Raw genomic sequence first — 64,838 nt, forward strand, 5'->3', positions numbered from 1 at the left:
CATAATACATTCTTACAGTTGTTTATATTTCTTTAGTGTTGGTTGTGATCTTTCCTCTTTCACTCATGATTTTATTAATTTGGGTCTTTTCTCTTTTATTTTTGATAAGTCTGGGCAGGGGTTTATCAATCTTATTAATTCTCTTAAAGAACCAGCTTCTAGTTTCATTGATTTGTTCTACTCTTCTTTTCGTTTCTATTTCATTGATTTCTGCTCTGATCTTTATGATTTCTCTTCTCCTGCTGGGTTTAGGTTTTCTTTGCTGTTCTTTCTCCAGCTCTTTTAGGTGTAGGGTTAGGTTGTGTGCTTGAGATATTTCTTATTTCTCGGGAAAGGCTTGTATTGCTATATACTTTCTTCCCAGGACCGCCTTTGCTGTGTTCCATAGATTTTGAACTGTTGTGTTTTCATTTTCATTTGTTTCCATGACTTTTTAAAATTCTTCTTTAATTTCCTGGTTGACCCATTCATTCTTTCGTAGGATGCAACTTAGCCTCCAAGTATTTGATTCTTTTCAAGTCTCCTCTTGTAATTGAGTTCTAGTTTCAGAGCATTATGGTTTGAAAATATGAGGGAATGATCCCAATCTTTTGGTACCAGTTGAGACCTGATTTGTGACCCTGAATGTGATCTATTCTGGAGAATGTTCCATGTGCACTAGAGAAGAATGTGTATTCTGTTGCTTTGGGATGGAATGTTCTGAATATACCTGTGATGTCCATCTGGTCTACTGTGTCATTTAAAGCCTTCATATTTTTGTTGATCTTTTGCTTGGATGATCTGTCCATTTCAGTGAGAGAGGTGTTAAAGTCCCCTACTATCATTGTATTTTTGTCAATTTGTTTCTTTGATTTTGTTATTCATTGGTTTGTATAATTGGCTGCTCCCATGTTTGGAGCATAGATATTTAAAATTGGTATCTCTTCTTGTTGGACAGACCCTTTAATTATAATATAGTGTCCTTCCTCATCTCTTATTATAGTCTTTGGCTTAAAATCTAATTTGGCTGGTATAAGGATTGCCACCTCATCTTCCTTTTGATGTCCAATAATTTACCATTTTGGAAATGGAATTGGAATTTGGGAATTACTTTCCACCCCCTCACTTTAAATCTGGAGGTGTGTTTGGGTCTAAAATGAGTCTCTTGTCGACAGCATATCAATGGGTCTTATTTTTTTTTATCCATTCTGATACCCTTTTGTGTCTTTTGACTGGGGGCATTTAGCCCATTTACATTGAGGGTAACTATTGAAAATATGAAGTTAGTGCCATTGTATTGCCTGTAAGGTGACTGTTACTGTATATTGTCTCTGTTCCTTTCTAGTCTGTTACTGTTAGGCTCCTTCTTTGCTTAAAGGACCCCTTTAAATATTTCCTGTAGGGCTGGTTTGGTATTGCAAATTCTTTTAGTTTTTGTTTGTCCTGGAAGCTTTTTATCTCTCCTTCTATTTTCAATGACAGCCTAGCTAGATATAGTATTCTTGGCTGCATGTTTCTCTCATTTAGTGCTCTGAATATATCATGCCAGTCCTTTCTGGCCTCATAGATCTCTGTGGATAGGTCTGTTGCCAATCTAATATTTCTATCATTGTATGTTACAGACCCATTGTCCCAAGCTGCTTTCAGGATTTTCTCTTTGTCACTAAGACTTGTAAGTTTTACTAGTAGATGACGGGGTGTGGACCTATTTTTATTGATTTTGAGTTGTGTTCTCTGTGCCTCCTGGATTTTGATGCTTGTTCCCTTTGCCATATTAAGGAAATTCTGTACTATAATTTGCTCCAATATACCTTCTGCCCCTCTCTTTCTTTCTTTCTTCTTCTGGGATCCCAACTATTCAAATATTGTTTTGTCTTATGGTATCACTTATTTCTTGAATTTTGCCCTCATGGTTCAGTAGTTGTTTATCTCTCTTTTGCTCACTTCTTTATTTTCTGTCATTTGGTCTTCTATATCACTAATTCTCTCTTATGCCTCATTTATCCTAGAAGTAAGAACCTCCATTTTTTATTGCACCTCATTAATAGCTTTTTTTAAATTCAACTTGGTTAGATTTTATTTCTTTTATTTTTCCAGAAAGGGATTTTATTTCTCCAGAAAGGGATTCCCTAATATCTTTCATGCTTTTTTCAAGTCCAGCTAGCACCTTGATAATCGTCATTCTGAACTCTAGTTCTGACATCTTCCTAAAGTCTGTATTGATTCAGTCTCTAGCCATTGGTACTGCCTCTCATTCTTTTTTTGGTGGTGAGTTTTTCTGCCTTGCCATTTTATCTGGATAAGAATAGATGAATGAGAGAACAAAATACTAAAGTGGTAGCAAAGACTCCAGAGAAATACACACTAACCAAATCAGAAGAGACCCCAAACCAGGGGAAGAAGAAAGAGGGGAGAAGATTAAAAAAAAAAATTTAAATATACATATATACACACATACATTAGCATGGTGAATATTAAGATTTTATTTATTTATCAGAGAGAGAGTGGGAGAGAGCGAGCACAGGCAGACAGAATGGCAGGCAGAGGCAGAGGGAGAAGCAAGCTCCCTGCTGAGCAAGGAGCCCGATGTGGGACTGGATCCCAGGACGCTGGGATCATGACCTGAGCCGAAGGCAGCTGCTTAACCAACTGAGCCACCCAGGCGTCCCTAGCATGGTGAATAAAACAGAGCCACCCACTTGATTTGGGGTGTATTCTGGTCTCTTAGAAGAAACTACCTCCTAAAATTTTAAAGAAAGAAAAACTTATATATATATATATACAAAAATAAACACAATGAAGTGAAATGATGATAAAACAAAAAGTAAACATGATGAAGGGATGGAATATGACTGTAAAGATGAAAATTAAAAAGATTCTAAGAAAGGAATTAATAAGATACGTTGGTGGGAAGAAGAAAAAAAAAGGGGAGAGAATGTGATCAGGCTGGAGACTAGAACAAAGCCATGCACTAGATTTAGGGTATATTTTGATCTATTAGAAGTTGTATCCCAAAATTTTAAAGAAAAAAAACTATATGTATACAAAAAATAAGGTTAAATACAATGAAGGGATAAAATAAAACTATAAGCATGAAAATTTAAAAAGATTTTTTTTTAAAAGGTACTGATAAGGGGTGCCTGAATGGCTCAGTGGGTTAAGCCTCTGCCTTCGGCTCAGGTCATGATCTCAGGGTCCTGGGATCAAACCCTGCATCAGGCTCTTGGCTCAGTGGGAAGCCTGCTTCCTCCTCTCTCTCTCTGCCTGCCTCTCTGCCTACTTGTGATCTCTGTCTGTGAAATAAATAAATAAATCTTTTTTAAAAAGGGTATTGATAAGATAAAATAGTTTAAAAACGTTAAAATAGGAAAGAGGCAAAGTTTTAAAAAATAGAATAAGAAAAAATAAAATTAAAAAATTTAACTTTGGGCGCCTGGGTGGCTCAGTGTGTTAAGCCGCTGCCTTCGGCTCAGGTCATGATCTCGGGGTCCTGGGATCGAGTCCCGCATCGGGCTCTCTCTGCTCAGTGGGGAGCCTGCTTCTTCCTCTCTCTCTCTCTGCCTCTCTGCCCACTTGTGATTTCTCTCTGTCAAATAAATAAATAAAATCTTTAAAAAAAAAAATTTAACTTTGAAAAACTAAAGGATCATGGGGAAAATGCTATGAATTCTATGTGCTGCGTTCCTCTAGCTCTGGAATTCTCCAGTTCTCATTGATTGGTGAACTTTGTCTTGGCTGGATGTTCTTGCTGATCTTCTCAGGGAGGGGCCTGTTGCAGTGATTCTCAAATGTCTTTGCCTGAGGTGGAATTGCACCACCCTTGCCAGGGGCTGGGCTAAGTAATCTGCTTGGTTTTGCTCTCAGGAACTTGTATTCCCTGAATGCTTTCCGTACAGCTTTGGAGGATGGGAATGAAAATGGCAGCCTCCCAATTTCTGGCCTGGAGGAATCGAGATCTCAGGTCCCACTACTCAGTGCCCCTGCAGAAAAAATGCGGTCAATCACTCCCTTCTCCCTGGTCTCTGGCCGTGCTCTGAGCTCACCGGGCCAGTGATTGAGTGTTTCTGTCTCCAGCGCAGGGCTCTGTGTGGAGTCTCCAAACCCAGCAGATTCCGGCCACGCACTCCTGCACCACTCTTCCCAGAGGAAGAAGGAGGGGGTCTCTCTGTATCTGCCACTTGTGGGGTCCCTGCTCAAAGATCAGTGGCCCGGCTGTGCCTCAGATCATGGTTAAGGTAACCCTGAGTTGAGAGCTCACTCCTTGGCTCTGTCTCTATAGTTGGCTTCCTGGCTCTGATAACTGGGAGCTCTGCTACACTCAGACACCCCTGGTCTTTCTGTAACCCCATGGGTCCTGAGACCACAGTGTCCCTGTGAGGGCTCCACCCCCTGCTTAGCCTCTGGAGCAACGTCCCTCAGTGGAGCAGACTTCTAAAAGTCCCAACTTTGTGCTCTGTTGCTCCACCACTTGCTGGGAGCTGGCCCCTCCCACCACGGTCTATCTTCCTGTGGTTTCGTATTCACTTCTCACATCCTACCTTCCAGAAAGTGGTCAATTTTCTGTTCCCAGAATTGCTGCTCTTGATTTCTATCTCCTATTGAGTTTGTAGGTGTTCAGAAGGGTTTGATAACTTGCTGGTACTATTTTAAAGATAAGAAAAATTTAAATGTTTTTACATTTCTATTAATATTTCCTTGAGATTTTATACACAAACATGCACACCTAGATACACATGTGTATGAGTGTGCATGTACTCACACACACACACACCCCTTCCCTTCCTTCTGTTCCTCCTCCTCATTATTATTCATCTTCTATCATTCATCACTGAGTGAATTTCTACAAATAGAGACATGCCCTTTGGTGGAATTGGAAACCTTAAGAATAGTATCAGTGGTGATTTGAGGAGAGGCAGAAGCAAGCGGAATGCTTTCGGCACCTGGGGGCATATTCCTGTTCTTGTTAAGCCTTAATTTCCTCCACTGTGAAGTGAGATACTGGTAAAGGCAGCAGCTATATCATAAGGTGGTTCTGAGGCTGGAATGAGAGGTCTGTAAAGCACTTAGAAAGGTAGAGTGTAGTGTTGAGGGTTCTATAATTATAAAATTGCAATGGATTGAAATTGTGTGTATGTTTTTGCATGTGTGTATGTGTGTCTGTGTAATGTGTGAGTTGTCAAGGAAGGCCTGAGGGGAAGGTAGCCAAAGGTGGCAAGACTGTGGCTTCAAGGTTGAGGCCATTCCCCCCAAGGCAAGTCCCCCAGGGACCTGTCTGCCTGATGCTCCTGGCAGGTGAGGGAAGAACAAGGAGGGTGTGGTTAGGCTCCGGGTCAGGAAGGCTAAGGAGTCTGCAGGAATTGAGCAAAGGCAGGTGGTGATGGGCTGCCACTGAAGCAGGTGGCAATTTAGGGACTGCATTGGGGTCAGTCTGTGTTCTGTGATGGCAGGGATACACAGGCTGGGTCATACAGTAAAACCTGAGAGTGAAATCTTTCATGTAAAGATGATGAGTGCAATAGTGCCCTGAGGCAAAGGGATTAGGAAGAGAAAAGTGGGAGAAAGGTAGACTCCATGGGAAGCTGAAGCCATGTGGGGTTGTAAGATCTCCTCTTGTCCTCACCTACCTGCCTGCATGTAGGTAGACATGCAGACATGGACAGGCATGATTCTGTGGGATACCATGCATGGCTATAATCTCCAGTATGGAGTCAATATGCTTTTCGTTTTGGAATAATTCCTGCGTGCCTTATACTGGCTGTGACATACTGTTTTGTTTTTTAAGATTTTATTTATTCGTTTGACACGGAGAGAGCATGAGCAGAGGGAGGGGCAGAGGGAGAAGCAGACTTCCTGCTGAGCAGAGAGCCCGATATGGGGCTCGATCCCAGGACCCTGAGATCATGACCTGAGCTGAAGATAGACAGTTAACCAACTGAGCCACCCAGGAATGTCATGCCTGTAATATAATTTAATGAATAATAGGAAGCGAGGAACTAGAACAAACAAGTCTCCTTTTTCCATTTGCTCTTAGTGAGTTAATGAGCCCAGAACCAGTATACTATAGCTTTGTCATTATTGTGTGGTAGTAAACAAATAAGGAGACTCCAGACATTTACTCCAGACATTTACTCCAAAATGCACAAGTTGGTTTTGAGAGAAAGAAATAGGGAGTGTTAGAGCCTAGGGCTACAAGTTAGCATAACAAGGCTGTAGTTCTTCCCCAGTGCACAGTGTCACTCTCTGATGGTATAAAATGTATTTCAGAGTGGCTCAAAGCTCCGTCTTCCTGACTGAATGCCAAACATGAACTAAAATACGTTAGATGTTTTGTCTGCCTGGTCCCACGCTCTGTGGGTGGACGTCTGTACAATTCTGCCAGAGAAACAATAGGATTAGCTGCACGAGGAAAGCTCCAAGCAAACGTGGGCGCACTGTTCGGGAAGGAATGGAATGGCTACAGGGACAAGGGGTCCCGTCCAGGCACATGTGTGTGTATGACCTTCTCTGGTGTATGTTTATTCCATGGAATAGAAGGTCACAGTTGATAAGGATGTGAGGAGTGCAGGCTGTAGTTGGTCATGCATGTTACATACACTCAGGCATAATTGTGCTACTTTAAGAAGAACAAAAGCATAAAGCCAAGATAAGGCAGTAAAACGCAATTCATGCAGAGTAAGAGAAAGGTGACAATTCTCAAATCATCTAGGAAATGAGGTGGAGAGCTACCACTGTTAAATGACTTGGGAGAGAGTCACAATGACCAACTACAGCCTGCATTCCTCACATCCTGCATTTCTAAACACTCACTATTCTATTTATTTTCTGAAATTTAATTGAGCAACTGTATCATAGAAGTGAGTTGCGCTTGCTGCTCCCTTGGGTAACTTGGCATGGTGGAGTACCAGTGCCTGTGTGTGTGCGCGTGTGTGTGTGTATGTGTGTATGTGATTTTGCCTTCCTAGTGGGTTGATGATGGATTACCCTGTTCTTTGAAGAAAACAATTAAGTTAGAGAGGTCACTGTGTTATATATTTTAACATCTGAGAACACTGTCTTTTCATCTTTTTCATTTTCCTCAGTTGGTTCTTGCCATATTATTGGACTCTCTGAAACTTTGCCAAATTTTCCTCACCCAGACACATTAACTATTAGGGATATGTCCTTCTCTGAGACAAGTCTGGATTTTTACTGCTTCCTGCTGGGCACATTGGCACAGGTCCTAGTTAACAAGGAAATAAATGGAGCTGTCCCAGGTCCTGGGGCAACGCTGAGCCCTGCCTTCTAGATGCTGGAAGCTGCCAGCTAGCCCATTACCAGCAGGCCAGGGCCACCTTCCCCTGGTTCTTCTCTGCTTCCTTTTCCTCTCCTCTCCTTTTCTGCAGTGCATTTTCCTAATGCCTCCAGGTTTCCTTTCTGTCCATTCTGTTTCCAAATATTTATTACTCAGACAGTTGGGATCATGCTTGCTGTGTTAAATCATTGTTTATCTTTTTCCACGAGAAATTTCTTAACTAGATGTTGTGATCTGAAGAGCTGGAAGGGAATAGCTCTTTTGTATCCACCCTCCCCTTCGCCAAGTTTCCCCACCCCTGGTAGGGTCCAAGATGAAGCAAGGTAGTCACCATTGAATGAATAAATGAATTTCCCAAAGGATGATTCAGATTTTTTTTTTTTTGTCTCTCATATTTATGTTGATTTATTTTCCTACTCCATTCCCCTAGTATCTTATGTCATCAATTCTTTCCTCTCTCAAACCTGTCTTCAACCTTCTCTCTTCCTTCTGGGTTCTTGCTGTCAATCTATAAATACGTTTAAGACTTTTTCATCCAAAACAAAGAAATAAATGAAGACAAAACAAAACAAACACAACTTGTCACTTGACTCTGTTTCCTATTAATTGATTCAGCATATGTTGCTTTGCCTACTCTTCCAGGAGCTGCAGCGAGTGCCTGATGGCGAAGGAACAGTTCCTGCTCTCATGGAGCAACAGAGGGGACCCCAATACTAAATAGAAAAGGAAGACTCCAGCTACAGCTTTATTATTCATGGTGAGGCAGTTTGGTTCCTCTGCAGGAAGACCTTCCATTGACCTGCAGGCTGATGCAGGGACAGAACATGGAGATGGATTTTAGAATCTTGGACCCCTGGGTCTTTGTATGCTTGCACCGAGGTCCTTCACAGTCCTACCTCCAGCCCCTCCCCAGTCTCCTTAGAGGAATCGCCTATAATTGTCATCTTTACTCCTTAACCAGCAGAAATCTGACCTCAGTTTCCATCACATGACCTCTGTGCCAAGACCAATGGACTCTAGTTCTTTTTTTTTTTTTTTAAGATTTTTTTTTATTTATTTATCAGAGAGAGAGAGAGCATGAACACAGGCAGACAGAATGGCAGGCAGAGGCAGAGGGAGAAGCAGACTCCCTGCCGAGCAAGGAGCCTGATGTGGGACTTGATCCCAGGACGCTGGGATCATGACCTGAGTCAAAGGCAGCTGCTTAACCAACTGAGCCACCCAGGCGTCCCTGGACTCTAGTTCTTAATCACATAACTTTGAGACTTTGACATTATTACTCATCTCTCCACCTTCTCTTGTTCATCTATTTCTCTAATTGTTCTTTCTCTGTCTTCCTTCCAGGTTTGTGTTCCAAGCTTCTGATATCAAGTCTTTCTCTTCTCTTGTCTTTTTACTTTGTATTCCCAGGAAGCAATCACATCCATTCCCACAGATTCAATCACACTCTCACTCCCCGATCCCAAGCTGTCTATAGATTGTCACTCCTGTATTCCTAAGACCTGGCTTCAGGGTGTTGTGATTAGGATCACAGCACAAGATCCCATGCTTAGGAAAGCCCTCATTTGAGATTTAATGTTCTGTGGCCACCATATTGAATTTTTTAAAATGTTCATCTTTGAATTTGAATTTATGTTTTATAAATATATTGGTTTTATAGGGCTGCCATAACAAAATGTCATAGACTAGATGGCTTAAACAATAGAAATGTATTGTTTCATTGTTTTGGAGACTGGAAGTCCAAGATCAAGGTGCCAGCAAGGTTAATTTCCTCTAAGGCCTCTCTCCTTGGTTTGTACATGGCCTTCCTTGGTACCTCTTCCCATGATCATCCCTTTGTGTACACAAGTCTCTGTGTGTCTTTACCTCTTCTTATAAGGACACAAGTCAGATAGGATTAGGGCCCATTCATATGACCTCATTTAACCTTAATCACATCTTCAAAGGCCCTGCCTTCAAATACTGTCTTAATCTGAGGTATTGGGGATTAGGACTTCCACTTAGGGTGCTGGGGTGGGAGCACAAATCTGGGGGGACAATGGAGCATGCACTGAGGGCTTAGGATATTGGTTCATGTGGTCCTGCTTTCTGCTGCCTTCATGGTAAATGTTCTTAGCTGTCAGCTCCCTGACTTCTTGTATGTTGACTTCCCAACTACCCCTTTCTCCTGTCCTGGGAGGGGATCTGGGTGCAGGTGCTAAAGGGGTCAGGGTTCAGCCATCCTTGCCCAGGGCTAGTGAGGTACTATATATCTGGAGGCGATTTGGCAGGGGTGAGCCTCGCACCTACCCCCAATCCTGATGTTGCAATCCCTTGGGGGTTACCCATGTTCTGTGGATTGGGCTCCAGATGGTGGCTGACTTCCTCACCTCCTGACCCTGGGTCAGTCAGCCCCTTGGAGGATTTGACTAAAGTTTTCAAACCTCTCTGCTGCAAAGTTCACAAACATAGACAGCCATGAATTTGTACATTTCAGAGCATCCTGGACTCCATGAAGCCAATCCATGCATCCCTTGTATTTAGGCTGTGCCTACATTTCCAGCTTCCTCTCGGTGCTGCTCTTATCATGCTGTAGCCCCAGGAATCATTGCAGTCATCCCTGAATGTGCCTTATTCCTCCATGCCTCCATAATTTGCATATGTTCTTTAATCTGTTGGCCATATGTTCTTCTTCATTATGATTATAATAAAGTACTTTATATCCTTCAGAATTAAAATTACATTTTATCTTCTCAGTGAATCCTTATTGTCATTATCTATTCTAAAACAGAGTGTCCCTTTAGGGCCTCTCTGCATCTCTTTTATAAGATTTATAATGGAGAAGCCTGAGTATTTCCTACCTCCTTCTCCCTTCTACTAGATTACCTAGTTTTGTGGGCAACAACTCTTGTCTTTACCTCCAGTTTTATTGAAATGTAAATGACCTTCATCCCTGCGTAAGTTAAAGGTGTGTATGATAATGGTTTGATTTACACGTATTGTGAAGTGATTACTGCAATAAGTTAGCATCCATCCTCTCATATGGATACAATAAAAAGAAAAAGCAAAAACAGAACAAAAGTTTCCTTGTGACAAGAACTGCTAGAATTTATCTCTTAGCAACTTTCCTACATATCCTACAATATTAACCATGGTCATTGCATGGTATATTCTGTCCTAGTGCCTGTCTCTTTATCTTCTAACTGGAAGTTTGTTCTTTTGGACCACCTCCCTTCAGTTCCCCAAGAACTGTGTTTGCATCACTGCTATTTTGACAACGTCTGCTGCAGAGTTGAGACCATAAATGTTGATCAAAAGCCCAATGAATGACTGAATAAGGAGCTACCTGAGCTCGCGGAGGAGAGCATACCTTTTGGAATCAAAGAGTACTGGGTTTAAGTCTTGGTTCTAGCAATATTTAGTATTGTGACCTTGGAGAAATTACTCTTAAACCTTGGTTTTCAAACTTCAGAATGGTGCAAAGAGAATTTAGCTCAAAGTAAACTGTTGTCAATGTGTATTGAAAAGCAACAGCTGCGGCTACCTATAACTCAGTCTTGTCACTCAGTTACTGTCTGCTTAAAAGCTATTTTGGAATGAAAAGACAAAATTAAGAGACAATGCAATAGAGTTTTCATAAATTAATTTATTAACAACAAAATCCTCATCAAAGGTCTGCTGGGTGCAAGGCACTATACAAAGACTTGTGGGGAAATGAAATGTAAAGTAGGCCTATGGAGGGACAGGAGGAGGAAATATAAGAGCAAAACTCTCAAAGACAAGTTCTAAGAGAGGGATGAGAGTTTAGAAGGAGAGTTCATTTGTAGCTGTAGGAAGGCTTCCTGAAACAGGTAGCCTTTGGGGTAGACCTTGAAGGTCAGCTGGGAAGATATTCCTGGCACGGGGGAGGGAAAAAGGGAATGACGCAGCCATGAGAAGGCAGAGGTACCTGGGAGAGAAACGGGGAGCTCCTGCCCTATTGGTGGTGATGCTCATGCTGGATGCTGTGGTCCCAGCCCCTGAAACTGATAGGACAATGTGCCCTTGCTTTCTGCCTTATGAGCCACTGGCACTCAGCCTCAAAGAGGCCATCAGATTCTGAATGCTAAGGCAGAGACTGGCTGGTTGGCGCTGTTGCCTCTGCCACTCTGCTCTCTGGTGGCTTCATGGCATGCAGAGCAGGCTCCAAGGCAGGTGTGATGGGTTGCGGCCACATAAACAGGCACATGCCACTGGAAGCAATGCAAGTAGTTAGGGAAGGACTCGGACACCGAGACATGGAGTTAATCCCACCTCTACCAGACAGCATTTGGGCTGCTCATGGTGCATTTTCCCCACTGCACTGTGGTCCTTCTTAAACCATGGTTCTGGGGGGCACCAAGCTTCCGGAGTTCTCCTTTTTACTAATTTGGGATCTCAGGCCATTCACTTAACCTCCCTAAGCTACAGAGTCCTCATTTGTAAACTGGCAATAATACTGCCAGCTATGGTATGTGAGTAGTGTAAGAAATGCCTTATACCATAAAGAACAACTTGGGGCGAGGAGCACCGCACAGGCTTTCTCCCCAGATGCCAGCATGCTTCCTCTCCCATCTTCAGTTCTTTTTTTTTTTTTATTTATTTATTTTCAGCATAACAGTATCATTATTTTTTCACCACACCCAGTGCTCCATGCAATCCGTGCCCTCTATAATACCCACCACCTGGTACCCCGACCTCCCCGCCCACTTCAAACCCATCTTCAGTTCTTTACTCAAGAGCCATCTTCAGTTTGGAGCCACCTCTGACCACCGAATTAAAACTGCACCCCCCTTATTTATGCCCTTCCTGAGTAATTTTTTTCGCTATAGCTCTTATCGCTACTGCACATGCTACCTATTTCATGCATTTATGTTTACTGAGTGTCTCTTTACTGGAATTATAAGGTCCAGGAGGCAGTATCCCTAACGCCCAGATCGGTGTCTGGCATGGACTACAGTCTCAGTAAATATTTACTGGAGGAGTGAGCCAGTCTGCTAACTTGAAACTACTCTCGGTCCAGTCCTATCCTTTTGGGGCCCTGCTTGGGGGACATTTAGACTGTCTGTTGGCACCCACACCTGCAAGCAGAAGGCAGAACTGAAATGGAAGGAATTTTAATAGCTCATGATGGAGGACCTCGGCCTTAATGAACTTGAACTCAACGTGAGGATCTCTCATAAATCTCATTCGTGCTGGCTGCCCCGCTCCTTCTTGCTCAACTCATTAGTCAAAACTGCTCTGAGGGACCCACTGCAGAGCTGGGGAGGGTCAAGTATTCTCTGATTTCTTCTCCTTCTCCCCTGCGGAAAGCTCTTAACCAGATAGAGAGGGGTTAGTGTGAGCCGGGCAGGGCTGGGCAAAGCTCGCTTCCTCTTAGTCTCGGCGGCCCCAGGCTCTGGAGGCGGCCCCCCGCACCCCTTGCCGCCGGGGCTGCAGGTCGGGAGCGCGCGTCCCCGCCGCACCGCCGCGCCATGAGCTACACGCGGAGGCCCCGGGCGCCGGAGGAGGTGGAGGCAGTGGCGACGCTCACGCACCTCGGAGGAGCGGTGTCCGCGGGCCGGGGAGCGCCAGCCGGTAACAGCGGGCGGGACTGGGCGCCCGGGGTCATGCCGAGCCGCGGCCCGGTGTCGGGAGGCTGGGGAGAAGGCAGTCGGGCTCATCGGGGTTGGCGGTGGTGCTTCAGTTGGGGGTGGGGTGAGGGGTGTTTGGGAGGGTGGGAGCGGGAATGGGATAACTGGGGAGAAGAGTGAGACCCCGTGGAGGGCATCCAAGTTGAAGACCTTGCTCGAAGCCCACGGACCTGAGTGGCCGGCCGGAAACCTTCCGGAAAGGCTGGAGGCGGTGGAGCTCGGGGCTCAGGGCTCGGACGGGTTTTCTCCTCTGCATTGGGAGGGCCGTGGAACACCTTCTCCCGCCCATGAGAAAACTTTCCGAGTCCGGGTCCTGGCCTGCCTGGCACCGCTGTGCCCTACAACGGAGAACCCTTCTGGGCGCCGGGACCCTGCGAGTCCAGGGAAAATGCGCGGTTTGCTGACCCGCGGTGCACGCCCCCAGCAGTGGGCAGGGTTCCCGGAATCAACCCTGCCTCGACAGTTAATCCATTTCGTTAGCACTAGGGAGCTGCCCGCAGGTCATTTTACGGATTAGAGGGTAAGATTGGTTTCGTTTTTCTTCGCTTTCCATCCTTTCTGCATAATTAACTGAGGAAGACTAAAGGTTTCCTCATTAGAAACTTGTTTGGAGGCTTTGTGGTTCCTGGAGCAGTTCAGACGACAGGACGAATCCCAGCTATTTCCCAGGATTTAATCTCATGACAAAAGGGAGCATTGTATGGTGTCCTGAAAGCAAAGGGAGCTTGGGGGTAATTGTCCATGCTACTCCAGGGAAAACAAGGGAATTTCCCTATATAAATCCTCATGAAAACCCCAAAGGTTAAGTGGTAGTATTTCCAGTTTGCACATGAAAAAAAAAATTAGGTTGAGATAAGAGAGAAGTTTTTCTACCGAATCCCCTGGTCAAGAGTGGGGAGTAGTGGGTCTGGAAACTAGGACCCTGAGGCCAGTGTCCCTTAGGTGCACCTGGAGTGCATCGAGAAGAATGCAGGCAGGAAAGTGGCTGCTACAGGTAAGGTCCAGAACAGAGAGGCTACTGTGAGCTGGGGTGCCCACATCAAGGAGTCAGGCTCTGATCAGGATGATCTGCAGTGTTTATGGAAGATGATATCAGTAGGTTTAGGAGAAGGCAGAAATGCTCCCAGTTTATTTCTTCCTGGGTGCAAAGAAATAAGAGCCCCTTTAGAGGTCTTGAACCTCAAGACTGGGCTGGATAACTCAAGGCCCAAATAACAGGGATCCTAGAGCAGTGAAAAGTATTCAGTCACCTTGCAGCAGGCTTGATAGAGGACCACTGTACCTGACTTTTCCAGAGAGGGAAACATTGAAACCTGGCAACATTCCAGAGTAGATTTTTTTTTTTTAAGATTTTATTTATTTATTTATTTATTTATTTGTGAGTGTGTTTTATTCTGTGTTGTTTATCCTGATGCCTCTGTTAGGGTGTACACACCTCTCCCTGGCTGCCCACATTGATCCTTCTAGGCTAATCCCACTCTGCTCACGGTGGGGTAACCTTTTACTGTGCAAATTATATCATCTGCACATTCTAGAAAATGTAGCCTTCCTCCTCCCTATTTCTCTAGGCCTGATATTTTGCCAGTCACAATTCCTCTGAATCCTTTATTTTTAACCTTTTATTTAGTTTTTAAAGTTTTTATTTTATTTCCAGTTAGCATACAGTGTAATATTAATTTCAGGTGTATAATATGGTGATTTTTGCAATTCCATACATCGCCTGGTGCTTATCACAGGTGCCCTCCTTAATCCTCATCAACTATTTCATCCATACCCCCAACCCCTCCCCTCTGGTAACCACCCTTTGTTCTCTGTAGCCAAGAGTCTCTTTCTTGGTTTGCCTCTCTCTTTCCTGCCCCATCCCCTTGCTCATTTGTTTCTTAAATTCCACAGTGAAAGCATATGGTATTTGTCTTTCTCTGCTGACTTATTTTGCTTAGCATAATACTCTCTAGTTCTATTCACATCGTTGCAAATGGCAAGATTTCGTTACTTTTTCTTTTTTTTTTTTTTAAGATTTTTATTTATTTGAGAGAAAGAAGGCACAAGCAGGGGTAAGGGCAGAGGGAGAAGTTAGGCTCCCCCCTGAGCAGGCAACCTGAATCCGGACTAGATCCCAGGACCACCTGAGCTGAAGGAAGACCCTTAACCAACTGAGCCACCCAGGCTCCCCAGGATTTCATTCTTTTTTGTGCCTGAGTAATATTCCATTGTATATATACACCCTTCTTCTGTTTGTCAGTGGGTGTGGACATTTGGGCTCTTTTTATAATTCGGTTATTGTTGATAATGCTGCTATAAATATCGGGGTGTATGTACCCCTTTGAAATAATGTTTTTGCATTGTTTGGGTAAATACCTACTAGTGTGATTACTAGATTTTAGTAGAATCTATATTCAACTTTCTGAGGAACCTCCATACTGTTTTTCTGAGTAACTGCACCAGTCTGCATCCCCACCAGCAGCGGAAGAGGGTTCCCCTTTCTCTATATCCTCACCAACACCTGTTTTGTTTCTTGTGTTGTTGATTTTTGCAATTCTGACAGGTGTGAAATGGTATTTCATTGTCATTTTGATTCGCATTTCCCTGATGAGGAGTGAGCATCTCCTCCTCATGTCGGCCATGTTGTATGTCTTCTTTGGAAAAATGTCTATTCACGTCTTCTGGCCATTTTTAAATTGGATTATTTGTTCTTTGGGTATTGAGTTATAAAAGTTCTTCATATATTTTGGATAATAACCCATTATCAGATATGTCATTTGAAAATATCTTCTGCCATTGCATAGGCTGCCTTTTAGCTTTGCTGATTATTTTCTTCCCTGTGCAGAAGGTTTTTATTCTGATGTAGTCCCAATAGTTTGTTTTTGCTTTTGTTTCTCTTGCATCAGGCTGCTGACTTATTTCCGCTTAGCATAATACTCTCTAGTTCTATCCAGTGTCTGAGTAATGACTGCCTGTACTACCTTCAAGGATTTTTATGTTTTTAGGTCTCATATTTAGGTCTTTAATACATTTTGATTTTGTTTTTGTAGAGGGTGAAAGAGAATGGTCCAGTTTCATTGTTATGCATGTGGCTGTCCAGTTTTCCCAGCACAGTTTGTTGAAGAGACTGTCTTTTTGCCATTGAATATTCTTTCTTGCTTTGTCAAGGATTAGTTGACCATAGAGCTGAGGATCCATTTCTAGGTTCTCTCTTCTGTTCCAGTGATCTATGTGTCTGTTTTTGTGCTGGTACCAGACTGTTTTGATGATGACAGCTTTGTAATAAAGCTTGAAGTCCAGAACTGTGATGCCTCCAGATTGGCATTTCTTTTTCAAGATTGCTTTGCTATTCAGGGTCTTTTGTGGTTCTGTACAAATTTTAGGATTTATTGTTTTAGCTCTGAAAAATGCTGTTGGTATTTTGATAGGAATTGTATTAAATGGGTAGATTGCTTTGGGCAGTAGAGATATTTTAACAATAATTGTTCTTCCAATCCATGAGCATGGAACGTCTTTCTATTTCTTTGAGTCATTTTTTTATCTCTTTCATCAGTGTTTTGTAGTTTTCAGAGTACAGATCTTTTACCACTTTGGTTAGATTTATTCCTAGACCATACTGTTCCTGGCTATCTCTTTACTTTTGGTACAGTTGTAAATGGGATTGTTTTCTTAATTTCTCCTTCTGCTGCTTCATTATTAGTGTATAGAAATGCAACGGATTTCTATATGTTGATTTTGTATCATATGACTTCACTGAATTTATCAGTTCTAATAGTTTTTTGGTAGAATCAGATTTTCTATATAGACTATCATGTCATCTATGAGGAGTGAAATTTTAACTTCTTCCTTGCCAATTAGAATACCCTTAATTTCTTTTTGTTGTCTGATTGCTATGGAGAGGACTTCCAGAACTATGTTGAATAAAAGTGGTGAGAGTGGACACCACTGCTGTGATCCTGATCATAGAGGAAAGCTCTCACTTTTTCCCCATTTAGCATGATATTAGCTGTGGGCTTTTCCATATATGGCCTTTATTATGATGAGGTGTGTTCTTTCTAAATCCACTTTGTTGAGGGTTCTTATTACGAATGAATGTACTTTGTCAGACGTTTTTTCTGCATCTATTGAAATGATCACATGATTCTTATCCTTTCTTTTATTAATGTGATGAGTCATGTTGATTGATTTGTATAAATTGAATCACTCTTGCAGGCCAAGAATAAATCCTACTTGATTATGTTGCTTTTTTTTTAAATGTATCATTAGATTTGGTCTGCTAAGTATTTTGTTGAAGATTTTTGCATCTATGATCATCAGAAATATTGGCCTATAGTTCTCTTTTTTTGTGGTGTCTTTATCTGGTTTTGGTATCAGGAGAATGCTGACCTCATAGAATGAATTGGAAGTTTTCCTTCCATTTCTATTTTCTGGAATAGTTTGAGAAGAATGGGTATTAACTCTTCTTTAAGTGTTTGATAGAATTCACGTGTGAAGCCATCTGGCCCTAGACTTCTGTTTGTTGGAAATTTTTTGGCTACTGTTTCAATTTTGCTGGTTATCAGTCTGTTCAAGTTTTCTTTTTCTTTTTCTTTTCCTTTTCTTCCTTTTTCTTCCTGTTTTGGTTTCAATTTACACAAATCAATCAACATGACTCATCACATTAATAAAAGAAAGGAACTTGTCCATTTCTTCTAGGTTGTCCAATTTGTTGGCATATAGTTCTTCATAGTATTCTCATAATTGTTTATATTTCTGTGGTGTTGGTTATTTCTCCTCTCATTTGTAATTTTATTTATTTAAGTTTTTTCTTTTTTTTCTTGCAGAGTCTAGTTAGAGGTTTATTAATTTGTTTTTTTTTTTTTCAAAGAACCAGCTCGTGGTTTCATTGATTTGTTCTATTTGTCTTTTTAGTTTCTATATCATTTATTTCTGCTATAACCTTTATTATTTCCTTCTTTTTGCTGGCTTTCAGCTTCATTTTTTGTTCTTTTTCTAGCTCCTGTAGGTGTAAGCTTCAATTTTTATTTGGGATTTTTCTTGCTTCATAAGGCAGACCTGTTTTGCTATAAACTTCCCTCCTAGGATGGCTTTTGCTACATCCCAAAGGTTTAGGACCATTGTGTTTCATTTTCATTTATTTCCATATAGTTTTTAAAATTTCTTCTTTTATGTCCTGGTTTGGCCCATTCATTATTTAGTAGCATGTTATTTAACCTCCATGTGTTTGTGGTCTTTCCAGATTTTTTTTCTCGTGGTTGACTTCAAGTTTCATAGTGCTGTGGTCAGAAAAGGTGCATGGTATGACTTCGATCTCCTTTTATTTGTTGAGTCTGGTTTTGTAAACTAATATGTGATCTCTTCTGGAGAATGCTTATTCTTGACCTTCTAATGTCTTCAGGGTGATAATGACTTGGCTAAGTGCTTCCTAGTGCATAATGTCCTTTACTTCTCACAGCTAGGTTGCTGTTACTATTTTACATTTTACAAACAGGGCTTCCCAAAGCTAGGGACATACAGAGAATTCAGTCACTGGAACCAAACTCGGGTTGCGCTGACAAGGACAGACTTTTTTTTTTTTTTTAAGATTTAATTTATTTATTTGACAGAGAGAGAGACAGTGAAAGAGGGAACACAAGCAGGGGGAGTGGTAGACACAGAAGCAGTCTTCCTGCTCAGTGGGGAACCGGACGGGCTTGATGCCAGGACCCTGAGATTATGACTTGAGTCAAAGGCAGAGGCTTAACGACTGAACCACCCAGGCAGCCCAAGGACAGACCTTTTTTATAGACATTTGTATGGAGCTTATTATGTGCCAGGCACACGTATGAGTGTTTCACAATTTTATCTCAACCCCATGAAGCAGGGGAAACAATTATCAGCATTCTCATTACAGATAAGGAGGCTGAAGCACAGAAGGATTAAGTAATTTGCCTAAGATTTCACAGCCAGTAAATAGTAGAGCCGGCATTAGAACCTGGGCCCTTAACCACTATCATCTAACCCAACCTAAGGCGACTGGGTCAAGGGAGCCCAGAGTCCCTCCACATGTTGCCCCCTTCTGGTGGCCCCTTAATAGAGGACAGAAACTGACTTTGCAGCATCAAGAGGAAGGTGACCTGGATGATGATGACCTAGACCTGAAGACTAGGCCATATGAGGAACAGTGAGTGAGTGTTTAACCTGTCAGAGAGAGGAGCCTTGGCCGGTTATAAAGCCAGTCCTCAGATATCTGAGGAAGAGGAAGTAAGTATGTTCCAGTGTCAGATCAAGGCAATATTGGATGATCTTGTGTTAGGACTGGGAGAGGATTCTCCACCGGTGTCTGGAGTGTTGACTTTTATATCTCTGGATGCCCCTTTCAGTGTTCATATTCCTCAGTTTTATTAGCTATATGAGTAAAATGAACTTTGAGATAATTGGAAATTACTAGTCCATCCTAAACATTTGTACGTGTGTGGATGTAAATAGAATACTGAATTTAAGTTTTGACTGAGCCACACATTAAAGTTATGTGAAATTCCAGAGGAAAGTGCTAGACCACCAAGTAGAAGCTTTAATGTAGATATTTGAGAATTTTTTCTATAACTCACAAACCCCACTGACCACTTCAGGAATATGAGGATTAAGAGAGGGGGCTGTGTTAAAGAGATTTATTCAGAAAGATCCATTTCCTTCATCCCAAACCTAGTTGAGGGGGTCTTTTGAGAAACCACTAGTTCAACTGTACATGTGTTTCGTGCATTTGGTGCTCATACAATAACCTGGGTCGTAGGATCACCAGCCTTCTCAGAGTTTGTTAGGGCAAAAGATGCCAGAGGATTTCCTGCGGACCAGGTAGGACCATGTGGGAAAGAGGCCTGGCCTGGAGACACTGTAAATTCAGCGAGGTTTCCAGCAGCTAGAGTCTCCAGAAATCCAGAGGCTGAGGTCAGAGTGAGCCAGCAGCTGAAGGAAAATGAGTATCATGAAAACTCCCATAAGTAGAGTGTGTGAAGACAGTTAACACAGTCCTGTCCTCCTTCTTTGATCTTGTTGGGGTGAGAAACTGGCCAGCAGTTGGACATAAAGTAGAGAAAAAGAAAAGAGGTCATGCTCCACCAATCTCTACAGGAGAGCAACGTGCAGAAGGACCTAGCTGCACAGACCAGGACATTTAATGTTATAACCTGGTTGGAGTTTCTTTAATTTCCAGGCTGCACATTAGAATTCTTTTGGGACTTTAAAGTGGTTGCTTGAGCAGCAAAGTCATGAGATTTACCAAAGTGTTCATCTGAGGACAGGGAGGATGTGTCCACCGAATCCATTTAAAGGGCGATGGGAGGGACGCCTGGGTGGCTCAGTTGGTTAAGCAGCTGCCTTTGGCTCAGGTCATGATCCTGGCGTCCTGGGATCGAGTCCCACATCCGGCTCCTTGCTCCACGGGGAGCCTGCTTCTCCCTCTGACTCTGCCTGCCACTCTGTCTGCCTGTGCTCGCTCTCTCTCTCTCTCTCTCTCTGACTAAATAAATAAAAAAACAAACAAAAAAAAAAAGGGCGATGGGAGACAAGAATAAAGTGGACATTTGATCAGGTTCCACAGTTGTGCCCTCTCAGAGTATGGATTGTATATGCTTGGGTTGGAATAGTAAAGAGTAATGGTCTGTTTCCTTGAGGTTGCATGGACTTCAGACTTGGAAGTGGGAGCATTTAGGAAAGAAAATGTTTACTTGCCCAGAGTGCAAGGGAGTCAGGCTTCAGAAGATTGGCTCATCAGATAAAAACAATAAATACTTGAAAGAAAATACCTCATAAGATTATCAGAGTTCTCAAGTGTCCATTATTCTATTTTTCATGGTTGAAGGCAACTTTCACACATGGTCTTTTTATTCTCTGAAGTCATGACTTATCTTCAGACATTTCATAGCAAACAATCAGGAAAAAAATAGTTTTTTTCTTGGGGAGTCCAGGCTTATGGGACATGTTCAAGGTTTTATTACTTTGGGGGACCAACTTTCAGACAGGATGTTCGTGTTATTTTTAGCTTATATCAGGGTACAAAGTGATTTTTCTTCTTGACTGGAGAATAAGAGATGCTTAGTCCCATTAGAAAGAGAGGAAAGTATGCATTTTGGCTTCTCCTTCCTTGCGAATGTGATTCTTCTATCTGTTAAGATGTTGCCGAGAGGTGAAATAAAAAAGCAGAAGTTGAGCATCTTTTTATGAAATGCTGAAATTATGGATGTTAAAGTCTGGGTTGAATTGTTGCTTGAGTCTCTGTTATCAAGATCTATGGGATGTTCACCTGACTAGAGAACATTAGCCAAATTTATAACCCTTCAACTGAAAATAATTTATAAGCTTCAAATAATTATTCTCCTCGAAGATGTCTTTGTGTTCCTCACGTCCTCAGTAACAGCAAAAACAACAATTAAAGGCAAAGGATGGGGCAGGGCTGAGGGAGTTGCTTCCTTTGGATCAGCTCTACAGTTGCCTAGTTGGTCAAGAAAGAAAACTTGGAGAAAAGTGAGGGTATGTGGGTGTATACAGCACCCATTGTTCTGTAAACCTTTGTGCAGATTTTCCCCCAAATATAATTCTCTTGTGTGGATCAAGAAGAAGAAACAACAGATGAGGATCTGAAGATTTGGAAATTTTATCACATAAATCGATACATATTCCTACCAGTGCTCCCCTAAAATCTCCATTAAATTACCTCAACAGGAGGGGTGCCTGGGTGACTCAGTCATTAAGCATCTGTTTTCAGCTCAGGTCATGATCCCAGGGTCCTGGGGTCCAGCTCTCTGCTCAGCAGGAAGCCTGCTTCTCCTACTCCCCCTGCTTCTGTTCCCTCTCTTGCTATCTCTCTCTCTGTCAAATAAATAAATAAAATCTTTAAAAAAAAAAATTACCTCAGCTGGAGAGTATGGTTAACCCATATTTCTGGGAGAATCAGAGGCCAAGGCTGCCAGAAGCAAGTCTGTGTTTATCTTGCACATTCATTTGATATTTGCAGTTTACTCTATAATATCTCTGAACTTAATATAAAAAAAAAATCATCTTTCAAGTTCTCTTCCAAACTGATGCTCCAGGAGGATGAGCCAGGTATGTCCCAGGACTTGGGGGGCTGACATCCCCAGCATCTCTAGGCATCCAGAGTGGGGAACCTGCTTTCTGACCCTCCCTCCCTGTGCTAGGCTCCCTCTGGCTCTCTCCTGACTGGCCTCTCCCTGCAGATGAGGAGGCCTGGGGAGCCTGGAGCCTGGCTGGCCTTGCTCTACCAGACTGTGATTTGTTTATCATCAGGGATGGCACTAGGTTGGCAGTGGGTGGGGGAGATGGAGAAAGTAGAAAAGACGCACCGCTGAGTGTCAGAATCCCAGACTGAGGAGAAGACAGTCATTAGAAAATATAGCTTTCCTGTGGCCCTGTCTGGGGGCCTTAAATAAACACGGCTTTAGTCTACATTTCCTTTTCTGTGAAACAGAGATTGAAATACCTGGTCCTTCTCTTTCGGCTTGTGTTGTCAGAAGAATGATTCAGCTCAGGGCTATAAAGAACAGTGTGTGCTGTTTGGAGACAGAGAGCATGAGCAATAAATACAAAGTCGGCTTGTGTGCCAGATGATCCTCAAAGTGATTTACGATATGGCCAGTCTCATTCTGCTTAGCCCTATGATGCCAAGTGTTCCCAAAACTCCACTAATTAAAATGGAGAAGGGGGTTGTTTCCCTACCATGGTTAAGATGCTGATTCACCTGGCTGTGATGTTTTATAATAGCAGCTCTATAAATCAGCATGAGAGTTCAGCAAGAGGCAGAGTCCGATCCTGAGGGAGACTGATTTATACTGTCCTTATTAAAGTGAGAGATGCGGGTAATCCATGTGATGGGATTTGAAGGAAGGGGCACATACCTCTTGGGCTTGGGCAGGACTGGGGACGGGGGGAAGTGGTGACTGAGCTCTGTTCTCAGAGGCTGGTGGGAATCCCAGGTAGGGGTAGATGGCAGTCCAGGCTTTCAGGTGGAATAGAGTGGGCAAAGGCTCAGAGGACTGACTGTCTTTGAGCCCTCCTCCACCTGGCTTCTGTGCTATCAGGGGCCTCCCTGTCATGCTGAGCTGTTCACCTGTTGCCTACCTGTGTCATCAGGTTTCTGTGTTGCATCTTAACGTCTGCATGCGTGGATTTGAAGGGGTGACATTCAACAGAGGAGAGTTTAGTTTTGAAGACCAGCCCAGATTCTTTGAGGGCACAGGCTTTGACTTTTCAAAGTTGCCTACAACTTTCATTGTTGAGCTCATTGTGTTTAAAATACCCTCATTGGGGGCGCCTGGGTGGCTCAGTGGGTTAAGCAGCTGCCTTCGGCTCAGGTCATGATCTCAGGGTCCTGGGATCGAGTCCCGCATCGGGCTCTCTGCTCAGTAGGGAACCTGCTTCCTTCTCTCTCTCTCTGCCTGCCTTTCTGCCTACTTTTGATCTCTGTCTGTCAAATACATAAATAAAATCTTTAAAAAAAAAATACCCTCATTGGTCTGAACTGACCCATACTAATTTTACCATGTACAAGACTCGTGCTCTTTCTCCTTGAAGGACATGCTGATGGGAATGTCATATATGTATTTGGTGAAGATGGCGTGTAGTGGGATAGAGTTATGACATTTTGACAATGGTTTTCTTTCTAGAATTATATTTGTTGTTTAGTTGTAGTAGAAGCGGTTGGTATTATGTAAGTCATTTTCAATGGACTTTCTAGGACAGTGTATCTAATTAATGAAAGCTATATTAGTTCACTAGGGCTGTTATAACAAAATACCAAAGACTGAGTGGCTGAAATGACAGAAATTTATTTGCTTACAGTTCTGGAGACTCAAAGTCCAAGATCAAGGTGTCAGGGGTGGTTTTCTCGGTGAATTAGGAGAAGGATATGTTTTAGACCTTTTCCCTTGGAGGTGGCCATCCTCTTGCTGCTTCCTTCACATGGTTGTCCCTCTGTGCCCAGGTGGTCTTGGTGTCTCTCTGTGTGTCGTTATCACTTCCTCTAAGAACCCCAGTCAGACTGGATTAGGACCCACCCTAATGGCTTCATTTGAACCTACTTTTTTAAAGACCCTGTTTTCAACTAGGGCCACATTCTGAGGTATGGAGGAGTAGGGCTACAACATACAAATTTTAGGGGGACACAGTTCAGCCTGTGACAGCACATATCCATGTTGCACTGTTTATACACACACTCATGTACACACACACACACACACATGATTTTTACAAATAGACACACATCATTGACTTTGTGTTGCAAATGGAAAGCAACTTGATGTTAAGTTACAGAATCATAGCTTCTGTAGAAAAAAGTCTCACCATGTCTCTTTCAGTCCTTTCCTTTGCTTTCAGAACGAATGACTATGTAAGCCGTTTCAGACAAGTATTGCATGAACACACTGGACAGAGCTGGTGTAACGCCCACCCATGAAAACATACCTGCTTGCTGTGACAGTGTTGGTCAGACTGCCAGCCTTCCTTTCTCACAGAGGGCCATTTTTCCTGTGAGATTCTTTCTTCCCTTGGAAGGTGCCTCAAATGACCTTTTGTTTCTAGGATGCTAATTGTTAGTAATAGCTATTTTCAAAAAATTTCCTTATTTGGTAAAATAAAAATGTCTGCAGTCCTGTTTCCCAGGTCCATGAATTCTGGCTGGTCTCCAGTTAATATTTTTCAGAGACTAGAGCTAGTGTTAGGAGAGTACTTCTTTGTGGTTCTGTTCGTGGCTTTATTTAAAAAAAAAAAAAAAATTATTTATTCATTTGAGAGAGGGAGAGAGAGCCTGGGTGTGAGCTGGGGGGAAAGGCAGAGGCAGAGGGAGAGAATCAGAACAGAGGCCTCACTGAGTGTGGAGCCCATGAGGGGGCTTGAACTCACATTCCTGAGATTAGGACCTGAGCCAAAATCAAGAGCCAGCTGCTTAACCGAGGGAGCCACCCAGGCACCCTCTCTTTGTGACTTTAAATGCGAGAAATGCTCTGGAAGCTCTGGAGTGGTAACTTCTATTGGCCTTCTGCTGAAATGAGGTTGGCTAATGACAGAACAGCAGGAGGTGAAGGGGGGGGGGGGGGGAAGTAGTCAGTGCTTTTCCGGGACTGGTGGAGGGAAGCACCGGTTTTCTTGCAGCTGCCCAGGGCTGTCTCAGGCAGGGAGAAGGAGGAATCCCCACAGCCCAGACAGAATGTTCCTTTTACATGGAAAGGAGTCTCACTGCAGGGTCTCTTGAGAAGAGCAGAGCTGAATACAACTTGAAGGTCAGCCAGTGCCCCCATGTCCCCAAGGGAGGGTCTTTAGTTCTTTCTGGGGAGCTCTCACTTACACTTCCCTCAAGTACCTTGGGTGGGAAGTGCTGATTTCTTATTATTTTCTTATTAAGAAAGGTTTTAGAACTTTTAAAAATTTTGGTAAAATGTATATGACGTAACACTCACGTTGTTGTGCAACCATCACCATAATCTGTCCCCAGAACATTTTCATCGTCCCAAGCTGAAAGTCTTTGTCCCCTCAACCGAGAACTTGCCATTCCCTGCTTCTCCCAGCCCTTGGCAGCCACCATTCTACCTTTTGTCTCTGTGGATGCGAAGACTCAAGGCGCCTCACAACAGGGCAGTCGTGCAGTATCCGTTCTTGTGCGTCTTGCTTATTTCCCGCAGTGCCGTGGTTTGTAGTTCATCCATGTCATAGCCCGTGTTGGAATTTCTTTTTCAGGCTGAATACTATTCAACTCTGTGTACATACTGTATTTTGTTTATCCATTCACCTGCCACTCTGTATTTGGATGGCTTCCAGCTTCCAGCTGGCGGGAGTAACATTGCCATGGACCTCGGTGTACCGATACCTGCTGGAGTCTTGGCTTTCGATTCTTTGGGGGAATATTCCCAGAGGTGGAATTGCTGGATTGTGAGGTTTTCCATGTTGAAACTTGTGGCGGGCGGGGGTGGGGGGGAAGCTGCTCTACGGCCGTTGGTAGCTGCTGCACCACTTTACATACCCACCAGCGACACACGAGGGTGCCAGTTTCTCTACATCCTTGCTAACACTTATTTTCGGGTTTTGTTTTTGTTTTTGCTTTTTTTTTTTTTTTTTTTACATAACAGCCATCCTAGGTGTGAAGCGATATCCCATGGTGAAGCCCTGCATTTGGATAGTTGGTTTTTTGACTCGAATCCAGTACTTTTAAACATACTTCTTCTGAAGGCTCTGGAATAGAGCAAAGATAAATAGACAGTATCGGGGACCCAGCAAACCTTACGGTGATAGAGTGGTCAACCTGGGATTCCACAGCTATGCTCAATAGGCCTAGAATTTCTTGATGTCCAGACCCAGGAAAGCAAGGTGTAGAAAGAGGTGGGAGTTAATGCCTTTCTGGGGTGGAGACCCCAACCTGCCACGGGAGTGGCCTCACTTTGCGGCTGCCATAGGGCATCTGTGTTGGGATATAGGACAAACATCATGGCATCCTGTAGTGGGGTAGAGGAGTAGAGCCCTGTTTTATTACATGACATAACTCCTTTGCCCTAATTCCACAGTCATCAATTAATCTTTGGATCTTAAGGTTTGCTTCCCAGATCACGGGACGCATGTGCTCTGCTCTGGTCTCCTTGGCCATTTATCTCTTATTGTAATTCACCAAATTGATGCTGTGGTTGAAAATCATTCTCCTACACTTGGTCAGGGTGACCCAGTTCATTGCCTTTCTTGCCCTTGGAGTACCGTGAAAACCCAACTTCCTAAATCTTCAGAGCTGGGACTGAGGTGTGGTTGCCCGGGGCAGCGTGCCTGCCTTCCCTATGCCTGCCTCTTAGCCATGTCTCAGCTCTCTTTTTGGAAAATCTTTTTCAGATGGAGGCTTCCCAGCTTCTTCCTGGGGTGTTTTTTCCCCTCTGTGTGGGTGTGATGTTCTTCTCCCTGCCCGACTGAGGTTTCTATCAGAATGGGAGAACTCTGTTCTCAAGATCAGGGTGGGGTAACAGAAGGAAAGAAGAGAATTCTGTGGCTTCTCCACAGAATAAGAAACTAAATCAGCAAGTATTTATTGCATTTCTGCTATGAGCCAAGCCTCATGTGGGTTGCTGGAAATATAGCGGTGAGCAAAGCAGAAGGAGGCCATGCTGTGTTGGTGCTTACGGAAAGGACCAGAGAAGGACTCAGAAGGAAGAGACAGCCCCAAAGGATGGGTCTGTGCAGTCCTAGCATTGCCTGTACTATGATGTGATGCAAGGATCTGTTACCATCTCCAAAGACATCTCCGAAGGGCTCCGGGATAGTCATTATGTCCCAGCATCGAGTAGTTCATGCAGTAAGCATTTGCTGGACTGAACAGAGTCAGGAAATGCTAACTTTAAGAATTACTTTCTAGTCTTTTGACTACTCTGTGGCTGCCCAGGGCATAAGTGGAGGACGTAGATTTGGGAGTCCAGACAACTGTCCTCTTTGAAGCACCAGCTGCTGGGAGAAGGATACCCACTTGCCAATTAAGCATCTCTCCATTTCAGATGTTAACTGAATATTTATCTGTACAGACTATTAAGTCCCGTTTCTGGCTTCGGAAGTTGTTCTTTTATTGGCATTGATTCTGATTTTAAGACCAGTGTAGTCTTCAGGCTTGGCAACACTTGTGGTTCTGTTTTGCTTCTGGAAACAAGTTGCTGCTGTGCGGCAGGGATGTGGGGATAGAGAGGAAGAAGATGCATCTGAAATTTCTCTGCCAGCTGTCACTTGCCACATTTTTGAGATCTGCTGGGTAACTGCATACTTTCTAGGAAGTACCCAGGAACAGCGTAAAACTTGATAGCGTAGAGAAATGGGGGAGTCTGTCCGTTTGAGAGGGGAAGAGGCGTGTGTGTGTGTGTGTGTGTGTGTGTGTGTGTGTGAGTGATATCTCTAGGCTGAACTGAGAGGCCAGAGATGCAGACTTCAAAAGTAAGATTCATGCTTAAGTCACAAGATAGTAGTTAGGAGGAAAAGACTTCCAAGTCCCAGAAGCAAGACCTCTTCAATTGGAAGAGATAAAAATCCACACTCCGTGAAAGAAATTGCTGACTTCAAATGGGTTCACAGAAAAGGAATCTGCAAACATGAGACTTAATATAACAAGTACAAGAAGACAGTGATTCACACAGAATATATAAAAAGGAAAAGTACACTGGAGGGGAAATGTCTGCATTTTTTTAAGCACTGCCCTGGGAGGAGACCGCAGGGGCTCTGATTTTAGAAGATAGAGTGTAATTCCTTGCTGGGATGTTGCCTTATGGAAATGCTTCAGGAATACCCAGGGGCTCTGGTCTGTCATGACCTGACTGATAGCTTGCAGACTTTCCTCTGATCTCTGGGTGGCCCTACCCCACTGAGATGTGGGTAGGCTGAGTGCGTCATTATTCTTCACCTGGGGGGCCTGGTCACAACTCTGTGCAATGAGGGAACTAAGCTTCTAAAGCTGCAATTCAGAACTTCTCATCTTGGGCTCCTTGGCCGCTAGAATGTCGCCTAGCCAGGCTTTACGTTTGGTTTCTCAAATGCCTTTGCTTGGAGAGAGAAAGGGTGATGGGTTACAAGAGTGATTTCTCTTGGGGGCGCCTGGGTGGCTCAGAGGGTTAAAGCCTCTGCCTTCGGCTGGGGTCCTGATCTCAGGGTCCTGGGATTGAGCTTCAGGCTCTCTGCTCAGCGGGGAGCCTGCTTCCCTTCCTCTCTCTCTGCCTGCCTCTCTGCCTACTTGTGATCTCTGTCTGTCAAATAAATAAATAAAATCTTTTAAAAAAAGAAAAAGAGTGATTTCTCTGGGTTTTTCTGGGGACAGTTGTTCTTAGGAATAGGAGAAAGAAAGAGATAAGTACATGTAACTGATGAGAACCTTATGGCCCAGTCCAGAACAGAGATTGGTGTGCTGGCTAGTATGCCCACAACTGGAATTTGGGGACTAAGGGGTATGAAGATAGTGTGTGATGCGGAATTTTGATCTCAAAACTGAATGGGTCATTCAGTCTTCCTCTGTACCTACAGGTTACTATGGGGCTTTGGATCAGTGGCCTTGGCCCCCAGCTTCTCGGAATGCTTTTCTGGCTGGGTTGTCAGCTGTGTGTATGCATGTGTATGCATTTTTTAGGGTTTATAGGTATCTTTAAGGCTCTCTCCTTAATGTTCTAGTCTGAACATTGACCGAATTGGTGGTCACTGGGAAAGCATATTTGCTGATGTTTACACCTTAGTATGGAAATCGAGGTCCAACTTCAAGGAAATAACACCCTGGGCACGTGTACGCATCATGGCCCTCAAAAAATGGCCACGAAGAGCCTTTATTCACTCCAGAGAAGGGTCCGTGACCACATGCGTCTTCCCAGTTTGAAGGAGGTAGAGAGAATGGCTTGACGCGTCTGTAGGAAGAACAGAGTGTGCCCAGGAGTGGTGTGGGAAGCTGGGTAGGAGGAAGAAAGATCGGGTGATTGGAAGGAATGAGTGTTGGGAATGTATCCGGGAGAAGCGGGACATTTACACAGCCTTAAGACATGTCTGGGGCTGCTAACCCTGCGTTCTCACTGTGGGTTTGAGGTCTTCTTCCCTTCTCCAATCCTAGAGATTGGCCTCAACTGCCACATGCGTACCTGAAGAAGGTACACTTCCTTTCCTCGTGTGGTTTTTGAGGTTCAGTTGTGCTTTTTCATTATTGTGGCTGTTGGGAAGAGTGCTCTCAGCGGTTCCAAAGAGCAGTTAGCTCCGGGAAGCTTGCTTATGATGCATTTCCCCTGGAAGAGGTAGTTTTTCATGATGCTGATATTACGATGAAATCTGACATTGAGGAGATTTGGGGAGGGATGCTGAGGAGTGGCAGAAGCACAGAAGGCAGCCGCTTGGCTGAGCGTTGCATTTCCTGTTTGCTGTGTTCAGGAGAGAGCAGCTGTCTGCTCTCAGCCCCCCAGTGAGTAAGCCCTGTGGTGCCAGACTGCCTCCTCCACAACAGGGCGTTATACCCCGACATGGGTCCCTCACTGTCGTGCAAATACCAGACTCTGGGGGCTGTTGCCCAGATGTGCTGGCATTTCCCACCACAGTGAAACAGTGCCAGCTTCTGTCTGCAAAGCTAAGACAAGCAACTTGAGCCTTCATACAGGAGGCATAATACAAAATCCGGCCAGACAACAGCCTTCTGTTTATTTCCTGTCCTGGTGTATGCGGTGGCCCAAGCTAATCTGTTTGAGACTTGGATGAGAAACATTGCCTCATGGGCTTTTTCAAGCTAGAGGAGAGACGGGAGCGAGAGGGGAGGCCAGAGATGCCGGTTCCCCCAATCTATCTTTGGGATTCGTGAACCTAGATGAAATAGAGAAAATAACCCCCCCGAGCTTACCCCCTGTTTTCTAAAGGCAGCCAAAATGATGGCCGCTCAGGCAGAGGTTGTCTAACATTTCATTCAGCTTCCCTGGAGAACCTCTGCTAGTCTGGCTCTGTTCTTCACTCCCTCTCGTGTCCAGGCATCTGCCAGCACTTTACTCCTCTCTTATTAAAGGACCGACTTTCCACTTTTAAGATCTCTGCACATGTGACTTGCATGACCCTTTGCTCTCTAGCTGTTGCTAGATAGTACATGTAGATGAATAGGAATGGTGTAAGGGAGAATAAAAGAAATAATGGGTGAGGGGCCGAGGCTTCTTTCCTTCCTTCCTTCCTCCTTCCTTCCTTTTCTTTCTTTCTTTCTTTTTTTTCTTTTAAGATTTTATTTACTTATTTGTCAGAGAGAGCACACAAGCAGGGGAGCAGCAGGCAGAGGGAGAAACAGTCTCCTTGCTGAGCAGGGAACCCGATGTGGGGCTCGTTCCCAAGACCCTGGAATAATGACCTGAGCCAAAGGCAGACACTTAACAACGGAGTCCCCCAGGCTCCCCAGGGGTTGAGATTTCTTTCTCTGATGTTTTGTATAGACATCATCTGTCTACTAGTTCCTGGCCAGCCTTATGAGGGTGGCCGTGATGCTTCTTTTGACCTAAGAGAGTTGCAGGGAGACGTGCTGGGCTGGGCAGATGGGCCTGGGCAGCCACAGGTGGCGATGACCGTTAGGTACAGATGTGAACAACTGACACAGAGATCGGACAAGACTCCCATCTTTATTTCCTTCAGTGTTTTATGTCCCTTTTGCCATTTTTCTGTTACCTCTTTCAATACCAGAGGAAGTCTAGTGCCTCCCTCTGCTCTGTTTATTGCATTGGCTGTAATACCTGATTTCCAATAAAAATGAGATGATCAAACCAGACTTACTATTTTCTTTAAAAACAGGAGAGATTATTACCATATTTTTGACTTGATGGAACAGCGCGAGTTTTGTGATGTACATATTTCTCACTAAAACTTTTAAAGCATCTAAATAAATGCCCCAGGAGTTCCCCCCCCCCCCCACAGGTATATTCATTGTCACATAGATCTCAATGACCCCACATGGTGAATTTGATAGGAACCGGCTGACAGGGGAGTTGGTGATGCTTGAAGAAGAGGCCTTGGCTTTTCTATCCCAGACTAGCATGTCTTACCTTAGAGTAATAGTGCTGGTTGCTATGTGTTGGTCTTAACTGGGTCCTGGCTACCCATACTTCATGTAACAGCACATTTAATCTTTACGGCAACTCATGAAATAGGTACTGTTATCCTCTTCATTTTCCTGATAGGAAAATTGAAGCTTAGATCTTTTTTCCCCCCCGCCATTGCCCTAAAGGAGGGTTGGCAAACTTTTTCTATAAAATACCAGAAAGTAAATATTTTAGGCTTTTGGGCCATAATACCTCTTTTGCTACTATTCAACTCTGCACTTGTAATGCTAGAGAAGCCATAAAAAAATACAAAAGCAAAGGTGGCTGTGTTCCAATAAAACTTTACTTATGGGGGCGCCTGGGTGTCTCAGCTGGTTGAATGTCTGCCTTCCCCGGGTCCTGGAATCGAGCCCAGAACTGCTCGGTGGGGAGCCTGCTTCTCCTTCCTTTCCCTGCTCATGCTCTCTCTTGCTATCTCTGTCGCTATTTCTACCTTTCTTTCAAACAAATTAGAAAAAATAAAATAAAACCTTTATTTATGGACTCCAATATTTGAATTTCATATAATTTTCTTATGTCACAAAATATTTAAAAATTATTTTCCAGGAATGCCTGGATGGCTCTGACAGTTAAGCAACCAACTCTTGATTTCAGCTCAGGTCATGATCTCAGGGTTGGGAGATTGAGTCCCACGTCAGACTCTGTGCTGTTTGTGGTGCCTGCTTAGGGTTCTCCCTCTCTCTCTCTGTACCTCCCATCCACTCCTCTCCACACTCTCTCTCTCTCAAAAAGAAATTGTTTTCCAACCATGAAAAAATATAGAAACATTCTTCACTTGGAGGCTGTATAAAAACAGGTGGTGGGCCAGATTTGCCAGCTCTGGTATAGATAAGAGTAAGTCGAAAAGAAGAACGGGTTAGGATGGGCTGGTAGGAGGCACACTCTTGCCAAAGGGAAGAGCATGTGTGCAGGGAACACAGAGCATGAAGTCTCTGAGGAACTGCTGGAAATGCAAGCACAGTTTGGTAGGATACAAGGTGGGATAAAAGGAGACAGCAAGACCCAAGTCGTGACCTTGTGGGACATTTCAAAGATTTTGGGCTTTATCTCTAGAGCAGTGGGAAGACATTAAAAATATTAAGCAAAGGAATGACAGGGGAAATTAAGACAAAACAAAACAAACAAACAAACAAAAACATTGGCTGATAGGTGAAGAGTGGATTACAATTGGTCAGTGAGAGTAGAAGCAGAAAAACCAGTTAAGCAGCTCAAGAAGGGGGCCAGGTGGGCAGTGATGGTGTCTACTAAGGACTGTAGCCAGAACCATTTCCTGGCACCATATTGAATGGAGGTAGAGCAATATGAAGACCCTGGTCTTCCAGTTTCAGATCTAGTGCGTTGCTTGCATGGTGTGAAATTCTTAGCCTTTTCAAATGGACATTGTGTTTATCTGAATCTACCATTTATCTCTGAACCCTATAGCTGAAGAGCTACTCTTTGCTCACACACAATTCTTTCCTTCTGGAGGAAGTGCTCATAAATGAGGATCGTGTTTCTTAGGTTTGAGTTATTAATTTTCATTTCCTGAGGAAATTTATTTCATCGAGGGAAATAATCTCTTGTTCAAATAATAAAAAGACCAAAGATAATACTGTGGTCCTGGTTTTATGTTACTTTTGTGTTGGTGTTAGAAAGGTCACTGAATACTTCCTTGAAGGTCAGCTTTTCTTAAAATTTGTGTAGCTTTCTTTTCCAAATGAGAAATGATACATTCTTCTCTACCTTTGAAGGAATGATTTGTCTGCCTGGGCACTCACAGTAACACTCCAGTTTTTTTTCTTTTCTTTTCTTTTCTTTTTTAGGATTTTATTTATTTATTTGACAGAGAGAGAGACAACATTGAGAGAGGGAACACAAGCAGGGGAAGTGGGAGAGGGAGAAGCAGGCTTCCCACTGAGCAGGGAGCCTGATGTGGGGCTCAATCCCAGGACTCTGGGATCATGACCTGAGCCAAAGGCAGATGCTTACCAACTGAGCCACTCAGGCACCCCAACACTCCAGTTCTGATATTAGCCTATATCTCTGGATCAGAGCACACTATCCTTTGAACAATATGACACTGAAGGGCTAGAGTCTGTTTCTGTGGGGTCCAGGATTGGGGATTACGGAAGAAAGGAAAGAAAGGGAAAGATGAGACTCACAGAGGGGTGATGGTGATTTTGCCTCAACTTCTCTAGGGGTTGTGCCCTAGAGGCAGCAGTGGGTGATACTGACCCAAGGTGGGTGGAAGAAGGGGAACTTCAGAAAACTCTTAGGGGTGAGACACAGTGGTTATGACTTCTCAGTGAATTTTGGTGTTAGCTGATCTGCCATTCAAAATTTTCCCTATAGTACTGCTATTTGTTACTTTGTATTCTTTCTCAAATATAAAGCAAGATCTGTAGGGTCTGTGTTTGTATATCAAGTGTCGTCTTCCATCCCATAATGTGAAGTGTCTTGCACACAGTTGATGCCCAATATTGAATATTGGATCTGTTACTTTGTCACCTTTGGTCTACGTGCTACACAGTGAAACCACTTGTCTCAAAGAAGTCAGAATTTTAAAATCTAAAATCATCACCACGGAGACTCTTGGGTCATCCTCAGAATAGGTCCAATTTTAGGGATAAGCAGTAGCCAAGATTTGGGCTTCCACGGAGGATGTTCTCCCATTATGGGACTTCTGTTGACCACTTCTCTTTTGGCCACCCCATTTCATTAGCCTTTGGATGCTTGTCTTTGTTTTTGCACAGCAGATGCTCCATACATGTATGCAGAGAAAATTCATCTCTGGTACTGATTTTATTTATTCTCTGTAGCCTCTGCATATTCATGCAGGTATAAGTGGTGGGGCTGAAGTTGCAAGCTCAGAGACTTTGATACATTCTCTCCCTTCTCCCCTTCCTTCATTTATCAGTTATTGAAAGTTGGTTCTGTGCCAGGCATTGGGTTAAGTGCTGGGGGATGGCAACAAAAAAGACATGGTGTATGACTTCAAAAACATTTCAGTCTAGCGGAGAGGTAAAAGGAAACAATGGCCACTTGGTGTGAAGTAGAGGCAGCCATTGTGGACCTCTCTCCACCCTAGTGGATGGGACCTCCCTGGTGCATTTGCCTTCTGAACTTCTGAATGTGGTCAAAAGCAGGTAGCGGATCTGGGGGGTTGAGGATGAATTAACAGGTTCTACACTTCCTTTTCTCCATTTGTGCAGGGAAGAGATGTCTGGCCAGAGATTAATTTCTAACAGAACATCCCAGCAATCTGCACCTAATTCTGATTACACCTGGGAATATGAATATTATGAGATTGGACCAGTTTCTTTTGAAGGACTGAAGGCTCATAAATGTAAGTCTTATACAATTCCCCATTGTAAACGTAATGTATTTGTCTTAACCTGTGAAATCCCCTCATGATTAATTTTCCTGAAGATTCTATCTTTTTACACAACTCTATTCTGTATCCCACAAGTCCCAGAAAACACCCCCTTCTTCACATAGGCTGATTGCTCAGCGATAGCATTGCATGAGTGACAAAGAACTTGAAAGATTCCCTTAGTGGGGAACCCTGAATCAATGTCATTTTCAAATTGAGATTCTTTTTAAGGTAGTAATGATTCCAGCTCTCCCAAACTGTGTGAACATTTGGACCATCAAAAATATGTACAAAAGTAAAGTCTGAAACTATTATTTAAAGAACCTTCTTTTGTAAAACATGGTCAACAGCATTCTTTCAGCCCTGCTGGGTTTCTTGGGGCTGTAGAAAGCAGTGCGTGTGCATTCATAATGATGGACTGAAATAGCCTGTGGCCATTCCTAATTTGGCGTGATAGGCATAAATTGTGCATTGTGTTATTGGAGTGACTAATAATCCAGCACAAAGCAAGGAAATACAATTCTGTGGAAGGTTACTGTCCAGCTCCAGTCATACCTGCACGCTGCTGGTCAGCACAAAGCGTCTGTTTTCCAGGAACTACTGCCCACTCGCAGGTTCTGTCATGGTTACCCCATAAATATTCCAGAGATGTTTGGCTGTTTCAGAATGAATCCATAGCACGATAAAAATTTAGGTTTTTAACCGGTTCAGTTAATGGAACACATTAGGAACTCTAAGGAAGATTGGAAATGGAGACGCAAATATGGCAACAGAATTGCCTTTCTTCTTTTAGTATTTTCTGGGTGCTGCCAGTCTGAGCTGTCTTGGTGTTCGTGATCCTTTACATTCATCTGCTGCTCCCTTGCGAGGAAGGCTTTCTAATTTTTTTCCAGCTTTTTTGAGGTGTAATTTACAATATTGTAATATATCTAAAGAGTACAAAGTCATTATTTGATAAATACATACATTGTGAATGGATTCCCTCCATCAAGTTAATTGAAACACTCATCACCTCAGATATTTCCCTTTATTTTTTGGTGAGAACATTTCAGTTCTGCTCTGTTGCAAATTTCAGTTATACCCTACACATTGTCAAAGATACTGACCGTGTTATATGTTACATCCTCAGACCTTATTCCTCTTATAACTGAAAGTTTGTATCCTTTTACCAACCTCTCCCTGTTTCCCCCACCCTCAGCCCCCTGAGAACCCCTTTTCTACTCTTTGTTTCTATGAGTTTGAATTTTTGGGGGGATCCCCATATATGTGATACCATGCAGTATTTGTCTTCTCCATTTGGCTTATTTCACATAGCATAATGCCCCCCAGGTTCATCCATGTTATCATAAATGACAAGATTTCCTTCGTCTTCAAGGCTGACTAATATTCGTGTGTGTGTGTGCATCAATATAAGCGATGGACACTTAGGTTGTTTCCATACCTCAGCTATTGTGAATAATAGTACAGTAAATGTGGGAGTATAGATACCTCTTCAAGATAATGGTTTTGTTTCCTTTGAATATAGATCCATAAATGAGAATGCTAGATCATAGGTAGTTCTGTTTCTACTTTTTTGAGGAAACTCCATACTATTTATCATAGTGGCTGTACCAGTTTACATTTCCACCAACAGTGTCCCATGGTTTCCTTTTCTCCACATCCTCACCAACACTGTTTATCTCTTGTCTTTTTTGATATTAGACATCCAAATAGGCATGAGGTGGAAGCTCATTGAGGTTTTGATTTGCATTTCCCTGTTGATTAGTGATGCTGAGTACCTCTTCATGTGCCTGTGGCCATTTGGATGTCTTTGGAAAATATCTATTCTAGTCCTTTGCCACTTTTTAATTGGGTTGCTTTTTGGTATTGAATTGTATGGGTTCTTTCTATTTTTAGATATTAACCCCTTATCAGATATGTGCTTTGCAAATATTTATTACCATTCTATAGGTTCCATTTTCCTTTTGTTGGTGCTTTCCTTTGCTGTGCAGTAACTTTTTGGTCTGATGTAGTCCCACTTATTTATTTTCTTTCCATTGCCTTTGCTTTTGGTATCAAATACAAAAAAATCATTGTGAAGACCGATGTCAAGGAGCTTGCCCCGTATGTTTATGACCATTATTTTGAGCTCTCTATCAGGTAAATTGCTTATTTCTATTTCATTAAGATCTGTTTTTGGAGATTTATCTTCTTCCTAAGCTTGAAATGTATTTCTCTATTTCTTCAATTTTCTTGACTCTCTGTGCTAGTTTCTGTGCATTGAAGAAAACAGCTACCACTCCGAGTTTTGAGTGGTCTTGTGTAGGAGATCAACCTTGTCAATCAGCCTACCCTGGGCTCCTAGTTGCCTCTTGAAGTTTTATGATTGCCAAAACCAATTTCTTTGTTTTTAGTGGCTCCTAGTAGTTGAGGGTGTGTCAAGACCTGCCTTTGTCCCCAAGGGAAAGATTGTGGTCAGCACCTACCCAGATGAAGGCTGATTAGAAGCCCATAGGATAGGCAGCAGCTGGAAAAGTATGTAATTAAATCCCTCCCCGGGAGAAACTAGGAGATAGAAGTTTTAAAGCAAGGGCACAGGGGTCCAAGAGCACCTGGCTCTGGGGGTCCTAAACAGACCAGGTTTGGCCACTTACAGCTGACAAAATCCGTAGGCAGAGAGACGAGTCCTGGAGGAACAAGAAAGGAATTTATTTCAGTAAGGCCAACACTGGAAAGACAGCAGACTAGTGTCTCAGACTCTCTTCAAAGTGCCAAAGATACTTCCAGGTTTATATAAAGAAAATGTTGGACAAAGGTGAGCAGGAAAGGTCAGGTTGGTCATTGTCTTGGAGTCAGTCAAGGGCAGGGTCTTGCTCGCTCAGGGCAGTCATTATGTGTAGTTTCCATTCCCATCAGGGGACCTTTTGCTCTGGGATCTTTTGCCTGATGAAAGAAATAAATAAGCTGGAAAGAAGAACTTAATCAATTAGAAAGTTTGAGGTCAAAATGGAGGTAGTGGAAATCCTCTTCCAGTTTTTGCCCGTTTCCTCTCTTTTCAGCCAAGTAGATAGCTGGGCAAGTCCGCCAGCTTGTTAAGAATGGCTTTTTTGTTCTCTGCAGTCCTGTAGGACTTCTGAATGTAAGCACCGTTGGTATCAGAGCCAGGAGACTGGGGACCTGTCCCTTGGGCTGTAGCCACAGAAGCTAGAGTGTCAGACATGTGTATAAGCTCTCTCCGGGGAGATGCCAGTGACTTGGTTTTATGATTAGAATAGGCTGCAGGGAGAAGGCAGGGTGGGTGGGCAGCTTCCTGGGAGACTGCTGGCAGCCGCTGGCTGGGTGCTAAATCCGAGGCCCCGCCCTGAGGCCTCATCCTTTAAAGCAGGCAGAGAAACTCCTGTCCAGGAAAGAATGGGAAGTGGGTGGTTTTGTCTACTACCTCTGCAGTGAGCCTTGGGGGGATAGCTGTGGTGGGGGCTCCCCTGCCTGTCCTTGAATTACTGCTGCTTTGCTTGCTGTGTAGTCTTTAGGTTCTCATGCACCTCAGCCCTTTTGACTTTCAGAGCTAGGCCTCTTAGCAGGGTAAAAGGCCTAGCTCTGAAAGTCAAAAGGGCTCTGTCTTCTGCAGTGAGGATCTTAAAACTGGGGCTCCAGAGGTGCTGTCCAAACCATTTCCTTCTTAGGGAGAAGCTGGAAGTTGGGGGTTTCCTTCCAACTGTATGTTGCTATGTTGGGGGTAGGGGTTATGGCAAGAGTGTGTCTCAGACCTTCCTACCCATTTTCACATGGGTGTTTTCCTCTTTTGCCAGAGGTGTCGGAGGGGACTTAGGTAGTTTCTGGATACCTTTCAGAGGGAATTCCTCCATATGCAGCTGTATATTCAATGTGTTTGTGAAAGGAGGCAAACTCAGGAGCCTCCTAAGTCTTCATCCTGGTCAAGTCCCATTCCAGCTCAATTAAGTGATCGAGACTTTGTCCCCCATTCTCCTGCGGCAGGAAGGCTTTGCCTATGGGTCCCCGGGGCCTGGAAGCCACTGGTGGCTAGTGGCTGCGGCAGAGTCTCTAGTGGGCCAATTAGAGGGCAGTGGTACTGTTAGGAATTAGTTGGACAGTTGGATAGTCAGGGCCAGGGTCCCCAACAATGAAATGAAAATATGGAGGTGGGGCAGCTAATATAGAACAGCACTGACATCCTGTTTTGCAGCTTAAGCAGGACCCCACTAGCATTCTGCTTTGCAGCCATTGCAGAAATGACTTCTGCAAAACGTCCTCAAATAAGGCAGGTAACCACAAAACATTTGTCAGTATCACTGGCAAGGGGCGGTTAATAAAGAAGACCCCAGATGTGAGGAAAAAAAAAGAAAAAAAAGACCATCAGCACGTAGAATTTAGCCTAATAGACTTTAGCACGTGGATGGATACAGGACCCAAGCCCTGATTGGCACCACTCAGCACACCTTGATTGCTTTAAATAGTTCCGGAAAAGAGCTCATAAAACCCCCTAAACTTAGAAACTCCAAGGGCAGCACTCTTGCCACCCCTCTACCCCAACCCAGGAGCTTTATAACATTGCTCAGTAAACTTTGCTTTACTGCTGGCCACTCTTCATCGGGTCTACCTCTTCATTCTTTGTGGGGGCATGACCAAGAAGGAGGGGCGGCGCTAAAGGCAGAGAAAATCCTACAATACTCTGGCTGGTTCCCAAGTCCTCGTCTCCACCAGTGAACCTGCAAAGGGCTTCAGAGTTACTCCCTTACCAGATCAAGGGATTTCTATATTTATTCCTTAAAAAGTCATTAACGAAATCATATATCCTTAATCCCTGAAGAGAGCAGTAATAATTAAATGCTTTCACTCCTTCATTTATTGATGTCTTCTCAGTATTTCTCTGTGGAAATTTTGAAAAGCGGATGAAATCCATGAGGATATGCTTCATTGATTATCTGTTGGAAGGCCGTTGCTGTCAGGGCATGAAATCATGCTCTTTCATTTACTTTAATTATTCAATCTTGTTTTTCTGGAGCAATCTTTAGGTAAAGACACTTGCTTTTTAAGAATTTTAGTACAAAGAATTTTAGTACAAAGCAAATTTTAGTACTGGGCAAATTGCCAAATATTTCCCTATAATTTGCACGTTTACAGGTTGGCAAACCAAATTTTTTCTGTCAGCGTGCTCCTATCTCTTTCCCTTAGTTTAAGAGACAAAGAAGACAGGCTTGCTGCTATTATTTTGGTTGGTATATCTCTAGAGATAATTGGAAATCTTTTTTTGAGCATATTACATTCTAGAGATGATTATAACTGGTAAGAATTCCTGCAAAATGTAGACAGAAGTATGACACATTACATATTTTCTTTACGTACTATACCATTAATAAGGAATGCTTTGTTAGTTTTAGCATTCACATCAGGAAAAAAACGGAATGCCTGGTTGAGTCCTTACTGTTTGGATGTAAAATAGAGGTCCTTAGCTTCTAGAACCTGACGATATACGAGGCACAGAAAAGAGAATAAGAAACAAACGAAAAACAACACAGACATACAGGAAAATAAAAAAAGAATAAGTCAACTATTATACTGTGTACTTTGGTATAGTCTCTTCCACTTGAAAATGCTCTGATTCTGGGGTGCCTGGGTGGCTCAGTCATTAAGGGTCTGCCTTTGGCGCAGGTCATGATCCCGGGGTCCTGGGATTGAGCCCTGCTCGGCCAGGAGCCTGCTTCTCCCTCTGCCACTCCCCCTGCTTATGTTCCCTCTCTAGCTGTATGTCTCTTTCTGTAAAATAAATAAAATCTTTAAAAGAAAAAAAAATTTTAAATTAAGTTGTGATTCTGACCTTCAAGTGTGTCTCCTTGTATTACAGAGCAGAATTCAAAGCCAGTTAGGTGTAGATTTAGAAAAATAGAAGCCAGATATTTCAAGGGGAAGCATTTATTGAGGACAGGATAACAGTTGTCTTCATTGCTTTACCTGAACAGATCATACTTGGCAACAGTAGCTCCATCTTTAGTTAGGTTCTTCTGCCTGCTGAAATGAAGAGTCCTGCCTTCAAAGGGTCTTTCATCTGAGAGGCAAGCTCTGGTGGTTATTGTGAATTCTCCTTTTGCTCTCAGTTTTGCATCTGGTATTAAACCTTATAATCCATCAGAAGTGGAAGTATAGCTGCATATATTTGGCATCAACAGAATGACCATCCACTCATTCACTCTTTCTTTCAGCAAGTATTTACCATGTACCCGTTATGTGCAGCACTCAATTAAGAACTGGAAATGCAGCAGCAAACAAAAGAGGCAAAAATACCTCAGCTTATAGATCTTGCTTCCTTGTGGGAGAGATAGACAATAAATAAGTCAAATAAACAAACCATGCCATATGGTCATAGGAAATAGAGATAGGAAAAGGAGATGCGGAGTGCGGTGGTAAAATTATACACAGGGTGGCCATGGAAGGACTTACCGAGAAGGAGGAATTTGAGAAAAGACCTGAAGGAAGTGAGAGGCTGAATTGGAAGGTATCTGGAGAATAGCATTCCAGAAAATGCTCCATGGCAAGAATGAAATGGATCATCCAAGAAACAACGAGGAGACCAGCATGGTACCGGGGGAGTCACTATGAGGCAGGATAGCAAGAGAAGAAGTCAGGCAATAGAGAAGAGGAAGAACGTTATAGAGCCTTTGAGGTCACTTTTTCTCTGAGATGTCATTTGGAGAAGAGGAATCGCATCTGGTTTAGGCTTCAATAAGACGTCACTGCGGGTGGGGGAGGGAGTGAGGAGATTGGAAGCAAACGATCAGTCAGAGGAGGCTATCGCAGTAGTTCAGTCAGCTGATGGCAGTGGCATGGCCATGGTGGGGGACAGTGGAGTGGCGAGGTACATACATTCTGGATAGTTCTAAAAGATAGATCTGATAGTCTTCATCAGTAGATTGGTAATAGGGCATAATAGAAATTGAAGAGCCAAGGAGGATTTGAAGATACGTGATCTACTTGGCGGCACGAATTGCAATGAACAGAGATGGGGGAAACTATGGGAGAAGCAGGGACATCAGGAGCTCAGCTTTGGACTTGTTAAATTGAGACCTGTCAGACATCCAATAGGACGTGGCAGGAGAGATGAGCTGTGAAGGTGTGAATTTGAGAGTCACGGCATATAAATCATATTGAAAGTTAAGAGGCTGGATGAATGAGTATAGACAGAAAACTGAAGAGGTAGAAGAACTGAGCCCTGGCACATGCTAGCATTTTAAAGTTGGAGGTGTTAGAAGGAAAATAGCATAGGAGCCTAAATGGAATGTACAGGAAGGTAGGAAGAAAACAGGGCAATTGTGTTTCCTGGAAGTCAAATAAAGAAAGAGTTCAGGGATGAGGCTGTGTTAAATGCTGCTATTAGGTCAAGTAAGTTGAGGACTGTGACTTGACTGTTAGATTTACAACACAGAGGTTAATTGGCAATGATTTGAAAGCAGTCCTAGCAGAGTGTGTGCGAGTGAGAGGCTGATGGAATTGGTTGAAGAAAAAATAAATGAGAGGAGAAGAACTGAAAACCATAGGTACAGACAGATCTCTCGAGAATTTTGCTATGAAGAAAAAGAGAAATAGGACATTTAGGAAGACCTTGACTAGGTGAGACAAGATGTTCTTAGAGAAGCAGAAGCAAAGCCTGTAAGTCCATATGTGGACACATTTACATTTTAGCAGGACCATTAGCTGCTGTGTTGAGGAAAGACTGAAGGAGCACCCTCTTATTCTGAGCCATCAGTGGAGGTCATATCCCATGCTTTTTTTCATGTGCCAACTTGCAGATAATGCCAGCCACACCCATGGACGAATTAGTAAGAAGCCAGGTCATCAAGACAAGAAGTAGAGCAGGAGCGTGCGAAGACTTAGAGTAAGACACGTCATTGGAAGCGCAGTCAAAGCAAGCAAGTTCTGGAACAGCACTGTTGGCTCCTTGCCAGGAATTCAGACCACAAAATTGACCCTAATGCATTAGAAAGCAGAAATGCTATGAGGACAGCTATGGCTCTCGTATCCTGAATCCTCTCGTTCAGTTAGTATTAATCCTTGTTTTTCATACAGCCAGGGGATGGAAGGGTCACAGTTCATTCTTAGGAGATAGAAAGGAGGGAACTGGGATTGGGTATTTGGCCCTAGTCTGACCCTAGAGTAGAAAAGATAATCATGGTGAAAGAGCATCCCACCAGTGAAAGCCACGCTGTTGTCAGCTTTCTTCTCTGTTTCATTCCATTCACCATCTAGAATTCCCCCTGACAATTTACCCTACCCCTTTATTATAATGATCTCTAAATAGTTCAGTTTCTAGACAGAACAGAAGTGGCCGCTGGGCTCTGTTAGAAACACCTTAGGAAAACTTCTCTTGGTTTCCTTAACCAGCTGGCCTCACTGGAGCTTTACTCTCTATAAACCTTTATTTTGAATCCTTCTCAGGGAGGGGTGCTTTGGAGAGGGCCAGGTTCTCTGCTTTCCCTCTTTGACTGCCATGCCCATGTCTAGGAAACATGGTATATAAATAAAAGTGCAGGAGAGTTTAGATTTGCCTGGGCCAAGATGGGGACCTCTGATACTCCCTGAAAAGGGTTCGGGGTAAAAAAGTGCCCTAGGGTCAGGCCATGTGACACAGGATGAGGGAGAGGAAAATTAATGGAAATAACTAGAGGAAGCAAAATTCTGTTTGAAGAGGAATGTGAGTAAACAGAGCCACTCGAGGCATATTGTAATAGGATATGTAGATGCCATATTATCAAGGAAGCATTTGGAAATGCCGTTGGACCACTGGCATTCTCAAGTTCTAACTATCGCCCTGATCCTCCCTCACTTGCTCCCCCATGACATCAAGGAAGGGCTGTGACTGTCTCATGCCCCACAGTATTGTTGCCTTTTGATCAGCTTCCTGGGGTGCTAGGAAGGCAGAGGGAAGGAACTAGGCTGGATTAAAGGCACCCCTCCTCCATCTCTGCCCACCCTGAGCTAGAGAAGCGAAGAAGTCTCTGCCATTGTTTGCAGGGCAAAAACTGTCCTAATGCGAACACCTTCCAATGTGAATCAAGGTGACAAGGTTAAATTCTCAACTGAGAACTTCAGTATAATTCTTGCATATACTTTAGAACTTGCTTTTGCTCTGCAGGCTGTTGATGAAGTACAGCATGCTGAACCATCTTTATCAGTGTGGTGGGACTTCCCAGGCTGTGCCCCTAGGACTGAGGTGTTATTCTTGAATGTTGGTTGCACTTGTGTACACGTGTTTTTTTGGTATTCATCCTTTTGTCCTTTTTAGGCTTCATTTCCACTATGTTATAAGGCAAAGTCTACAATTTCTATTGCTTTGGCACTCTTAGTCCAGGGAAAGATACATTAGTTTTGTGTCCAAAGCACTGAATGAACATGGTTGAATAAAAATGAACTGCAGGGCAATCCTATATGTAGAATGAAATATGAATTATTCAGAATAAATTGCCAATCTGACTTCTTAACTTTAGAAAAAGGGCAATACATGATTTAATTAGAATGATGCTTTGCACTGAAACACATTAAATTTTTTTTTTAATTTAATGTGTTTTTTTTTTTTAAATTTCTAAGCATTCTCACTGTAATCTCATGTAGGGGAACTTCTTAGAACAGATAAGAAAATGTGAAGTATTTTTTACCATTCTGACTGGTGTGAGGTGGTGAGGATGTGGGGAAAGCAGAACTCCCTTAAAATTGCTAGTGGCAATGCAAGCTTGTTTGGGCAATCTGGAAAACAGCTTGGCAGTTCCTCAAGAAGATAAAAACAAGCTACCCTACAACCCAGCAATTACACTACTAGGTATTTACCCGAAGGATACAAATATAGTGATCTGAAGGGACACCTGCACCCCAATGTTTATAGCAGCAATGTCCACAATAGCCAAGACAGGGGAAGAGCCCAGATGTTCATCGATAGATGAATGGATAAAGAAGATGTGGTGTCTATATACAATGGAATATTACTCAGCCATCAAAAAATGAAATATTGCCATTTGCAATGACATGGAGGGAACTGGAGGGTATTATGCTAAGTGAAATAAATCAATCAGAGAAAGGCAGTTATCATATGATTTCACTCATATGTGGAATTTAAAAAACAAAACAGAAGATCATAGGGGAAGGGAGGGAAAAATAAAGTAAGACAAAATCATAAGAGACTCTTATCCTTAGGAAACAAACAGGGTTGTTGCAGGGGAGGTGGATGGGTGGATGGCATTAAGGAGAGCACTCGATAAAATGAGCCCTCGGTGTTATATACAACTGATGAACCACTATATTCTACCTCTGAAACTAATAATGTACTATATGTTAATTAATTGAAGGTAATTAAAAATAACTTTAAAAAAGAAAGAAAATGTAAAATGATTCAATTTTGGTGCCTTCCCCAGATCTGAGACCCTAACGTGTATGTGCCAGTTTTTGTAGACTAACCAGTCTCATCCCTGTCCCAAGGATGTATACTTGTGACTATTAACCAAGATAAGATCAAGGAAGGGCCCTTGTAGAGAAGCATAAGCATGTTATGGGGTTCGAAGGAGGGAAAAAACACATCACTTGGGGAAGTTAGTCCAGGCTTTGTGAGGGAGATGGTGTAAGGAATGTTTTTTTTTTTTTTTTAAGATTTTATGTATTTATTTGACAGAGAGATACATAGCGAGAGAGGAAACACAAATAGAGGGAGTGGCAGAGGGAGAAGTAGGCCTCCTGCCAAGGAGCCCATGTGGGACTCCATCCCAGGACCCTGGGATCATGACCCCAGCTGAAGGCAGACACTTAATGACTTACCACCCAGGAGCCTCAAGGAATGGTCTTTGAAGGATGGATAGACTTATTAGCTCTATGTTGGGGAAAATTGTTCCAGCCAGGTGAGGATAAGAGCCCCTGAAAAGGTGTGGATCTTAGGAAGTTATGGCTAAGAATTAAGGTAAACACAGAGACACAGTGTTCCCTTGTCTAATTGGAAACATGGGTTTTAAAGTACAGGTAAGCTGAGAGAGATTGATGGTAATTTTAACCATAATAGCTGGCAAATATGGGGTACATTTTTCTCAGATGCCAGACATTGTAGAAAGTGATTTACATATGGAATCTCTTTTAATTTGGAAAAGGTCAGGGCTATTTTTGCCGAAGAATTTTTTTGTTTCTATTGCTTTGTTTTTGCTTTGCTGAATAATTTTTCATAAAGGAACAACATTAACAGAGTTGTCATAAAGTAGGTTCATACAGAGATGAGACAGAGGGAAAGACACAAGATAGGGAGAGCACTCAGAAGGTGATTTGTACGTTCTCCTCAAGAATTAATGAGGACTTGAGTTATTCCAGTATGAATGTAAGTGAAAATACAAAATTGGGTTGGTTTGAATGAGAATTAATTTTCTTTTTTTAAGTAGGCTCCATACCCGTGTGGGCTTGAACTCACAACCTTGACATCAAGAGTTACATGTTGGGTCAGCTAGGTGCCCCCAGAATTTATTTTAAGTTTCGTATTGCAATCTCTGCTAAAAAAGATTTTTTTCTAACTCGGGACACTTACGTGGAAACTTAAGGACCTAGATGATCTACCGTCTTTCTGGGGTTCCTTCACTAAGATACGGGAAAAAAAGAGTCAACAAGGCCAAAGTCTCTCAGTGTCCTCTTGGGACAGAAACCCTGCAGCACACAGGATCTTCCCTCTCCCTCATTCCTTACATCTTATCTGTCCCCAGTTGACTAATGGGTCAAGATTGTCTTATCATATTGTTAACTTTCTTCTCTTATTTCATGTAATGAAAAAATCAGATTCCTTGAATGTTCAAGTTTTAAGCTGTTATGAAATGCTAATCCCAGTATTAACTGTTTGCAGATTCCATTGTGATTGGATTTTGGGTTGGTCTGGCTGTCTTCATGATTTTCATGTTTTTTGTGCTGACTTTGTTGACCAAGACAGGAGCACCACACCAGGAGTAAGTTTGGGTCTTTCCTAAATATCTATTAAGCCCCGTGGGAACTAAATAAATAGACATACTGTCCAGGGCTGGGGTTGCTTCCAGTGGGGGAAAAAGGGGCTGGTTATGGATTTACTACTGCCTGTACCCAGTTGCCTTTGGGTGGAATCACCTTCCTCCTGGCACTTTGCCTCTTGGCCCTGGGGCTTGTTTTCAAGAAGATCCTTGTGAACCTAGGTTTCACAGTGATCTAGGCCTGATTTTTATTTTGAAATGTTTATTAATTAGGTTGTATTTTCTCCTATTCCCAGAAGAATTTGGGTGACTTACGAGACCAAAAATAGTGGGGAAGAAAAAAAGATAGTAGCAAAATGGGATGAAAACCAGTTATTTATTTATTTATTCATTTATTTTCATTTATTAATGTATTCATTCTATAAATATTTTCTAGGTAACTATGTGCTACATATTATACTAAGTGACAGGAAGTAAATTAGTTACTAATTAAGAAAATTCAAGAAAATTAGAGTATGCTAGGATCTATATTAATCTATGATGTAGTTTTTAATTAAGTTAAAAAGAAATTTAATTAATTAATTAAGAATTGATTTAAATAAAAAATATTTTTGTTATGTTATGTTAGTCACCATACAGTATGTCATTAGTTTTTGATGCAGTGTTCCATGATTCATTGTTTGCATATAACACCCAGTGCTCCAAGCAATATGTTTTTTTTTTTTTTTAAGATTATTTATTTATTTATTTGACAGACACAGAATACAAGTAAGCAGAGAGGCAGGCAGAGAAAGAGGAGGAAGCAGGCTCCCAGCTGAGCAGAGAGCCCAATGTGGGGCTCGATCCCAGGATCTGGGATCATGACCTGAGCCAAAGGCGGGGGCTTTAACCCACTGAGCCACCCAGGTGCCCCCCAAGCAATATGTTTTAAAAAAAAACATTTCAAGGAGCAGAGAAATAGTTACAACTGGGTACTCCGTTGAATTATTGACAATAAAACAGTGAGTTCAACACTGAGCTTCCTTGAAGCTAGGATAAAAAGAGAAACACCAAGAATTATATAATTCTCAGGGCAGGATAAAGAACATTTGTGTTGGGCCTCGGATTTATGGAGGAAATGATTACATGACTCTTAAAGAACATTGTGTAACATCAGAAGGTGTTTTTTCAGTTGTGGATTGCAAAAAACTAAGAAATGTTTTCGAGGATTTTTATTATCCCAACTCTTCAAAAAAGCAAGAAATAACATATGTTGAATACCTTTTTAGTCAGTCCCAACCAGCAGAGATAGCACACTCCATATAGGTAATTGGAAGAGCTTTCGATGACAAGACTATCCCCGAGTTGTGGCCAGATGGAAAGATAATCCGACAGGACAGTGCAGGGTCCCCCAGGCGACCAACACTGAGGAACAGGTACCAGCCACCCTAGATCTGAAGGGGACCCAGGAGTTTCGTGAAAAGGGTGGCCGAAAGGAGCTGTGACTTTGGGTTGAAGGACAGAGCTAGCCCGATGGGACCCATCTCAGGGAGGGACCCCAAAATAAATACCAAGTCCTTATTTTCCTTCTTCCTTCCACCTCTTACCATCGCTCTCCATGGGCTGACCACAGGGGCACAGCCAGCAGCCAGTCTCCTCCAACAGAGGTCAGTTTTCTAAGCCACAGAGCGCACAGCAGCAGGCAGAATGGCAGAGAGCGGCCTGGGAGAGTAAGTGGAAGAAATGTAGCACATATCCTACCATTTTCCATCTAGTCGCCCTCCTACTCCGCATAGCCTGGCAACAGGGTTCTCCCCGTTGTCGTATCTCCTCACACTCTCTCCCGTGGCTGTTGTTCAGTCTTCAGCCTGCACTTGCGTACTGTAACAAGTTCCTGGGGAAAGGGAGCGGTTCTGCTCTTCACTCAGCTATTTTCAGACATTAAGGTGCAGAAAAAAAAAAATTAAACACATTTTAAATGGAAGGAAAATAACATTTATTGAAGCCTACGGAGACATCTGGTTGAGAATCTCTTTAACAGCCACTGAAAAACCACTAAAAAGACAGGGAACTTCCCTTTCTTCTGTGGGCTCATAAAAATCCGTGCATGCCTTTGCTTCTGTTATACTGGTCCAGGGAATTTGAAAATAGGGTGTGGGTTGCAACAGTGGTAAGAAAAGCAGAGGACAGACTTAGGTTAGGGAACACCTCATGGAGTGGTCAGTGAACAGCAGCACTGTGATCTTCCTTTTCTTCAAAGGGACAGATTTTCGCAGAACTGTTGGGATGTGTTTGCTTGATATAGGACACACGTGATCTTTACGCTTGAAAACGCCCTACCCACAAAGAAAACATGACTTCACGTCATGATTAACTTTATACACCAAGCTATCGAGGCCATGATACCGAAATAGTTGATCAAATATTATTCTAGGCATTTCTGCATTTATGTTTTTCATTGAGTTAACATTTAAATCAGTAGACTGAGGAAAGCAGAACATCCTCCGTAATGTGAGTGGGTTTCATCCAATCAATCATTGGAAAGCCTCCCTTGAAAGAGAATGACGTCTCTCAAGCAGAGAGGAATTCCCACTGAAGATTGCCCACAGCCTCCTTCTGCAGCTCTTCCCTGGGGCTCCAGCCCGCCAGCTTACCTGGCAGATTTTGGACTTGCTAGCCTCCACAGTCCACGTGAACCAGTTCCTTAAAATAAAAAATTAAATTAAAATAAATTAATATATTTAAATAATTAAAATAAATCTCTCTCAGATACACACACACACACACACACACACACATACTCTCTCTCTCTCACACACACACACACACACACACACACACACACACTCACACACTCTGGTTGTTTTTGTCTCTCTGGAGCCCTCTGATCCATCTCCTTAATCTGTCACAGTGACCCTGGGTAGCTGAGACTGTTTCCAGTCTTTCAATTGGCAGTTCAGTCCTCCTGCTAGCTGGGTTTTCTGAATAATCTGAATGATATAAGATGGTGGTTCTGAATAATCTCAATGATATAAGAGCGGTTATTGTAATTCTGTGCTTTTTAATGAGGTTAAGGAGAAAGTCTAACCTTTTTTTGACTTCAATAAATGGATCAGCCCTCGGGGCCGCATTGTAGATGCTTTTTTGAGTCTGCGGCAGTATAAGACATGGCGTTTGGTTGCTTTATATCATAATAGAAGCCTGAAAGAAACAGACATGAGGCAAAAATCCCTGAGTGGATCAGTTAAAGAGGTTTTTAGATCTTAGTAAATTTGACATTCATTTGGCAGAAATTTTCTCTAAAGGAGACATTATTTTTTTCCACTTGGTCAGCTTTAATCTAAAACAACCAATTTAAGCTTCCCTGTGTGATAATTAGGCGTGGAGGAAAGAATGATAAATCACTGAGAATAATAAGAGCTTTTTAAAAAATATTTACCATATGCTAGGGTCTGCTCATCCCCTTATTTTTATAATCTCACTAAGTCCTCACAGAAAGATGAAGTAAATCTTTTAGGCATTCCAACTTCACACTTGTCTGACGTCTCACAGGTAAAAACAACTATTGGTCCAGGCCTCAAACACAAACCTCGTGGACTCAGAAGTTCTTATTATTAACCACTACAGGAATGATCTTGTGTTGGTAATTTTTAATCTCTTCCTTCTCCAGAACTAAAGATACTAGCAACCAATCACATTTGTTTCCTTCTGTCACTTATTAGACCATGCGTGGGTTCTGGAGTCAAACATTTCCGGATTGACTTACTGAGACTTTGGGCTGGATTCTTAACCTCTCCTGGCCTGAAATTCCTCTTGTATAAAAATAAAATAGTATCTGCCTCCTCGGATTATTATTATTTAAAAATTTTATTTATTTATTTGACAGAGAGAGAGACTGTGAGAGAGGGAACACAAGCAGGGGGAGTGGGAGAGAGAGAAGCAGGCTTCCAAAGGAGCAGGGAGCCCGATGCAGGACTCGATCCCAGGATCGTGGGATCATGAGCTGAGCTGAAGGCAGATGCTTAACAGCCAAGCCACCCAGGCGTCCCTGCCTCTGAGGATTATTGTAAAGGCTCAATGAGCTGACACCTGTGGAATGGCTTGCACAGGCTGGATTCACGGTGGTACTCAGAGAAGGTTAGTCCCTCCCTGGCTTGCTGGTTGGAGGTCCTGCTGAGAGCTGCGGGTCTTGGTAAATAGGAAGAGGGAGAACAACAAGAAACCCATGCTCCCATGGGACAGCCAGGCCCTAAGCGTTCACATTTTATCTGCACTTGGGAGTTCTCTACCCCAGCCTCATCTTGGGTGTGTCTCTCAGGCAAATGGTGGGATGATTTTAGAAAGGAGGCTAAGGAGAGAGTCTTGGTAATTGGTCCGAAAAACTAATGTGTCTGCTTTGCACATCAGGCTCTCTGCGTGGTTTGTCACAAAGAACAGTTACTTACTCAAGTAAGATGTCAGGCAGCATCCTTTTGAAATATGACTCCAACACTCTGGTTAATATCCCTGATCGAGTCTGCAAGTTCAGATTGGACTAGTGCTGAGTTTACTGCTTAACTGTCTTTCTCTCCATGGAGGTATTTCAGGCCAGGATGTGCATCTCCTTAAAAGTAGTAACACGCAAGGATGGTAGCTGCCACAACCCATGCTTCTCATCCTTGTTTCCATGCCCACAGAGACATCACTAATCAGCTGTGCTATCAACCTATAAAGCTGAGACTTGGCCTCAGAATTGTTTTCAAAACATCACTTGGGGGACACTTGGGTGGCTCAGTCGGTTGAGCATCTAACTCTTGATTTTGGCTCCACTTGTGATTTCAGGGACCTGAGATCAAGCCCTAAGTGGGAGTCTGCTCGGATGCTTTCTCTCCCTCTGCCCTCCCCTTACTGTGCTCACATGTGGGCTCGTGCATGCTCTCTCTCAAAATAAATAAATAAATCTTTAAAAAAAAAAAAAAAACATCTTTAAACAAACAAACAAAAAAACACAAAAAAATATTTAAAACAACAAGAACAACAACAACAAAAACAACCCAAAACAACCCTTTGGGCAGCCATCAGGAATCAATCACAGTTTACTCAATAGAGAATATGTGTTTGCCGTCTCTGGCTGGACCTTCATTTAACAGTGTTGGATGGTGGGAGTTGAGATCCATTCACTCCACAGAGCCAATGACATCACAATAACATGGACAAGTTGTTTCCCTGAAGATTTCACATTGGGATCATATCAGCATAAGAACTTCAATTCTGGAGTCACTGGCTTCTCAAGGGCTTTGGCGAAGAATGGGAATGTATAATAATCAGACGAGGTAATGAGACGGTAACAAACAGCTCCTCAGACCTTGGTATGACACAAGACATGGTTATTTCTTACTCAAGCTGCATGTTTGCCGAGGGTCAGCAACAGGTGGATAGAAGCTTCTTGGCTTGTATCTGCAGTGTCTCCAGCACTCAGCCTCCTGGGTTCCTTTAACAGGGAAGAGCATCTGCAGAGATCTCACAACCGCCCTTCTGCTCTTCAGCCAGGAAATGGCGCACATTCCTTCCTCCCAGCAGCTCATTGGCCAGAACGAACCACACCCACGCACTGCCCAGGCTGAGAAGGGTAATCTGTGGGCCCAGAAGAAGAGAACCAGAACTAGAGAACACTGCTAGTAAAGTATACTGCAGAGGAAAAAAGACTATTATAAAGCTGACATCACCTTTCTTAAAAGCTTTTAGGCCCAAGAAACCGCTTTAATGGGGATTATTTTTCTTATGGAATATTTGCTGCTGTGTGGGGGGGAAGGGGAGCCAAAAAATCCCCTCTTACCTGGATCCTTTATGGACGATGAAGATAAAAAACCATTTCCTCCTGCTTTCTCAGCTAAGGGGCCATTTACTGTGTGTGATTTCCTGTTAAAGCATTATAGCCCCATTATCATAAATCTGCCAGAGAGAGAGTAACAGAAAAGGCTTGGATCACATTTTTATGTCTACTATTTTGGACTTCCTAAAAAAACTATCAAACCCCAGATATCATATGCCTCAAATACCCTCCTTTTGTAGCCTTTCCTAAGAGCACCTTGTCCAAGTGGGGATGTTCTTCATTTTTGAATGAGTGCAGAATTGTTTGTGTGTGACCTTAGAGAAATGGAAATTTCTCTAAAAAAATTGTAAATTGTTGAATTGCAATTTACCTAAATATGGCACCGCTAAAAGATGGGTACAGTGCACCTAAAAGCTTATAGCAAGAAAGTGTCAGTGCTCAGTGTTTTTGACAATGACCAAGGTCCAAAGGAACTAGTTGGCAAGGTGCAGACATGGTGTGTATTCCTGAGGAAGCCCTGACATTTCGTGAGGTCTACCACCATTGACAGGTAGAAAACCTATGTCATGTATCAGATTCAGTTACTTTTAATTTCCCATCAGTTAAGTGATGCTTATTGAGTGCACAGCTGTGGCTTGCTCAGGACTCTGCGGAGGGTTGTTGTAATGCAGTAAACTCTTTCTTGCCCCCAGAGAGACTGACATCTTCCTAGTAAGTGAGAACTAGCACCTATAGCCACCAAAAGGCACGTCCACACCCAGACAGAAGGACTGGCACCTCTAGGGCTTGTTACATGAGAGAAAGCTTTCAGCACATCTCCGTAAATATTAGTGGTTATTATTGTTTTCTTATTAGTTGTTAATCACAGAGATTTCACTCTTTGTAGGTCATTGTTTAGCTTAACGCACCTGTAAAAGACCACTGGGAATGACTTCTGAAAGTCCGGATTGCCCACCACTTTTCCTGAGCAAGGCAAACCTGAAGACAATCGTGGGCATGCTAAGACTCAGCATAGCAGAAATACTTCATTTGTAAAAATTGTAATAACTCTGGAAAAATCCCTAGAGGAATAACCTGGAGCATTATAGGTGTTTTCCTTCTCCAAATGGAAGTGAGAGATTCTGTCCACCTGACCTGATTTATCTCTTGGGCACAGAGGAAGGAGCACTGTGCTTAACACTGGGGGAGGCTGTGTCTTTCATGGGAACCAGGGCTTCAGGCCACCTGCAGACACAGCTGTTCAGGACACTCACTGAGGCTCTAATGACTGCGAGGCTTTTCAGGAGATGCAAAGATGGATAGAATATAGACAGCGGTGTAGAAGAGAAGAAGGGCTGTGCGTAAATAGCTTTGCCATGAGGCAGGAAGAGATGCATCTTGTTAGTGAAGTACAGCAGGAGGGAAGGACTCTGTCCTTCCCATTGGGAGGTCAGAGAGTCTCCCTAGAGACAGTGACATTTGTGTTGGGTGGCGAAGAAGATATTTGACTTTGATGGACAGAAGGGCCTATCAAGCAGGAGGAACAGCACAAGCAAAGCACAGAGACAGACAGTCCTGAGCACATCTGGGGATGGTCAGGTGCCATATGGCTGGACTATAGGGTTAGCAAGGAGACTCTGGTGGAAGAGCACACCAGAAAGACTGGTTGATGCAAGGGTGGGGAGTCTGAGCTGACCAGGTGGAGAGTCTGGGGAGCTGGTGAAAGTTTGTGAGCTGAGGAATATCATAGGAATAATGGCAATCAGTGCAGGTACCAAAGGACTGGGTGTTAGAGGCTCTCTGTTCAGGTATAGAAAATTCCCCAGGGGCAGGGAATACAAGACCAAACCCATGGGGAGAAGAAGGAAAAACCAAGAATCAGAACAGTCTGAACAGTCTCTTTATTCCGGCTTGTGCAGTTTAGTAAGGTTGCAACAAATAGGTTAAGTCTCAGTTGCATTTTTTTACAAGATGAAAATGAGGAATAACAAACTCCTAAAACAAAGAAATGAACAGGATTTCAAGGCTAACTGTCCTATCAGAATAAACTATTATAATTTTTAAACAGTTAAGATGACACAGGAGAACTTCTCTTGAACACACTAGCTAGATCATCAATTTCATGATGACAAGATCTAGAATAGGTAGGAATGGAAGAAAAACAATAAAAAATGCTAAAATTATTGGTGATTCTAAATTTTCTGACAAATTGTCTTGGTTTGTTCAGGCTGCTATAGAAGAGTACTGTAGACTAGGAGGCTTATAAATAATATAAATCTGTTTCTTATGGTTTTGGAGGCTGAAAGTTCAAAGTGCTGGCATATTCAGTATCTGGCTCACAGATGGTAGACTTTTCACTGTGTCTTCGCTGTGTCTTCACATAAAGCGAGGGGTCTTGCTTGAGGCTCTTTATAAGGACACTAATCCTATTCATTAAGGTTAAATATCCTTTTTCTTTGCTATATTTCAACATAGCAATTTTGGAGGGACACAGACATAATGGCCTATAGCACAAATATTCTTCAGTGTTCTCTCTTTTCCTTGTGAGAGCTTATGACATGGTATTAATTCCAAGTCAAGTAAACATCTCAAAGCTACTCTTCTTTCAGTGTTTCAGTTTTTGAAGCTTCTGGCTGCTGGATTTACCTGTAATTTGAATCAAGGTAGAATTTAAGATGTTTGACCCTTGTATTTTTTCATTTTCCCAGTTGTAACCAAAGCCGTAGGAGAATGAGTTGACTTCAGACTCTCCTAACTGATCTAATAGGTGCTGTAGAGCATCGTTTTCCCCTATGCCAGCTTCATTTGAGAGTATGAGAAAGTCAGAACTTTGTTGTCATTTCAACAGTCTTTATAGCATCTTTATCAGGAGTTGACACCATCTCAAGAATCCAATTTCTTTGCTCAACCATTAGAAGCTCCTCATCCTTTCAAGTTTGGATCCCCAGTCCCATCTTCAGCTCCACTTCTATTCCAGCTCTCTTGCCATTTCTACCACATCCACAGTTACTTCCTCTACAGAAATCTTGAAGCTCTCAAAGTCATTCATGAACATTGGAGTCAGTTTCTCCCAAACTCCTGTTCATATTGATTTTTTAAACTCCTTTTCATAAATCATCAATATTTTTAGTGGCATCTAGAATGGTGAATGCTTGGGAGGTTTTGACTTGTCTATGCCTAGATCCACCAGAGGAGTCACTATCTGCCACAGCAATAGCCTTATGAAATGTGTTTCTTAAAAAGTAAGACTTGAAAGTCAAAATTTCTCCTGATTCATGAGCTGCAGAATGGATGTCATGTTAGTGGGCATGGAAACAACATGAATCTTGTTTCTGTAAATGTCCATCAGAGCTCTTGGGTGATCAAGTACATTATCAGTGATCAGTGTTATTTGGAAAGGAATCTTTATTTTAGCAGTAGGTCTCAACAGTGAGCTTAAGATATTCACTAACAATGTTGTAAACAGATGTGCTGTCATCTAGCCTTTGTTGTTCCATTTATAGAGCACAGGCAGAGTAGATTTAGCATAAACTCCTTAGTGCCACAGGATTTTCAGAATAGTGCATGATAGTGATGTCAGTATCAAGTCACCAGCTGCATTAGCCCTTGACAAGAGAGTCAGCCAGTCCTTTGAAGCCAGGCATTGACTTCTCTTCTCTAACTATTAAAGTCCTAGATGGCATCTTCTTCCGATAGAAGTCCGTTTCGTCTGCACCAAAAATCTGTTTAGTGTAGCCACCTGCATTAATGATATCAGCTAGACCTTCAGGATAACTTGCTGCAGCTTCTACACCAGCACCTGCCACTTCTCCCTGCCCTTTGATGTTATGGAGATGGTTGTTTTTCCTTAAACCTCATGAGCCAACCTCTGCTAACTTCAGGCTTTCTCTCTGAAGTCTCCTCAAGTCTCTCAGCCTTCACAGATTTGAAGAGAGTTAGGGCCTTGCTCTGGATTAGGCTTTGGTTGAAGGGAATCTTGTCACTGGTTTGGTCATCTATCCCGATCATTAAAACTTCCTCCATATTGGCAATATGGCTGTTTTACTTTCTTAGCATTGGTGTGTTCAGTGAAGCAGCACTTTCAATTTCTTTCAAGAACTTTTTCCTTTGCCTTCACAACCTGGTTAACTGTTTGGTGCAAAAGGACTAGCTTTTGGTCTGTCTTGGTTTTTGACGTGTCTTCCTTGGTATGCTTAACCATTTTTAGCTTTTGATTGAAAGTGAGAGATGTGTAACTCTTCCTTTCACTTACACTTAGGGCCAGTGGAGGGTTATGAATTGGCACAATTTCAATATCATTGTGTCTCAGGAAATAGGGAGGCCCAAGAAAAGGGAGAGATATTGGGAAGGCTGGTCAGTGAAGCAGTCAAGACACAACATGTATCAGTTGAGTTTGCCATCCTGTGTGGGTGCAGTTCAGGGTGCCCCAAAACCAATTAAGAGAGTAACTTTAAAAATCACTAATCACAGATCACCATAACAAATGTAATAATGATAAAAAGGTTTGAACTATTGCAAGAATTACTGAAATGTGACAGAAAGTGAACAAATGCTGTTGGAAAAATGGGGCTGATCGACTTCTCAGACACAGCGTTGCCACAAACCTTCAATTTGTAAAAAATACAGTATTGTGAAATGTAATGAAATGAAAAGCAGTAAAATGAGGTTTGCCTGTGTTCTATTTTTTTGATGCTATTGTGAAGGGAATTTTTTTTCTTATTGTCTATTGCTGTGTAAAGTAAATTGAAAGGGAAGTCTTTTAAATGACAGTGGTGGATCAACTGGATAAACTTAAAAATGAACCTTGATCCCTATCTCAACATGCATCATATGCCCACAGTAAAAGCTCCTAGAAGAGCTCTATCCAAGAGAACTTTTATGATGTTGTAACTATTCTCTGTGCTGTCGAATTAGGTAACCCTGGGCCACATGTAGCTACTGGGCACTTGAAATGTGGATGATATAATGGAGATACTGAATTTTATTTTACTTAATTTAAATTTAAATAGTCCCCTGTGGCTAGTGGTTATTATATTGGACACCCTACTTCTAGAAGAAAGCATAGAAGAATATTGTCATGAGTTTAGGGTAGGCAGTTATTTCTTAGAAATGATATAAAAAGCACTAAATATAAAATAAAAAAATTAATAACTTGAGATTAACTGAAATTTAAAGCTGCTGCTCATCAAAAGACATCTTAAAAATGAAAATGCAATCTGAAGGGAGACAAACCATAAAAGGCTCTTAATCTCACAAAACAAACTTGAGAGTTGCCGGTGGGAGAAGGGGAGGGAGAGGGTGGTTGGGTTATGGACATTGGGGAAGATATGTGCTATGGTGAGTGCTGCAAAATGTGTAAACCTGGTGATTCATAGACCTGTACCCCTAGAGTTAATAATACATTATATGTGAATAAAAAAATAAAAAATTTTAAAAAATAAAATGCAAGTCACAGATCAAGAGAAAATGTTTGCAATACATTTGACAAAGGACTTGTATTAAAAATGTGTTATGAAACAATCACAAATTGGTAACAAAAATAAACAATCCAATTTTTTAAATGTGCAAAAGGCTCATATAGAAACTTCACAAAAGAAGATAAACCAATAGCCAGCAAATACATTCAAAGGTGATCAACATTGCTAGATACCAGAGAAATGCACATTCAAATCCTGACAAGATGCCATTTCTCTCCCACTAGCGTGACTAACTTGAATAGACTGACATCATCAAATGTTGACAAGGATGAGGAGTAACTGGAACTCCATACTTTGTGGTAGGGTGTAAAATGGCAGAGCCACTTTTGGAAAACTGCAGTTTCATAAAAAGTCAAGCATAGATCTACTGTGTGACCCAGTAATTCTACTCTTAGGTATTTACTCAAGAGCAATAAAAATGTATATCTACAAAGAAACTTACCCAGAACGTTCTTAGCAGCCCTAAGCACAACAGTGCCAAATTGTCAACAACCCAGATGCCCTTTAATTGAACAAATAAACAAATTGTAATAAATTTATATGATGAAATATCACTAAGCAAGAAGGATAAACTATTATTATACAAAACAACATGGACCAAGGAAAAGAATTCAGGCACAGGAGGCTATATATTGTATCAATTTGTATGAATTTCAGAAACAGGCTAAACTAGCCTGTGGTGATAAAAATCAAAATGTTACCTATAGGAGGTGGAAATTGATGGGAAGTTCAAGAATAGACAAAAGCTTATCAATAGAAATCAAGATCAAGGCAGTGTTACCTAAAGGGGATAGAAACTGAATGGAAAGAAACTTTCTAGGAGAGTATTCATTTGAAAGAGAGAAAGAGAACATGCGTGCAGGGGGGCAGTGTGATGGTGCTCCCTGATGGCACACACATGCAGATGGTAGGGCCCGATCTCAGGACCCTGGGATCATGACCAGAGCTGAAACCAAGAGTTGGACACTGAACCGACTGAGCCACCCAGGCACCCCCCAAAACCATGATTTCTGAATGTGACTGAGCTGGTGTGTAAAGCAGTCTTATCTTTTCCTTCTCCTTACAGCAATGCAGAATCTTCAGAGAAGAGATTCAGAATGAATAGCTTTGTGTCAGACTTTGGAAGACCACTGGAGCCAGATAAGGTGTTTTCTCGACAGAGCAATGAGGAATCCAGGTCTCTCTTTCATTGCTACATCAATGAAATGGAACACTTGGATAAGGCTAAAGCTTGTCAACAGACCACAGCCCTTAACAGCAGTGTTCAAATCCAGGAAGCCATTAGAAGCAATGGGCGGCCAGAGGAGGAGCTGAACAGGCTCATGAAGTTTGACATCCCCAACTTTGTGAACACAGACCAGAACTCCTCCTTTGGAGAGGATGATCTTCTGATTTCAGAGCCACCTATTGTTCTAGAAAATAAGCCAGTTTCCCAGACCTCACACAAAGACCTGGACTGAGAAACTACTCTGTAAAGTGTCTTCCTGAAGATGTTGGGTGTGTCTTTGTAAAGCAAGAAATCTCCATTCACCAGAATTGTTTGTGTGGTGAGGGGGAGGGTTATGAGAGACAGAGACAGGAAGAGAGAAGAGAACCGAATAAGCTCAGAAAAGAACTGAATAAGCTCAGTTTCTGTGCCTTTCAACACAGTTCAGGCTTCTTGGGGAAAAAAAGTTTACACAGTCTCATCCTCCTTGTTGAAGAATTTGACCACATACTCTGTGTCAATGTTTTTGAGTGGCGGTTAGCATACTGCATTCCAGTCTGGTCCTGCTACTACCATGCTTTACCTTTAGCAGTTGCTTTACCTCTCTGGGCTGCCACGTGGTTAACTGTAATGTGAGGAATCTGGAGTAGGTGATTCATCCCAGCTCGAATATTTTGTGAATTTGAGACTTTGTATCCAGAAGAGGCTGCAGTGTTCATAAAGCAGTGTAAGCTAGGGGACTGCCTCCTATCTCTTGTAGGATCCCCCATGTCTGTCCCTTCCACACAACCCTTAACTGAATCCAACTTTTATCAGGGGGCTAAGCCTCTGTGGGGATGTCAGAAGATTCATCTCAGTCACTGTGGCCAATATTTCTGTTGGGTGTACTGAATTAGCTCTTCTGAGACCCTCTGGCCACCCATGCTAAATCCTACAGACGACAGTCTTGCCTCTCCTCTCCTGGAGTGAGTACCGATCCATAGTACATTGCATGACATTTCTGTCCCCCAGAAATGTAGTGAAGGTTGTCAGCTGAGGTGGTAAATGGGTTGTAAATTCCCCAGCAACAGATACGCAGAGTAACTGGATGTGACACAGAGTTAATTTCATGAAGGAATCCAATCTGCACGCTGGTATTGGGGAAAAACTTGGTTTTGCATACATGGTTGCATGCACAGCCAGCTGCTAATCTCTGGGTGGCATTTTTATTATGAATTTGCTCACCACCTGTCTTGCTTAAGCTAAAAAATAAATGCATTTGATTGCACAGGAATTTTCCCTGGTTCTTTGTTTTCACACATCCAGATTTTTCATTTCCTTTAAAAAATTATCCCATGTTTCTAATGCTTCCTAATTTCTATCATCTCGAGGAGCCCGTGGTCTGAGTCATGCATCAGATTTCATTTATTCTGCGGAAAGAAATCCCTTTGCCATAATATTTTTTGAGGAAAATATTATTCTTTAAGACTCTAACACCACACAGTAGAACAAGTGTGGAAAACTTCTTATTAACACATTCTCATAAATAGATACTTTCTATTAGCATTGAAGAGTGCTGAGTCTATTAACTTTTACTAATATGGATATTATTATTCATAATTTAAGCAACCAAATATAAACCATGGGCTGTTTCTTATTTCCTAAGCTTCAAAGCTATTAAAGTGGTATCTTATTTAGAACTAGATTTATCAGTCACAAGGCTGAAGAATATTCCTAGAAGTTAGATAAATACCCATGACCATACCATCATTTTTATTAACTGAAGGTCGAGAACTGTAAAGGGTCTCAGATTGAACCCCTCCTGCAAACTATTGAGTTAGCCTGGCCTGGATTTTTGGAAATTGGCAAAAGACATGAGATTCCCAGATCAGAGACAAAGAACTTCACAACAGCGCAGACACCTGGGTGGCTCAGAAGGTTAAAGCCTCTGCTTTCGGCTCAGGTCATGATCCCAAAGTCCTGGGATTGAGCCCCACATCGGGCTCTCTGCTCCTCGGGGAGCCTGCTTCCTCCTCTCTCTCTGTCTGCCTCTATGCCTACTTGTGATCTCTGTCAAATAAATAAATAAAATCTTTAAAAGAAAAAAAGAAAGAAAAAAGGGGAGAAACTAGAAGAAAAAGGAGGAGCACCAATCCCAAGCAATTTTGAAATTCAACTGGGCTGACTCCATTCGGTTGCAAGTCCTGGAAATCATCCGCTGTGGCTCGTGGCTTCTCCTTGGGCCTGCAGCTCTGTCCTTACAATTATCCTTACTCCTTCTTCCTCTTCTTCTTCTTCCTCCTACTCTTCTTCTTATTCTGCTTCTTCTTCTTCTTCCTTTTTCTTAATAAATTTTATTTTTATAATTGTAAAAAGAAAAATCAGGCAAATTAAAGTGTTCAACTATATACTCCTCATATAATAGAGATTTGTCATTTCCAGGCCCTCTAGGGGAAGGGAGGCCCAAAAAGCAAAGGGGAAGGCAACAATGCCATCACACAATTCAGTCACTCAATCAGAAGAGACTTTGGTAAGAAAGATCAGTGGGCCTCTGGACGTGATGAATGGGAGAAAAGAGCAATAGTTTTGTTACCCAAAACTCAGTCCATCTTGAGGTTAACATAGATATAACGGATAAACTTTAGGGAAGAAAAAAAGGAGTTGATGCCTAGCGTGAGGAAGAAGACATAACCAGTGAGTAAGGAGTAACCAAAAAAAAAAACTCTACTGTTTGTACCGCCCCTGACATGTTGAAGTGCGGGGCATAGTAGAAGACGGAGTAGAGGAAGATGAAGAGCCCAGTGGAGCCAACACTCAACACAGATGGCCACCACCAGCGGTAATCCTCCCCAGACAACTGGAAGTAGGTGAGCGGAGTGGAGATGCACGCCGCAACGCTCAGCAGGATGGCGAAGACAAAGAAGAGGTTGCCATACAGAGCGTACTGTTCCCGCCCCTAGACTGTGCCAAAGAAGTTGTAGAGCTTCACAGAGAAGGCACGGGTGGTCACTGTGGAAAGTGGGTCTGGTCCACTCCCAACCCTGGAGTGCCTGGCTTCATGGGGACTCTTCTACTCATGACTTGCCATGCTCATTTCAAGGACATCTGCCCTCATTTGTTGAGAGCAAGCATCCTTCCTTTTTCTTGAATGTATTTATCATTGAGTAGTTTATCCACCTGTTTCCTGCATGTAGAATTTTGGGGGTCTGACAGCCTTCGTTCATCTTGTCTTCTCTCTGGCCCTTAAAGCCCAGGTTGACAGTGTTCCAGCAGGTGTCATCTTCTCAACCCACTGTGAGCCTCTTCAAAAATGTCCCATGTATCCGTTGCATCAGACAGGAGGCACAGATTGCACCACAGAATCATTCCCTCTTGAGGTAAGGACATGACCTTTCATAGCTCCAAGCTATTCAGGAGCAGGCGGCTTTTGCTTTGACCAAGGGCCATTCTCTAGAGAAGGGAGCACAAGTGGGCCAATGCCCCTAGCAGCTGGGAATGACACACAGCCTAGTAAAGGAATCTGGGTGGGACACTACCAGCACCCTTATAAACAGTAACAGATGACCTCTTTGGGGCACTAAGCAGCCTCTGTGCTAACTTAATTTTTGTAATGTTCCTATGAGAATGCTCAACACAGAGGCTTAAATTTTTGATCCTGTTAAATATAAGTCAGTCTGCTCAAAAACCTGCAGTGGCTTCCAGTTTCACTCCACAAAGAAGCTAGAGCTGTTACAGTGACCTCAAAGCTTTCCACCCCCATCCCCCAGCTGATCTGATCTCATCTACTGTTCTTTTCCTGACTCAACCTGCTCCAGCCACAGTGGTCTCCCTTGAAGACATTAGACATTCATCTGTAACTGGGGGGCCTATTGCCCTAGCCGTTCTATCTGGAACATTCTCCCTCTACATATCCACCTGGCCCACTCCCTTATCTCTTGAAAGTTTCTCCTCCAGTGCCCCCTGTTTGGGGTCAAATTGTAACCCCTCCAGACCCGCCAAAATCACGTGTTGAAGTCCTAATCTCCCAAACCTGAGAATGTGACCTTATTTGGAAACAGGGTTTTGCAGATGTAATTCGTTAAGATGAGGTCATGAGGGTGGGCCCCCAGCCAATATGACTTGTGTCCTTATAAAAACAGAACATTCAGACACAGAGACACGCATAGGAGGAAGATAACGTGAAGAGAAATCTGGAGAGTGCAAGCCAAGGAGAGAGGCCTGGAGCAGATCACCCCTCACAGCCTCCAGAAGGAAGCAAGACGAATCTCTGGTGTTGAAGTCACCCGCTTGTAGAACTCTGTTGGTGTCCTAGCAAAGTAAGAGCCCCCTCCTCAGCGTTCTGAATGCAGCTGACGCTGGCCATCCTTCCAGACGGGGCACCGCATTCCCCTTGTTTCTGTCCAGCACCCCCATCTCCCTGATCACACCGTTTTTCTTTCTCTACAGTATATCCAGTTTACATGGTTATCATGTCTGTGGTTCTCTGTGATCCTCCTGCTACAACATGGGCTCCGCAAGGGTAAACCAGTGCCTGAAACACAGTAGGCAGTCCATAAAAATTGGCGGGAGGGAGGGAGGGACTGTTCTGTAGATCTGCTTTACAGGCAGAACCACCAAGGCTCTGGGCGATCCCATATATTGTTCAGATGCAGAGCTGCCGAACGAGGGACCAAACTGGGTTCTAAGAAATTGAGGACCTGTGGAAGGCTTGAGTGGTCCCCTTCCTAATGGTTACTTTTTATCTGTTCTTTTTTTTTCTGTCTCTAACTTTCGACCTCTTTATGCATTCTTTTTAACCTTCAATCTGTTTTCAATTTCAGTTTTGCTTTATTTCAGAGAAACGGATGAAATCTGTAAATCCATCTTTTAACTTGCTCATTTCTTCCATCTAAACCTGTTGTGATTATGGATGATGTTTTATTTCTAGCATCTTATTTTGTGATTTCTATTTGCTTTGCTCTGCTTTTCTCCTCTTTTGCTTTATCTCACACAGCTGTGGTCAAGAACGTGGGGTCTAGAAATAATCTTTTTGGGCTTGGTTCCATTACTTGCTAATTAGCAAGTAATTGTGCAGTCGTAACCAGGGTACCTAACCCATTTGAGACTGTTTCCTCATATATAAAAAGGGATAACATCCACCTAAAACTTTGTGAGCTTAAAGTGATAAAACATAGAAAGCACTTAAAATTGTGACTGGTCTGTTCTACATGTTCCATTCTGGCTCATTTGCTTTTATTCTCTCTCTTTTTAAAATTTAATTTCAGTGTAGTTGTTTTTACTCTCTTTTTAAATAAGTATTTTATTTTTACATTGATTCATTTGTACATTTATTTAAAGTATTTTAGAGATTCTTCGATTTTAATGAACATACTTGATACTGAAAGTTAAAATTTGTTGTTTAAGCACTCACTGAATTAAATTTATGGATCAAGATGTGGGGCTCCATCCCAGGACCCTGGGACCATGACCTGAGCCAAAGGCAGATGCTTAACAACTGAGCCACCCTGGTACCCTTGTTTGGCTCTTTCAAAAAAAAAAAAAATTGATCTGTTCTTTTCTCATGAGGTCCTGATTGTTTCATTACATTTACTATTTTATATATATATATATATATATATATATATATATATATATATATA

The 64,838-nt window shown here is 42.6% G+C and overlaps 1 protein-coding gene across 4 annotated transcripts; it reads left to right on the forward strand.

Moving 5' to 3' along the window:
- The first annotated feature begins 12,361 nt into the window (after nucleotides 1-12,361).
- Nucleotides 12,362-60,487, forward strand: MRAP2 (melanocortin 2 receptor accessory protein 2). 4 transcript variants are annotated; one of them, XM_059399228.1, is made up of 4 exons: nucleotides 12,362-12,433; nucleotides 34,661-34,794; nucleotides 46,670-46,769; nucleotides 59,080-60,487. In XM_059399228.1, exons 1-4 carry the CDS (start codon nucleotides 12,417-12,419, stop codon nucleotides 59,471-59,473), a joined length of 645 nt encoding a protein of 214 aa, XP_059255211.1. In that variant the 5' UTR covers nucleotides 12,362-12,416; the 3' UTR covers nucleotides 59,474-60,487. The 4 variants fall into 4 exon arrangements, with proteins under 4 accessions (XP_059255211.1, XP_059255212.1, XP_059255213.1 ...); XM_059399229.1 differs by lacking the exon at nucleotides 12,362-12,433 and adding an exon at nucleotides 12,512-12,844; XM_059399230.1 differs by lacking the exon at nucleotides 12,362-12,433 and adding an exon at nucleotides 13,012-13,420.
- The last annotated feature ends 4,351 nt before the right edge of the window (nucleotides 60,488-64,838 follow it).

The sequence above is a fragment of the Mustela nigripes genome, chromosome 5, assembly GCF_022355385.1.
Source record: "Mustela nigripes isolate SB6536 chromosome 5, MUSNIG.SB6536, whole genome shotgun sequence".
In the NCBI taxonomy this organism is placed as follows: domain Eukaryota; kingdom Metazoa; phylum Chordata; class Mammalia; order Carnivora; family Mustelidae; genus Mustela; species Mustela nigripes.

Coding starts and splice junctions, on each gene's coding strand:
- MRAP2 (XM_059399228.1), top strand. Junction 34,795..46,669: donor AGGACTGAAGGCTCATAAAT/GTAAGTCTTATA, acceptor AACTGTTTGCAG/ATTCCATTGTGATTGGATTT. Junction 46,770..59,079: donor ACAGGAGCACCACACCAGGA/GTAAGTTTGGGT, acceptor TTCTCCTTACAG/CAATGCAGAATCTTCAGAGA.